Source organism: Myotis yumanensis, unplaced genomic scaffold, assembly GCF_028538775.1.
Source record: "Myotis yumanensis isolate MYYU_CA2020_CCGP unplaced genomic scaffold, mMyoYum1.0.hap1 SCAF_2, whole genome shotgun sequence".
Taxonomy (NCBI): Eukaryota; Metazoa; Chordata; class Mammalia; order Chiroptera; family Vespertilionidae; genus Myotis; species Myotis yumanensis.
In genome coordinates, this window is record NW_027223753.1 from 15,789,931 (window position 1) to 15,844,957 (window position 55,027).

The following is a 55,027-nucleotide window of genomic DNA, read 5'->3' on the forward strand; positions in this document are numbered from 1 at the left end:
GGAATCAAACCTGGGACCCTTCAGTCTTCAGGCTGACTCTCTATCCACTGAGCCAAACCAGTCATAGCAAGGGATTTTAGTTTTATTAAAATATGCAACATATATAACACTTACTATATGCCAGGCATAATTCAAAAGATGTCTTAAACATTAACTCTTTTAATCCTTACAAACACCCATGAGGTATAATCCCCATCTTATTTATTTATTATCCCCATTTTACAGGTGAGGAAACTAAGGCTTACAGATTTAAGTAATTTGCCTAAAGTCATCAAGTAAAGAAGTGGAGGAGATGGGACCCAAGGCTCCAGTATCCATGTGTTTAACCACTGTGCTTTGCTAGTGGGAGCAAGAATACATACTGCTGTAAAAACTCCCATTTTACAGATGGAAAAACTGAGGCCTAGCCAGATGAAGGGACTGGTTGGCTCACAGGGAAGTGGGGAGGACAGATCACTCGAGTCAGAAAGCAGAGGTCCTGATCCTAGCCGTGGCTCTGTCTTGGTTCCCACTGCAAGTTCAAGTGATAGCTGGAGAGAAGCTGAGAGCCCTCCTAGCTCCCTGGCACCTTCTATCTCATTGGGGTCCCTTAAGAGCCCAGTGGGGGAGAAAAACAATAAGATTACAATTGACACCATTTTCTTAAGGACAAAAGCCAGTTATGCCCATAGTTAGCTTCCCTTTCCCTTTAATTGTTTCTCCCCCCCGCCCCACCCCGACCCCGATTATTAAAGGATAGATGATCATTGTACAAAACTTCACAAAGGTCAGATAAAAAAAGAGAAGAAAAAAATATCATCTTAAAATTCCTTCTTGAATACTGGTATATTTTCAAGATTACTTTGCTCCTTCTCTGTTTTTTTTAGACACATTTGAGCCGGGAGGCCAGAGGCTTGGTTTCTTGTCCTGGCTTGCGGTGTGACCTTCGGCAAGCCCCTGCCCTTCTCTGGGCCACATCTCACCTGTGAAATGGAAGTTTGGACATGGTGACCTCAGATGAGGCCCCTTGCAGCTCTGACCTTCTGTTACTGCTTCTGTTTCTGGAACTGGCAGAAGGGGCACACGCAGGCTGCCCGTCTGCGGGGGACGCATGGCTGACAGCTCACAGCAAGTCACCTCCGGGAGGCTGTGACGGCCCCATAAACAGCCTTCATTGCAGGCACAGCGTCCCCAGGCCTGCCTGCCTCACTGGGCCCATATGGTGCCCCCCGCCAGCCGGACACCACCAGCTGCCCTTCACCAGCCAGCCCTGAGTGATTGCTTTTCCAGTAGGCTCCAGAATGTTCTCTCTACTGTCCCAGGACCCAACTGACTTGGGGTAAGGGAGATGGGGAGGGGCTTAGCTCCGTAGCCACCGTCCTTTGTGGGAGAAGACAGCCTGGTGTAGTGAAAAGCTGAGGAGAGAGGGAGAGAAGAGGAGAGGAGAGGAACATGGACTTTATTCCAACTCCATTTGGGCTTCTTGCTAGGCATTTGGGATTCAGAAAAACTTGACTGTCCTTGAAGGACACAAAGTCTGGTCGTGAGAAGCGTAGAAACAGCAGCAACACTCGCCAAGCCCAAAGCTCAGGCCTGTGGGGTCCCCTAGGGAGAGGCCTAACCAACGGTGACAGTCAGGGAAGGCTTGCTAGAGGAGGCAACTTTCTAGGTGAGTTCTCAAAGACAGGACGCAGCCTTTCCAACTCATGTTATTTAATCCTTACAGACAGCCCTGGGGAATGGCATTGTTTCCCCTTTTACAGACGAGGCTCAGAAAGGTGAGCTCACAACCACCAAAAGAAGGAACATTTGGGTCCAAACCCCTGGCACTCTACTCTGGCCCCTGGACCTGGGTTTGAATTTGATCCCAGCCTCTGATTCAGAGACCCTCATGAGTGCTTCTCTCCTGGACCTTGGGCTCTTCCCTGCAAAACGGGTCTATTGCTGGCTGCTGTGTGGTTGGAATGACCGAAAAAGCACTTAATTTATAAATGGAGAGAGGAAATGTCAGCAAGGCCTCCTATCCAGCTGGAGATAGCACAGCCCCGTCTCTCCCCAGACACAGAAACAGGACTCCTGCCTTCGGGCAGGCGCAATCCCGGAGGTTGGTTTGCCTTGCTGAGGCACCCCCATCAAGAAGCAGCCAGAATATATGTGCTCTGCTTTGGACTCCCTTTGGCAAAGCCTGATGGGATGGCACAGGACCCTAGAGAGAATTCTAAATCCTGGAGTTAGCACATCTGTGCTTGAGGAATTCTAGCAGCCAGACTCCCCTCGAAGTGCCTCCTAGCAGGCAGGGCAGGGCAGGGTGTAGGTCAGTGATGGCGAACCTTTTGAGCTCGGCGTGTCAGCATTTTGAAAAACCCTAACTTAACTCTGGTGCCGTGTCACATATAGAAATCTTTTGATATTTGCAACCATAGTAAAACAAAGACTTAATATTTTTGATATTTATTTTATATATTTAAATGCCATTTAAACAAAGAAAAATCAACCAAAAAAATGAGTTCGCGTGTCACCTCTGACACACGTGTCATAGGGTCGCCATCACTGGTGTAGGTCATGCAGCACCTGGCCCTGGCAGATATGAAGGGTCCCTGGAGGTAGGACTTTACAGATAAAGATTAAGACCCAGAGAGGGAAAGGACTTGCCTGAGGTCACCCAGCAAGTCAGAGCCAGAGTGAAGGCTTCTTCCCCTAAACCTCAGAGCACAACACCCAGGCCATCTGGAGGCTACCTGGAGAGTGGGGGTGGCATGGGGCCACCCAGCGTGCCCAGGTGACACCAGGGAGCAGCCTGGGTGCTGCTGAGCTGGTAAAGTGCAACTGGTCTTGCTAAGGCAAACTTGTATATTCCTGCCCCGTTCCCAGCCAAGTTCGACCACCTCCACCTCTCATTCTAAGGCTCCCACTGTCCTAGGCATCTCCCTCCCCTTGAGCATGACCCTCTCTCCAGCCCTCAGTCTCCCCATTTCTAAAAACGGTCTCCAAGTACCCAAATGGGCACCGTCTAGAAATCCTAGGCTCCCGCCTCCCGCGGCGGGGAAGGCGGCTCGCGAACCTCGGACGCCTCCGGGTGAGTAATAAGGAACTGGCGAGAGGGAGGAAAAGAGGGGGCCTTCTTGGGCTCCCTACCTTACAGGCGCCCTTTGTCTGGACAGCCTAGGGGAGACCGAGGGCAAGGGCCATGCGGGGCGGGGCGGGGCCTGGCTGCCGTGGGCGGGGCCGTGGGCGGGACCGTGGGCGGGACTGTGGGCGGGTCCTGCCCGGCCCTCGCCCCGCCCCGTCGGACGTCGGTGCCGACTGGCGCTGGGAGGGGAGGAGCGCGGAGCCCACGCGCCGCCCGACCCCGGCGGAAAGTTTTCCCTGGCGGAGTTTTGGTGGCGGCGGCGGCCGGAGCGGCCATGGACGCGCTCAAGTCCGCCGGGAGGGCGCTGATCCGAAGCCCCAGCCTCGCCAAGCAGAGCTGGGGGGGCGGCGGCCGACACCGGAGTGAGTGTGTGCGCGTCCGCCGGGGCGGGCGGGGGTCAGGCCCGCGGAGCGGCCTCTCGCGGGCGCCCAGTGGGAGAGGCGGGGCCTGACCCGGTCCTGCGGGGTGAGGGACCCGCTGGGCTCCGGTTTGCCTCTCCTCCCGAGCCCGCTCCGTGCCGCCGGGGAGGGGGCACCGAAGTTGGGGAAAGAGGCCGGAGCGGCAGTGGGACAGGTTGCAGGTCCGGAGCGGAGACCTGCGCGACCCCCGCCAGCTCTCCACCCCGCCGCCCTGGGCAGCCCGGGGAGGCGGGAGCGCAGCCTCGGGGTCCGGGGGTGGCCGGGGTGTGTGGGGGGGGGGAGAGTGGGCGCCGCAGCGGGGGACATGCCCGCACCCCCTGGCCCGTGCGCCCCGGGAGCCCAGCTCGCCCCCTCCAGCTGTCCAACCCAGGAGGTCGTCTTCTGACTCCCGGGCGCCCAGAAACCGCCCCGGGTCCGAGCCTGGCTTCGCAGGCTCCTCCTTGAAGTTGGGTCTCGGGAGGTACCACCCACCCGGCCATTTAGACCCCCGCGACCCCTCCAGCCGAGTCCAGGCGTTGAGGCTGCGCCCTGGCTACTTTTGAAACCTGTTTTCGCTCGCACCTTCCCCCTCGGGCTTCCAGGGTCCCCGAGCACCCTGGCGACTCGCAGACTCGCCACCCCCTCTCCCCAGGGCGTCTGGGAGGGGCCTCATCCGGCCTCCCTCCTCTCCCGTCTCGAGTTACTCTAGGGAACCGTCACCTGGCACCTTCCCCTGAGGCCTGAGAAACCCAACCTAAGTCCCTGCTTCTTCGCGAGGACAAACCGGGTGGCTTGCCTTCCTGGTGGATGGAGCCAAAGCCAGGACTCCTACACACTGCCACCCCCTGCCAGCCCCCTGCCACCCCCCTGCCGCCCCCCTGGCCTCTCCCGCAGGAGGAAACCGTTGACAGTACAGTTAGTTACCCTCGCCCCCCTTCCCTTTGCGTTCCCGGGCTCAGCCAGGGGAGTCGAAGTTCCCGCAGCCCCGAGTGCCAGCGTGTCTGGGCCTAGAGAGGCCGCCTTGCTCCTCCTCTGCTGTGCTCGCTGTGGTCTCCTAAACCGAGACTGGCATTGGGAACCTGGGCTGGTGGGTGGGGGTGGGGACAGAGACCCTAGGGCCAGGCGTGCGCCATCTCCCACACTTATGACTCCCAACAGAGCCCCTTTAAATATTTGTGGGATTTGACCAGGACTTCTGAGAATAATGAACTGTTCTAGTGGGGAAACCCTGCTATTTTCTCTTGGGATAAGGGAAGGAGGGAGGGGAGTAAGAAGGGAGGGAGGGAGGGAGGGAGGGGAAGCTGGGCAAGGGAAGGAAACATAGCAACCCCTCTGAATCTGGAGAACTGGAAATCTTGGTTGGTAGAAAAGAGTTTCTCCTGCCTGCTCTGATCTTGGACAAGCCCCTTGTCCTTTATGATCTTCAGTTTCTTTGTCTGTAAAATGGGTATAAAAATTCTAACCTGGCAGGGGTGTTGAGAAAGTTACTGATAATCATGCTTCTTTCTGGCACCTAATTGGTGGTTTTCTTCTCCCCCACTCCCCTTCACTCACCTGTTATGTGTACGTTCCACGTGACTGTTACTGTGATGGAGCAAGTTTGGGGGTAGGGGGGTCTCAGAGCCTGTCTATACTTGCAGAAAAAAGGAGAGGAGAGCCCCTCTCTCCTGTTGACCCCAGTATGCCCAGAGTGCTGTTCTGGGGCTTTGTGGACCCCAGACTATCCACCCCATGGGGCTGTTGTAAGGATCCCTACCTGTCCCTCATTATAAAGTCTCAATTTCCTCATGTAAATTGTAAATAACAGTAGTAGTATCTATGTCATATTTTTTGGGGGGAGAGAGTAAATGAAATGGTGTTTTGCCTGGCATAGAGAAAGAGTTTGATAAATAGTAACTACTGCTTTTGTCATTTTAAAAAATATATGTTTTTATTTCAGAGAGGAAGGGAGAGAGAGATAGAAACCTCAATGATGAGAGAGAATCATTGATTGGCTGCCTCCTGCAGGCCCCCTACTGGGGATCGAGCCTGCAACCCCTGCATGTGCTCTGACTGGGAATTGAACCCAGGACCTCCTGGTTCATAGGCTGACACCCAACCACTGAGCCACACCGGCCAGGCTGCTTTGTCATTAATGTTTTACACAGTATTTTTGTTTACTTTATTTCATTTGCTCCTGTGAGGTGACAGCAAGGATTCTCATCTGACTCATTTTAGAGATAAAGGAACAGGGGCTCGGGGAAGTGGAGTCACTGACTCTGACACAGCTTCCTAGGGGCAGTGCTCCAGATCCCCAGCCCAGATGTCAACATTGTGCCTCGTGGACTCTGGCCCTGGGAGGAGCAGGAGCAGGCCCATCCCAGGTTGGGCTGCAGCCCTGAGGACAATGGCTGCCACAAGATAGAGAGGGAAGCTGTGGGGTGTGTCTGGGGTGGGATGTGGGGACAGCCTGGCCTGGGGTAGTGTTCCAGCCAGACCTTGGTCTCAGACCTTGAGGGTTGGGTGGTTTTGAGGCCAAACTGAAACCAGTGGAATTAGGGGTACACTTGACACCTATCAGCTGTGACCTCCTCACCCCTCAAGGCCCTCAGCTGGGGTTAGCATGATCATTGCTTTATTTGTGGAGAAACTGAAGCTCAGAGAAAGGAGGAAGATTGCTCAAGATCACACTGCAAAGCCAGGACCCCAAGCTTCTTTGCACTGAACCTCACGGCCCCCCGTCTCTCAGTTAGTCCTAACTTCGAAGGGGAGACTGTCCCTCTCCCACATGTGGTTTTCCCCCCATCTCTTCAGGAACCATAACATTTTTATTTCGGTCCCTGGCCAGGGATTTTCCTTTCTTCCAGCTGTCAGAAGGGTGACGCACCCTGGTCCCTCAGACCCCTTTCTTCCAGGAGGGTCCCTCTGAGCCTGGGCTCCTTCGTGGGTTGTGCCAGCCTATCAGAGAGCTCAGTGAGAACCGCTGAGGAATAGGAGGCACAGGCTCAGTAAAGCTAGTTCATGGTGGAAGGCAGGGGGCAGAAGGTCTAGTCGTACTTATTTTTTAAACCTATATAATAAAAGGGTAATATGCAAATTGACCCTAACAGCAGAACAACTGGGAATGACTGGTCACTATGACACACACTGACCACCAGGGGGCAGACGCTCAATGCAGGAGCTGCCCCTTGGTGGTCAGTGCGCTCCCACAGGGGGAGCTCTGCTCAGCCACAAGCCAGGCTGACGGCTGCCAGCACAGTGGTGGTGGCGGGAGCCTCTCCCGGCTCCTCAGCAGCACTAAGGATGTTCGACTGCAGCTTAGGCCTGCTTCCTGCTGGCAAGTGGACATCCCCCGAGGGCTCCCGGGCTGCCAGAGGGATGTCTGACTGCCAGCTTAGGCCCAGACCCCCGGGGAGTGGGCCTAAGTGAGCAGGTGGACATCCCCTGAGGGGTCCCAGACTGCGAGAGGGCACAGGCCAGGCTGAGGGACCCTCCCCCCCACAAGTGCACAAAATTTTGTGCACTGGGCCTCTAGTATTTACAATAAAAGATATAAGTAAACACTCAGACCATAAAACTTATTGAGCACTGACTATGTGTCAGTCACTGATAGAGGCCTTGGGGAGTCTGGTGAACGAGTTGGTCTCCCTTCAGATAGTGTTTACTGGCTGGTGGAGGAGGCAGGTTGACCAGGGTGCAAATGAGTAGTGTGTTGTGGGTATTGGTGATGCTATGAAGAAAGAGAAAGTTGGGGTGAAGAAATGATGGGGACAGCTTCCTTACATAGGGTGGTGTTTTCATTTGGATTCTTCTAGAAGCAGATGCTGAGACAAAGATTTGAGTATAAGCCCTGGCCAGGTAGCTCGGTTGGTTAAGCATCATTTTGAAAAGCCAAGGTTGCAGGTTTGATCCCTGGTCAGGGCACATACAAGAATCAACCAATGAAGGCATAAGTAAGTAAAACTACAAATTGTTAACTTTTTCTCACTCTTCCTCTCTCCTTTCCTCTCTCTCAAATCAATACATTTAAAAAAAGATGTAAGCACAAGCCATTTATTTGGGAAGAGGTCCCAGGAACTAGTGTTAGGAGAAGTGAAGGGAGTTCAAAAAGTGGACACTGAATGATCTAATCCCCTTACCACGGTGGGCGGCTGGAGCGCCGTCCTGTGGGGAGCTCTGGGAGGAGGTGTTCTGGTAGAATGTGTTCCGCCTTTACTGTTTGAGGGGCTGTGCTGTCTGCTGGGTGCAGGGCTCCTGGGATGGGAGCTCTAACGCCCCAGTGCCCCAGTCTGCATCTCCAGCAGCCAAAGGGGGCCACAGGCAGAGTGGTGTGTCAGGTGGCGTGTGCGGAAAATGGTACCCTTACCAAGGCGACAAAGGTAGGGCACTGATCGTGTCAGTGTAGGAAGTCAGGGAAGGCCCCTCAGAGAAGGTGACTGTAATACATGTATGAATACAGGGAGGGAGGAGTCTGGGAACAGCATTCCAGCCAGAGGGAACAGCAAGCACAAGGAGCATTTAACTGGAGGCTGGGATTCTGCTTCTCACAGGTCTGGCGCCAGAGGGGTACGTGGCTTGAAGGGATCAGGTCATCTACTGCCCACTGAGGGGGAACCAGACATTCCCTTCAGGCAGTCCTGCAAGGCAGCATGTCCGCCCCTCCTGGGTGAGCCTGCGTCTGACTCCTGCCTTGCATAGCAAAGGGTGGGGTGGGCTGCAGGTGTGGGTGAAGAGCCCCGGCTGTGGGATTCAAGACCCAGCACTGTCCGATATGAACCATGGCCAGACTCCCCTGAGTTTCTTTACCTGTGAAACGGGAATCCTAGTATCTCCTTGACGCTCCTAATAAAATACTACAAATGACTGTATGCATTAAGGCTCTTTGCACTTGACCCTGGGAAATGACAGTAGCTCACACTTCAGTGGCCCTTGCTATGGACCAGGCATGGTTCTAAGCCCACCTCATGGGTGAACTCCTTTCATCCTTACAACAGCCCCATGGGGTGGATAGTGTGATTATCCCATCACGTGAGGAAACGGAGGACCAGGGAGTGGAGGGACTGGGAACCCCACAGCCCGTATGCAGACCCCATGTTTTAACCTTGACAGTATCTTTTTCTCGAATAGTGTAAATAGGTACTTAGGAAATGATAGCTGCTGCTGCTGTTACCACTTTTTAATTTTCTCTTGAAAATATTAACAAACTTTAAAAAAATTCACTTATGAGAGAGAGAGAAGCATCGATTTGTTGTTCCACTTGTTTACGCATTCCCTGGTTGATTCTTCTATGTGTCCTGACCGGATATCGGACCCACAACCTTGGTGTATCAGGGTGACACTCTAACCGACTGAAACGGACAGTTTCTGAAATTTGTCCAGCACCCTTCACATCCTGAACTTTTTTCTGATGGTGCTCCTGAGGGACTGCACCTATTGTAAGGAGACCACGGCCTAGAGAAGCAGCCACACTCCAGGTCACAGCAGATCATGAGTCTCCTTCTGAGGTGTCGCTCTGAGGGTTCTGAGGCCGTCTCCCCTCCAGGCTGGGGGAGCCCCAGCCAGAGGTTCCCCCCAGGCCATGGGTTTGGCTGCAACTCTGATATTTCTCAGACCAGCCAGGTCAGGTCACCTGGCTCAGCAGGAGGGGCACAGGGGCACCCTACCCAGCTCTGCCCCCTGGGCAGGGGGCCTTAATGAGGAGAGAGCACATGTTTGCAGCCTCGAGTTAGACTGGGCATATGGTCTGTCCCCATCTCACTCTGAGAGGCAGGTCATCTGTAAAATTGCAAAGTTAAAATAGCCTAGTCATTACCCACCACAGGGCCAAAAATAACCCGACCGGAACAAGGCTGTGGACTCAGGCCTGTATTTTGTCTGGGGCCCTCTGGGAGCTCTTCTTGAAGTCCAGGCTCCTCCCGCCCATATGAGGCGGCTGGATGGTGAGCAGGGTGAGCGTGGCAGTGAATCTCCCCTCTGTGTATATGGAGAGCTCCTGAGGGCTGGTTTCTTGAAGAGGGCGTGGGGCATGAGAAAATGTACACTCATTGAAGGAATGAGTCGTACCCAGAACTGGAGAAGCGGAGGCTGGCTTCCCCAGGTGGGAAGGAGGGGCTCTGCTGTCCTGGGAGGGTGGGAGGTGGGCGAGGGAGAAGTGGGACAGGCAGAACAGCAGCGCTGGGCAGGAATGCACCTTCTCCATACCCGTTTCTGGGGGAGGCAGGCAAGAATGGAAGTCCTTCAACAGGAAGACACATGGCAGGCAGCTGCTTGACTGTGGGAGGGAGAAAAGGAAGTCCACACTCGAGAGAGGCAGGAGCAATCCAGTGACAGGAGGGAGGAGGCCCTGGAGGAGACCTTGGTCAAAACAGCCCTGAAAGCTGGGACTGTTGTTTCTTTCACTTTTTAGATAAGAAAACTGAGGCTCAAGGAAGGTAATTTGCTCTAAGTCTACTCAGTGTCAGAGCTGGGATTCTAGGATTAAGGCCCTTGCTCTTAACCACTAGGCAATACTGCCTCAAAGAAGGCTTCCTGGAGGAGGCTGGATGTGAGGGGTTTCGAGCAAGGGAGGGGAAGGGCATTTATGGAGAGGGGACCACTTGGGCAGAGGCACAGAAGTGGGAAAGTAAATGTCCCACCATGAGGAAGAAGCTCTGCATGGTTAAAACATGTGTGTGGGCATGGGTGTGTGTGTGGGGGCGGAGGGGTGGAGAGAGAGATTGTGGGAGAGAAGACGGGGAACCTTCGCTCCCCAACAGTCATTGTAGGAATTGCCTGTAGTGGATTGGGAGCTGGGGGTCCCTTTACTTGTATGACTTGGCACCAGTCCCATTCTTCTCTGGGCTTCGGTTTCATCACCTGAAGGGAGAGGGAGAAGTTTGGGCAGAAGGTCTCAGAGGCCGATGAGTGGCAACCTGTCTACTAGGGCCCTCTTCCAGGAGGCCATGGACCAGGGGAAGGGTCAGGCCAGGGAAGGAGGAATGCAGAAAAATGTCAAGCATTTCAGAGGTCAAGGAGGGCTGGGGAATGTTTTGACAGCAGAGAGGTTGTCTGTGACCTTGGCAAGCGTTGGCCCTTTGGAATGGAGGGAGCGGAAGTGGCTTTGGACACGGACCAGGAAAGGGCTGAGCTGGAGGAAATGGGAGAGTGGGAGACATGAAAATGGTGGTGGTGGTGGTGAGGGGGGGTGTTTGCCATAGGGCCATGATGGGTAATGACATGAACAAGACCATCCCTGATCAATTGGTTTTGCCTCCCTGGAGCCTTGTGCTGAGGAACAGTCCAAAGCCTGTAAATCAGAGGGAATAGGGAGTTACAGTTGATTAGCAATGTCTGCCAAGGACACCGGAGGCAAGCATGGCAGTGTGTACTTTGCCCTCCCGGCTTGGATGGATTTCTGGAAATGGTCTAAGGAAGCTGGCCTTGGCCATCTCGGTGGTGCACCCTGGAAACGGATTCCTGTCTGAATCCTGCTCTAGCCAAGATTGTGTGTGAGGCTGAAGAGTAGTTTCCTCATCTATAAAATGGGTACAACCATAATACATACCTCCTACGTGACAGCATCTGATAGAGGGTGATGAGGGATGGACAGCGGGCCCCAACTGGCAGGAGCATGGATGTTCGTTCGTCCTGGTGATGGGCTTGGAAGGATCCCTGGAGGCCTGCCTTCTTCTGGCCTCCCTGCTCCCCAGCTAAGTGATCTGGTGCCTCTGGGCCTCAGCTCCTGCGGAGGAACCCTGGGGATGGTTGACTGGTCCTGACCCTGTGCCTGCTCGGAGTCCTCTCACAGGTGGGTGGGGCGAGGTGGGGGCCTCTTTCCAACTCTACTTCCTGGCCTTTTCCTGCCCAGGGAGCTAGGCTCATCCCTTGTTTCCAACCTTTCCGACCATGAGGGTCCGAGTTTTCAAAGGACCCTTCCCTTGTGCCTGCTCTGGGTCAGTGCTGCAGCCCGGGCATTATTCATCTCGGAGAGAAGAGTTCTCCAACACCATGCAGGTGGTGGGACACAGCTGGTGTTCACACCCAGGCCTGCGGGATTCAGGCGCCTTCACATGATGTCGTTTGAGCAGTTACCTCCCCCTTTCCCAAACCCTTACTCGCACCCTCGCCTTACTCTCCTTGGCCTGCTGTGTCTTTCCTGGTCCCCTTCCTCCTGGTCTCCATGGCCGTGCAGATGGAGGAAAGCAGAGCAGCCTGGCGCTGTGGAAACCACCCAGATTTGAACTCGAACTCCATCCCTTTAACTCCGTCTATGGGGCCTTTGTCTGATGACTGGCTCTCTGAACCTGTTTCCTCGTGTCTGAAGGGATAATATCCACCTTCCAGGGTTGCATTAAAGATTCAGTGAGAAAATGGTATGGTTTGCCCTCAGCAAGTGTTAGCATTGAAGTTGAGTTTGGGCTTTGGGCTTGAAATCATGGGTTCCAATCTTGGCTGTTATACTTGCTGGCTCTTTGGACTCAGTTATGTGATTTTGCCTCCCTGGGCCTCAGTGTCTTTGTAAATGGGTATGATAAAGTGATCTACCTTTTAGATTCTCGTGAAGATGAATGAGAATATTTTATTTAAAGCTTGCTACCACAGTGCTTGGTACATACTGGAAAATGTTAGTTTTGCCCTTTATTAACTATAAAAATAATGATCCCAGCTGGAGTGGCTCAGTAGTTGACCGTCGGCCTATGAACCAGGAGGTCACAGTTCTTCGAGTCCCTGTCAGGGCACATGCCTGGGTTGTGGCGTGGCTCAGTGGTTGGGCGTCGGCCTATGAACCAGGAGGTCACCGTTCGATTCCCTGTCAGGGCACATGCCTGGGTTGCATTTGGGGTGTGCAGGGGCAGCTCATTAGTGATTCTCATCATTGATATTTCTGTATCTCCCTCTCCCTTCTTCTCTGAAATCAATAAAAATATATTAAAAAAAATAATGGTCGATGGCAGGACCCACAGCCCCTTGCTGGGTCCGTGGGAAAGGGGCTGCGAGGGCTGTTGCCGTGGTGCCTGCCCAGCAGGTCTGAGCGCCTGTCCTCCTGCCAGAGCTGCCTGAGAACTGGACAGACACCCGGGAGACGCTGCTCGAGGGGATGCTCTTCAACCTCAAGTACCTGGGCATGACGCTGGTGGAGCAGCCCAAGGGCGAGGAGATGTCCGCGGCCGCCGTCAAGAGGATCGTGGCCACGGTGAGCCTCAGTGTGGGGAGCCAGGTTCAGCTGCTTCCCGGGGTGCTGCTTGTCCCGCACTTATTACCCCAATTGGATGTGTCTGGCCTGTCCCTGCCCTTGAGTCCTCTCGAATCTGCCTCGGGGACTCTGGTAAAGGGTAGCCATTGGGCTTGCAGGGTGAGGATCAGTGTCCCCCGCTCTAGCAGTTGTGGCCATGTCCTCTCCCAGCCTCCCCTCCCCGAGCTCGGGTCCCCTGCCTAACAGTGACTTAGTGCCAGGAAGGGATGGGGGAGGCTACTGTCACCCAACCACTTGCTCTGTGTCCTGCGGGGCAGGTCAGCACACCAGAGACAGATTTCCTTCCCGCCTGCTCTGCGTGATCGAGGGCCCTGTAAATCCACCTCCCCTGTCGGTCTCAGACCAGCTCAGGCCCAGCGGGGTCAGCAGGTAGAGCAGCGTCCCCGGAAGTCATCCTACTGGGTTGTGGTAGCCCCCTCAGAGCTCAGTGTGAGGTCCTCCTAGCTGTGTGTTTTGGGGCAAGTCCCTTAGCCTCTCTGGGCCCTTCTCCTCCTGGGAAAAAGCACTGTTGACTCGAGGACCAGTGCTTGGTAGACAGTGGCTGCTCAATGAGAAGCAGTTGTCCCTATTTTTATTAGAAGAAGGTGTTGGCGGAAATGTCTTCTACATCATGTCTTCCAGTCACCTCAGCTGAGGCCTCACATGGGCCTGGAGTCTGGGGCTGGAGCAGCTAGATGTAGCCATGAGGGTGGGCCCCAAGTGAGGCAGGCAGGCTCCTTTGACCCATGTCTGCCCCAAGGCCAAGGCCAGCGGGAAGAAGCTGCAGAAGGTGACTCTCAAGGTGTCACCACGGGGGATTATCCTGACCGACGGCATCACCAGCCAGCTCATTGAGAACGTGTCCATTTACAGGTAAGCTCAGCATCACCCACATTCACTAGCCGATTGGGGCAGTGGGTAGAGGGCCCTGCCTGAAGCCAGCCAGGCTCTGCCACGCCCTGTCCGAGTGACCTTGGAGCCTCCGTTTCCTCATCTGTAAATTGGGGTGGAAACAGATCCTGCCTCACAGGAGCGCACAGCACCTGGCTCACACTGGGCGCTTGGTTAAATGGCAGCTGCTGCTGCTGTGATCACTAGTTGCAGCAGGCAGCTGAGGCCTGAGAGGACTGGGAACCGCCTCCCCAGCCGCCGCCGCACCCCCCCCCCCCCCCCATTCCCAAGCATTGCTGAGTCAGGCTTGGAGCAGACAGCTGCAGAGTCATGGTCCTTTCCTTCCACTGTGAATGCAGCAGCTCTGCTCTGGACATCTGGCCAGGCGTCCAGGGAAGCCACTGAATTAACTGAGGTGCTATCTGAAGGCAGAGTCTGAGGGCAGAATGTAGATGGTATCAGTTGCGGGTGGGATGCCTTGTTCATGAGCGGCAGAGCCCAGCCCGGGAGCCTCAGGCTCTCTCCATCCTCTCTCAGCTGGTCAGTTGTAGGATTTCAGAGCTGGAAGGGGCAGCAGAGATTCATATCACAAATGGGGAATCTGAGGTCCAGAGAGGCCTCAGGTTGACCAAGGCCTCGGTGAGGTAGTGGCTACGCTGGGACCAGGACACCAAGGCCGGAGTTCTGTCCAGCAGGCCCTGGTCTGCCAGGCATCCCTCTGCCATATTGCTTTGTGTCTAAGCAGGTGGCTTAGCCGGTTGGAGCATGGGCCAGTACTGGGGTTGGGGTGGTTTTAGAGTTTCTGGCTGCTATTTTTCACCTGCCTGGTTTTATCTGCCTCCTTTAACCAGGTGAGGCATCAGACCCAGCCCTGCCCTCAAGGAGCTTCCAGTCGAGGAGGGATGGAGAGGAGGAAATAGGAGATAGAGTATAAGTATTTCCCACGAGGGCAAAGAAGGAGAGGCCTGTGTGGGGAAACCCGGGGGGAGAGAGGGGCTGGAACCGCTGGATGGAGAAGGGGTAGTTGGGGACCTGGTACCCATCCCTCTGCCCATCTGGGGGTCTTAAGTGGTGCTAATCCCTATGTCAATGCCTGATTGAAGCTGGAGCCACACTGGGGAAGGGCGTCTGCTGAACTCTTTCCATTCTGAGCTGCCAATTCCTGTGCTGGTTGCAGTTCCCAGCATGGAGGGTCAGACAAGGGAGGCAAGTGTCTAAGATGAGGGAGCTCCTGGACCCCGGGGGCTCCTGGGCTGGTCGTCTCCCACACCCTCACCCTCCTCCCAGCCCTTCTACTCCACCTTCTCCAGGAGAGTCTGCTGGCAGTCTCGGTCGCCCTGGGAGGGACAGTCCTGGAGCCCCTCTGGCCTCTGGTCAGGGGCATGAGGGCAGGTAGGGGAGGAGGAGGCCAAAGGGCCTCAGTGGGTGGGCAGTGTCCGCTTTCCCTTCCACCTGGTCAGCACAAGCCCTTGAGAGGTTAGCATGGCAGTGGTTAGGCCTCTGAATCAGCGGGTGAGGTCAGGTCTCAGCTCTGCCACTAGCTGGTGGTCTAATAAAACCCTTCTCAGAGGGCAGCTCTGAGTTCAATGAGGTGATATCTGAACACTGCCTGGTGTACAGTAAAGGCTCGGCTATTACAATTTTGGGGTGTGGCTCAGTAGAGGGGGAAGTGCCCTTTCTCCAGTCTTTCCACCAGTCCTTCCTCCGTCATGGATGGCCCAGGATGCCAGGCCCAGGGGCCGAGGCCGGCTCTCTGGAATCGTGCACCGGTGGAGTGGGAGAACAGGCTGTCTGGAACTCAGGGGAGATGCAATATGGGTGGGTCTTCTGGATGTTGTCAGGCCCCCATGCAGGGCTCTGGTGACATTTCCCACTCGCCTTTCAGGATCTCCTACTGCACGGCAGACAAGATGCACGGCAAAGTGTTTGCCTACATCGCCCAGAGCCAGCACAACGAGAATCTCGAGTGCCACGCCTTCCTCTGCACCAAGCGGAAAATGGTCAGTGGGGAGAGCGGGGGCTCGGGCAGCTCTACTCGCCTTGGCTGCCTGTCCTTGGCGGCCTGTCTGGTGGGAAGGCAAAGCCAAGGTGACACATCACTTAAAATAGGAAATCTTGGGAACCCCAAGTGGGCTGAGGGCGCCGAGACACCTGTCAGAGTGGGCTGTGAGCATGATAAGCCCGTGTCCCCAGTGAGCGCCCTGGCCCTGCCTGTCTGTAATGTGATTTGGATTTGAGGTTTTGGGGGTCTCCTGTAATAGTCTGGTCTGGAGGTGCAGGGCCTTGTAGGGATTCGGCCTTGGAGATTGGTGATCAGAGGGGCCCAGAGTGAAAGGGAAAAGTGAGAGCCTAGGTGGACCGGCTTCCTGTGGCGAGAGCGGGGAGGGCATGGCCATTTTCTGGTATGCACCACGTGTTTGGTCCAGTGGCAGGCTTTAAAGGGTCTTCTCATTTAATACAACAGTGCTGTGAGGTAGGAGCAGTTACTGTCTTCATTGTTTTTATTTTTAATGAGAAATCAGACTCATCGGTCAGCTGGCTTGCTGAAGATGACACAACTAGCCAGGCAGAGTGAGGGTTTAAACCCATGGTTCCCCCCTCCCTGCATGACTAAGGAGCAGGAACTCCAGGCCCCATTTCCAGCCCCCCTGGCCACACCTCGCTGGGATCAGTGGGAATCTCCGAGGTCTCTGGGCGTTTGTGTTGAGCTTTGGGGCAGGGAACCGGGAGTGAGTCAGCCATCGGTGTTGGAAGCCCCTTTATTTCCAAGGCCCCTGAAGCCTAACCGTTTGCCCTGGAAAGGGGTTGCACACATTTATTGGTTTAGTATTGGCCTCTGTTAACCTGCATATGGAGCCAGAGCCCCAGTGCCCAGGCCTTATGTTCCTGGGAGTCAAGGAGACTGGCGGAGGGGGAGAGCAGGCTCGCTGAAACTCAGGGGAGGTGCCCTATGGGGTATCCCCTTCCCATCCTCAAGGACACATCAAGGACATCACGGTCTTGACATGGACCCCCAGACTTCCTGCTATACTCATGAGCCATGCTTTAGATATACATTTCCTATTGTTGCTGTAAGAAATTACCACAAACTTAGTGTTTAAAACAGCACAAATTTATTCTTGTCTGGTTCTGGAGGTCAGAAGTCTGAAATGGGTCGACAGGGCTGTTTTCCTCCCGAAGGTCCCAGGGGAGATACATTTTCTTGCCGTTTATAGTGTCAGAGACCTCCTGCCTTCCTTGGTTCATGACCCCCTTCTCCAGCCTTGGGGTCAGCAGTGTGGCACCTGCCAATCTCCCTCTCTGCTTCCCTCATCACATGACTATTTCTGACCTGACCCTCCTGCCTCCCTCTCATATGGCCGCTTGTGATTGGGCCCACTGGGTACCCAGGATAATCCCTCATCTCAAAAATCCTCAATTTAATCACATCTGCAAAGTCCCTTTTGCCATGTGAGGTAAGGTTCCCAGGTTCCAGGGATTAGGGTGTGGACCTCTTTGGGGTCACAGTTCCGCCTCCCACAGGTCTCTCGGAAGGAGCACTACAGGAGGAGACAGACGAGGGTCTGATTCTGGCCCATGTCCTTCCTGTGTGACCGTGGATAAGACCCTGCCCTTCTCTGGGCTGCCTGCCCATCAGCAGAGTCGGGATTGATCTGAGAGGCCCCGTTTCTTGGGTGCACCTTTATTCTTTGCTGCCGGCTCGGTGTCGCTGGCCACTCACCCAGGGCCTCGTGATGCCCCTGCGGTGGCTTCTCCCATGACAGTGGACTCCTGGCTTTGTCTGTTATGAGGCCACAACGACTTAAAATACAGGCTCATTATGTCCGCATTGTTTGCTCTTCCTCCCCAATGACCAGAGCAGGCGCTGGGCGGGCAGTTGGCCATGGCCATGGCTGCGGTGGGGGGGGGGGGAGGGGGTGAGGGGGAGGCCGGGGGGGCGGGTTCCCAAGATGCAGAGGCTTCCTCTGGGAAGGGGAGGTTGGGGGGATAAAAGAAAGCTGATGCTGGCCCAGCGGCGAAGAGAGGCCTGGTCCGGTATGCCGGGTCCAGAGGACTGTAGACGGCCCCGATCAAAATCAGCCTGCCCCAGGCCCAGAGCCGGTTACTGAGGAAAACAGCCCGGCCACGGCTTCATGCTGACAGTAGAGCCCGGTCGGGCAGAGGGAAGGGCGCCTGTTGGACACGGGCACCGACGCCCACTCCTCTTGGCAGGTTTTCACCCGTGTCCGGGATGACGGCATCACAGCTTGTCCTCCTTTTCTACCCTCTCCCACCTGGCCTCCCCCTACAGGGAGCCCGGGGGAAGCCCCTGGAGGAGCTAGCCCAGCCCAAGGGGCTGTAAATTGACTGATGCAAGGATGGTGTTCTTGTGGTCCCCAAGGCCTCAGCTGAGCCCCAGCCGGCCTGGTGCCTGGCCACGATGGAAATCCCAAGATTCTCGGGGCTTAGTGGACGTTTCTGAGGAGGAGGCAGCAGGTGAAATGGGTGCCTCAGGTTTTGCAACCCACCTGCTGACAGGTCCCCCCGCAGATGTTCGCTGCTGTCTGGCCTGGGCTGAGCCCTGTGTCGGGCTCTGGGGACCCAGGAAATCAGCCGTGAGGATATGAACAAGGTGGTGGGGGAGAAGGGGCCGGATTCAGTAACTGGAATACAGGGTCTCGGTTCTAGCGTCGAGGTTAGTAAGTCTCACTGGACGTCAGCAAGACTTCCCAGAGAAGGAGGTGTTTTGAATTGGGCTTTGAAGGTTGAGTCATAGGTAGGAGTTTGCCAGGCCAAGAGAAAGGGGATGGGATGGAGAGAGGGTGAGTGCCCTCCAGCACAGGAATCAGCAGGTGCAAAGACACAGAGGTGCAAAACGCGGTGGAGTGGATGGCTGTTGAGGAGCCTGGGAGGGTGGCAAGGTCCCTCCTCCTGCAGGGGAGCCTTGAATTTGGATGTTGACATAGTCCTCAGTCCTTTTGGCCCGGGGCCACAGTCTCTGCATCCCCACCCTTTCTCGCCTGGATGCCTGAATGAGCCAGGTGCCTATGACCCACCCGGAGTGGGGGGCAAGGGGTTCTTTTCTGGGTTGCCCACCCGTTCAGCTCAACTCAGGCAGGACCAGGCCTCCCTTCCCCAGTGGCCCCTAGGATAAATTTCTCTACAAAGAAACGTTTCCATCTGCCCAACTGGGACTTCTCAGTGAGCCCTTCAGCCTCCGGGCTCTGGGGCGAAGGTGGAGCTGCTGGCCTTGACGGGAGCCCAGGGAGCCCAGGGTTTCGGTGCAGGTGTACTGGCAGTGAGCAAAGCGATACCCTTAATCCTGCTCCGGGCAGGGTGGGGGGGAGCTGTTCTCCCCCACATGGCCATTGGCATTTCTCAGGTGATCCTTTTGTGCGAAGGTTTAAGCTTCTGGGGCTGCCTTGGTCTGAGTACTGGGCTCGTGGCTGGGATCCGGGGGTCCTGGCCCAGCCTCGTAGCCCTAAGCCAGACCTGGCCCCTTTGAGGAACGAACAGCCTGGTTACCGGGAACAAGATAGAGACACGGAAAAAAATGTGCGAGGTCGAACCTGGTCAGGGCAATCAGACAGGCCCACAGTCCAGACCCACTCAGAGGGATAGGTAGGCTTTTGTCCTGTGGAATCCAGGAAGACTCCCGCCCCTTCCCCCCTCTCCTCACCCCCCTACCTGAGGGCAGGCTGGAGCAGTCCTTTCTTCTGGTGCTGCCCAAATTCCTACAGCCGCCCCAGAGGGTAGGACCCAACCCCTCCCGGTCCTGCCCAGCCTGGGCTTGCAGCCACCTGTCCACCTCCGAATCTTGGGTTATATTTGGTTTAGCTTGTAGCTCAGGACTTTAGGGAGAAGGGGCAGGAGTGTATGCAAACGAATAAGCAGATTAATGCAAAGACAGGCTTGTGCCCCCAGGTTTCCCGAAGGCAAAAATCATGGTGTTTCCATCCCCCTGCCACTTCGGATGACCAGCCTTGCTTGGGTGTATAGTGACTGACTCGGGCTTGTAATTAGTCCATATTTTTAGTTCATGAGCAATTCTCAATGGTAACTGAGTCTATTCAGTTTGATTCAGTTGTGACAGCTTAAATTGTAAACAGCTGTGAAGAGTTTCATACTTAATTACCATATTTAAGTTTTGCCATAAAGTCCCCGTACTTCCATCAAAAATGTAAATGATGGAGACATTCAAATGAGATTTTATACTTCATGAAGTTTAATTGGCATGGATCAGTCAGCTTGTTTAAGGATTTTAAATTAAAAAAAAAAAAGAGTTTTAAAGGCAGTAGCCATGGATTCATTTCTCAATTAAATTGAGTTGTCTGGCGAGAGGAAGGGAGTGGGGCAGAGGCTGGTGAAGCCGGAGCTTGTACACTTGAAAGGGTCTGGTGCTTTCTTCCCTGGGCCCGGCTTTCGGAAGGAAGCTGGCTGTCGCCTCCAGCCATAGCTGCGAGCTCTGGGGCCTGCACTCCCAGAAGCTGAGCTGATGAACCCTGGTCTAGAATCAGAGAGAAGAAGGGCTTGAGTGGAATGTGGGCTGGGGTAGGAGGCCCTGGCTGGAGCGTGAGGCCTCAGGATGCCTGCCTCTCGGGAAAATGCAGTTCAGCCAGCACGTTGCCCCTCTGGGGGGCTCTGGGAACCAGGGGTGATTCTTGCCTTTGGGGAGCACCAGGTGGGGTGACACAGGCATGTGAGCTGGTGACAAGAGAGAGGGGTGATGTTGGAGTTGGGCTGGAAGAGTGAGTGGGAGTTCCCCAAGGGTGAAGGGCCAAGGTGTGGCCCCACCTTACGGGAGGGTGGTGGCACTGAATGGTTTTCACCCCTTGCCATGGTGCTCACTGACAACTTGCTTCTGTCAGGAAATGTGTAAGCTTCCCACTGCCTTTCTGGGGTTCAGGTATAAGCCCTCTGACTCTGTGCAGTACTAACCAGTCTGACCTCTGCCCCCGTGGCTCATTCAAACAGTGGTCGGACCCTTTCCAACTCTGGCTTTTCTGTTTCTTAATTCCAAGGGTTAAGTAACTGTGTGAAGTCCTTGAGTAATCAGGGAGGGCTTCTCAGAAGAAGCAAGCCTCACAATGAATTGAATTTAGGAAAGCCCAAAGGGAAGGGAAAAAGTGGAGGTGAACAGCCATTGCCAAGGTACGGGCTGGAATGAGGGCGGGAGCCTTGGCTGGGCTACAGGTGCTGAAGAGGGGGCCCAGCTGCCTGGGGAGGGCGTGGCCTCTTTCTGACCTGGCTGCTTTGTGACCTGGGAGAGGCCGGGACTCTGCCTCCATTCATCAGGCGTTCCAGAGCCTTGGGATGGAGCCAGGTGGGCCTGCCCAGGAACCCCCAGCCTCCAGTTCAGACTTGCTATTACCCCCCTAATACTGCACCCCTCCCCTGAACTCATTTCCTGTTTTTCAGGCTCAGGCTGTCACCCTCACCGTAGCCCAGGCCTTCAAAGTTGCCTTTGAGTTTTGGCAGGTGTCCAAGGAAGGTGAGCCTTGTTCACAGACATTGTGTGTGGGCGGGGGTGAGGAGGGAGCACTGAAGAAGGCCGGCAGGGTCCTATGGGCTGGGGAGGGGGTGGTGAAGGCCTGGACAGACTCCCACCTTCATCACCTCCCCAGTTTGCGACTTTAGACAGGTGCCTTGTGGGGATGAACTGAGACCTGCTGGAGGGAGACCTGCCCCCTGAGGTTGGCCACAGCCTACTCCCCGCCCAGCAGCTGCTGGGGATGCAGTGCTGGGGTCGGAGGCACTAACGCGCTGTGCCTTGATCCCACAGAGAAGGAGAAGAGGGAGAAAGCCAGCCAGGAGGGCGGGGACGGCGTGGGCGGGGGCCGCGGCAGCAGCACCCCCTCGTTGAAGAACCGTGAGTCTTGGGCAGGGGGAGGGGCTGGAATCAGCTGCAGGTCTCGGGGTCTGCCCTTCACCCAGAGGCCCTGCTCCCTCCTGGGTTGGAGCAAACTCTCAGTTTTTTATTTTGGTTTTGTTGTTAAATACATAATACATGGTCGTTATAAATAAACTAGAAGATGGAGACAAAGGGGGAAAGTTACTCATTATGGTGCATGTCCTCCCAGATGTGTCCCTGTGCAAAAATATGCACATATGTATACCTCTCTCTGTGTGTACTTTCCATGCTTTCGGGGATCGCTTACTGAACTCAGCACCTGTTGTGACTATAAACCATTAGTCGGGGAGAGGATCTCTCGTCGGGGGCAGCTGTGCAGCTGCTTTGGGAGGTGCCAAGGTGGGGCTCTGGGTGTTCTGCGTGATAGGCCTGGGAAAGGCCCTGGCCAAGGAGAGAGTCGGGGCCAGGACAGACCAGGAGGCTCCGGGAGGGACGAGGAGGTGAGGCGGGGAGACAGGAGGCTCCTCTCGCACTGACGCATCTGCCCGTACCCTTCATAGTGGTTGCCACGGGGAACCTGCTGGACTTGGAAGAGATGGCCAAGGCCCCGCTGTCCACAGTCAGCGCTAATACCACTAACGTCGACGAGGCCCCGAGGCCTCCAGCCCTGAGTAGCAGCAGTGTTGTCTGGGTGAGTGTCCGTGTGGCCTGCTGACCCCTCGGGGATCCGGTGAGCCACAGGCTTATCCCTGGAGGAGGCCCCAGGGCGGTCCGGGGCCTGGCACCCATGACTTACAGGCATCTGGGAGGGCCACCCCCAGCCCAGCAGCACCCAGGCCCAGGGTAGGCGATGAACAATGTCCCCTTTGAACCCAGGGCTACGTCCCCAACAGGCTTGGCTCCCAGCACAGCTGTCTCCCCACAATGCCTGGCCTCTTGGCCTAAGCATCCCGACTGCAGGGCGAGCCAAAGGCCCCCTTGTTCTCAGGGCGGGCAGAGTTCGCTCCTGACCCGCCTCCCCCCACCGTCTGAATGAGGAGTCTGGGACTTGGGCAGCCGGCAGCTGGCCCCTGACACGCTCTGCGAACTGGGGAGGCCCCTGACCTCTGTGTGTCTCAGCTTTTTCATCTCTTCAGGGAGGAGAATGACTTGCCTGCAGAATCTACCAGAGGAACCTCATTTTTTAAATTAAAATTTAAAAAGTCTTTTATTTAGAAATAATCTTAGAATTATAAAATGTTACAAAAACAGTACAAAGAATTCCTGTTCACCCTTCATCCAGATTCCCCAAACCTTAGCATCTTATGTGACCACATTACAGTTATCAAAACCATTAACGTCGGTATGACACTGTTACATAATCTGTGGTCCCCACAAGTCCTTTTCCGGTCCAGGCTCCACTGCAGAATCACACATTACTTGTCATATCTCTTTAGTTTAAGACACTCTGGCACCTGACAGACATGAAAGACCGTCAAATCCCTCTGCCTGCCGGGGGCCACCCAGGTGTGCCAGGCAGGCGCTCTGAGCCCGTCCCCCGCTGTCTGCAGCCACCCTTGGCCCCTGCCCACGCTCTGCTCTCTGGGAGACTGCGGGGCCTCGCCCATTGTTTTCCCGCCTCGGCACTAATCCCTTGAGCTTGGAATTTGGGCTGGGCTTTTGGAAGTGGATGAAAGCAAGGAAACCCTTCCCGCCCTCTTCCTCTCAGAATTCGAAAGTCTTAGCAGCCTTCGGCCTAACCCTCCCTTTTGATGGGAGGAAAAGCTGAGTCTCAAAGAGGAGTGGCCACTTGCCTAAGGGGTCACTCGGGTAACAACAGAGCTGGGAATCGAACCCACCCAGGTGTCCAGGTGCCCAGGGGCCCTTTCTCCTGTTCACATCCCAGGTGTGGGTCCCCGCGCTGAGATGCTGGTGGCGGTAGCCAGGTGGGAGGCCTGCCTAAGCCTGTTCCTCCAGGCGCCCCCCAGACTCCTATGCTTATGTCCCGAGTCCCTGTAGCTCACCCAGGGCTGGGACAAGTCCCCCACCTAGGATTCATATCTCCCACTTTGTTTTCCCCAAGGAGCTGGATGACGACCTGGATGAAGCATTTTCAAGGTAACATTAACTGGGCTCCTTATGCTGGGGAAGGAGGCCTGGCATTTGTGGGCAGGTCTCTGGGGCCCTTGGCCACCTCTGACCATCTCCAGAACAAAAATCTCAACTTGAATACTTCCAGGGGTGGAGAGCTCAATACCTGGGGTTGGCCATGTCTGCTAGAAAGCTCTTGCTATTAAGTAAAAAACAGTTCCTAGTGGCTCCTTTACCATAGTCTGAGCTGAACTAAGTACACTGCTGTAGCTATAGCTGAGGCTGATTTCCTCTTCCTGCTCCTGGTGTAACCTTCAAAGATTGGCTTTTGGTTTCAGAGAGGAGTGGAGAGGGAGAGAGAGATAGAAACATCAATGATGGGAGAGAGTCACTGATCAGCTGCCTCCTGCACACCCCACTCTGCGGATCGGGCCTGCAACCCAAGCATGTGCCCCGACCAAGCATTGAACCGTGACCTCCTGGTTCATAGGTTGATGCTCAACCACTGAGACACCACGGCCGGGCCAAAAACTGGCTTTTTTTGCAGCTTTTGTTCCCTCCAGAGGTTTTCCATTTATGGAGAAGGGCAGGGGGAAGGTGTTGCTCACTTAAGCCCGTGGAGCATTACACAGAGGAGGAATGTCGGGCACAGCACGGAGTTGTTTTCGTCTAGCCTGAGGGGGCAGTTCCCCATCTTCCCAGGGCCATCCCGTAGCCATGGCTACCGTTAGCTTGGGGAAAGGCCCCTGAGAAGGCCGAGGGGAGGCCCAGGCAGCTCAGGGCTCCCAGCTAGGCCTCCCTTTCTCCCTGGGAGCAGCCCCCTACATCCCTCTCCCTCCTCCCCGGGTCCTTCCTGCCAGAGCCTGGAGGAAGCCCCTGGCCCTGGTGGTGGGGCGTGGCCTGTGTGGCTCCTTCTTTTACTATCTTCCCTGCTTCACTGGCTGACTACCTCCCCATCGTTTGAAGAAAACCTTCCATTTGCTTTTTCCAGATTACCCAAGAATCATGTTCCTTTTATTAAAAACTTCAAAAATCAGCAAAGCATTAAATTGGAAATGATACCATCCCATCATCCCACAGCTCAGACTTTTGGGCTTAATCCTATACATATACATATATTTTTTTTTTTTTGCATTGATCAGCTCGACATACTTGCATTTGGGACCCTGATTTTCACTTGCCACTGACATATCAGGAGCATCTCTCCAGGTGTCGAAAGTGCCTCGGGCACACATTTCATCAGCTGCCTGCATTCTTTAGGACTTGGCTGCAGTTTACTTAACTCTCCCCTTAGGTTGTCTTCTTTCTGAATTCCTTTTCGAACAGCACTGTGTTGAACATAGTTATAGCCAATAGTCTCAGGGTGGTACTCCCCCGCCCCCCCCCCCCCCCCATGTGCCTCTCTCGTGCCCGCACCAGTGCGGCGGCCCTTTCCCTTTCTTGGGCATTTCCTGAGGGAGCCGTGGATGGTGTGTGTGCCCCGGCCTCTCTCTGTGGTGAGAATGCCACTGCCTGCCCCACAGTTTGCTGAGTCATTTGACCCTCAGAGACTCCACCTTTCCTGACATCTGGGACTTTCTCCTTTGGCCCCTGTGTCCTAGCATTTTCCCACTCGTGCCCTCTCACTTCTGACCCTGGTGCTGGCCGGGCTGGACTGGCTCCTCAGGCCCCCGCCAGCCCCTTGCCTGCACCTCGGCTCACACAGCTCTGCCTTCCAGGCTCGCCCAGTCTCGGACGAACCCTCAGGTCCTGGACACTGGACTGACAGCGCAGGACATCCATTACGCCCAGTGCCTCTCGCCCGTCGACTGGGACAAGCCTGACAGCGGCAGCCCTCAGCAGGAGGACCTCTTCAGCTTCTGAGCGCCCAGGGCTGGTGGGGTGTGTGACCACAGCCACCTGCAGTTGCGGGGGGCAGCCCTCGGCCCTCCAGCCCCCCTTTCCCGTGGGCAGCTCTGTCAGCCTGCAGATCAAAGCTGCAGCCAGTCAAGCGAAGGGAAGGAGACGTGTTGTCTAACCCCACTCTCTAAGAACTGAAAGGGGCTTGAGTATTTATTCAGTGACTTCTGGTTCAGCTCGGAAGCTGGGTTTGTGTCAGGCACGAACAGTGTTACAACCAGCTTCCTGCCTTCTCTTGAGCAAGCTCTGCTCGGCTGTGGGTGTCCGGACGGTGACCAAAGCATTTCTCCTCCCTTCTCTCTGAGGACCCAGATTTCCCCGCGGCGGCCCTGCCCCTCACTGAGGGCAGCAGAGCACTCGTTTCTGCCTTCTGAGCACAGGAGGGCACCGCAGCCTTGGCAGAGACTGTCCCTCCAGCTCATCTGCTGCAGGGGCTCCAGCAGGCCCGGGGGTCCTCGGAGACAGAGGGGCAGCCCCTGACCAAAGACGACACAGCTGGCACTTTAAAGCACACACAGCAGGTGTGGCGCCCAGGGTGCCCGATGGTGCTGCCGTGCAGAGAGCTTTCTCGCTGCCCTTCCCCGAGCAGGGGCCCAAAGTCCCACGGACTCCCCGAGTCTGACCGCGTGACTGCCCTCCATCGGCGCCCCCACCCACCCCTCTCCCCGGGACGGATGAGCTGTGCTCACTCTTCCCTTTTGTCTGTGTGTCTGTGTGAGTGTCCCTGAGCCCCACCCCCACACTTCCTGGATTTGGCGAAGAATATGTTGTTGCCCTTTTATAGAGAGAAAACCGAGGCCACCAGCATGGAAGGGGTAGAGTCTAGAGTAGAACCCGGGCCTGATGCCAAAGCTGCCTTCTCACCTGTGCCTCCCTCAGTTCACACATCCTTTTGTCTAGCTTTGTTGTCCCCCCAGAAACCAAAAAACCCAGCTATTTTCTGACCAAAATGTGTTTCGTAACAAACCATCTGGTGCCTTCCCACACGGAACTGGCAGGAGCCTCCTTGCTTGCTGCCTCGTTGCTATTGATTTCCGTGAAAATGGAATTGTTTGAAGACTGTTCATTCGGACGGTTAAACAAAACCAAACTCTAAGCACCTGGACACTCTGACCCCGGGTCGGGACGCACCAGCAGCCGGCTGTTCTCAGGGTGTTCCTTCCTCCTCCCCCTTCGCCCCCACCGGGCTCCCCGCATCCTGACACCCGGCCAAGCTGTCAGCACCTTCTCCGTCCCGAGGTGCCCCCGGCCCGGCTTTGCTAACCTCAAGTGAGACACTGCTGGTGGTTGGAGCAGGTTTCACCAGCCCAGGAAAAACACACCATTTCTTAGAATCTCCTTATCTAAGCGCTTAAACCAAAATACAAAGACCAAAGTGCCTGGGTGAGGGGTGGGGTGGGATTTGCAGGGTCTTTATCAGGCTAGAACAGCCTTTCCCTGCCCAGCTCCTATACCCCCGCTGCCCTTCCCAGACCTTGGTATCTGCCTCTGCGTTTGCCACGAGGCAGTGAGGTTGGGCCTGACACACGCCGTCCTTGGTACCAGGGTCCATCCAGGAGGCCTGAGAAAGGCCGGGCTGTGAGTGGGGTGTGGCCTCCATTGTGGTCTCTGGCCACCAGCAGCGGGTGTGCGCCCTGTGTGTTCACAGATAAGTCTTATTGTGCTTTTCTTTGTGTTGCTGTCAAGGAATTTCTAATGAGGAAAAGGATAATAAATGTTCTCTTTTTGAAATACAAAGAGCACGTGGATGGAGTGGCCTAGGCCCGCGTGGGAGCAGTGCCTGCACTCCAGGGGCTGGAGCAGCAGCGGCCACGGGCCCAGAAGTGGGAGATAAGGTCTTTGGCCCCAGTAGGACCCCCTTTTCACCAGCAGGTGGGGATGTGATGAGGTCACCTCTGGACAGCTCAGCATGTCAGCCCCGAAGAGTCTGGGCTTCCTAACCAGGGTATGTGAACCCCCAGAATTTGCATACTATTGTGTGTTTCTATGTACATTTTTCTTGGGGAGGGTGTCGTCCATCGTTTCCATCACATATTCAAGTGGGCCTCCCACATTTATTCGTTTGACAGACTGTGCCGAACACAAATCAGCCTGGGGCTCAGTGCTGGGCTGGCAGTCCAGACAGGTCCAGTGGACTCGGTGTGTGGCTTGGGTGTGATGGGACTGGGGAGGGGGGGGGATGCTGGTGGAAAATATGTTTCAGTGACTTGGGAGACCTCAGGTCTAGCTCTGGCTCTGCCACTTAGGGGTTTGACCTTGGATCAGTGACCTCTTTCCTTTAGCCTCAGTTTCCCTATCTGGGAAAAGGGTATAATAAGCTTTACCCTTCCTACCTCCCTGGGTTTTGTGGGACTCAGAGGTGACCATTATCATATCGGTGATGTGACTGGAGGGCTTAGCTAAAGGTTATCTCAGAGCAAAAGGCAATTGGACCAAATGTGGTTTAAGGATGTCAAAGTGAAATTGATAACTGACAGTTCCTCTTAACTGAGCTCCACTCTGTGCCCCGGGCTCTGCTAAGCTCCCAACTTTATCTCATCACAGTAACCTGTTGAGTCAGATGGGACTAGCCCTCGACTGTAAGCACCGAGGCCCTGCGGCCCGGGAAGAAGGCAGTCACATTTCCAGCACTTGGCAGAGCCTCAGCCCAGACTCAGAAGTGGGTGACCCTTGACCCCCCAGGTCCTGGCCTCCTGGAGCCACATCTGCGGTGGTGGTGCCCTTGCCCTCCCGGCGAGCCACAGGGTGCCCGCACGGGAAGGCCGCCCTCGCAGGCTCCAGTGGGGTCTCCTCAGACTTTCTGCCTTTGTTCCTTTCAAACAGTGATTCTCCAAATGTTCTGAACCCAGAGGCAGAGCCGTCCGGAAGACTCGCTGTGAATTCTGAGTGGATCCTAGAAAACTTAAAGTCTCTCCTTTCTTCCCCTGTAATCTGAAATGACACCCAACAAGTTCACCTTTCGGTTTAAATTTGGCCGATGTCTTTAGTCTCCCCATGTCTCAAATTATGAATCCCGAGCACCCGCTGTCTGCTCTTTCATGCATAACGGACGGAAAAGCCGGAAGAACAAAGTCGCCTTTCAGACTTGATGTGACCCTTCAGCTTTGCTGGTGGACGTTGGGGGTCTTCTCTCCCAGGGGGAGATACCATCCCCATTAAATCTCTCCAAGGACTGCCCACAGACTCGGATAGGGAATCTGGGGAAATCCTGTGCCCTCGGTGCTGGCTTGGGGTTGGAGCTGGTTTGGGGTCTGGTCTGCCCCCGGCCTGCCTCCCCTGCCCACCTGTTGCGTAGGGATCACAACAGGTGGCCTGTTTATTTATTAGGGAATGAGCCTTTCTCCTTTGCTTACTACATGCCACTCTGTTAGGTTCTTTATACCTCACGTCAGCGTCCTGGCAACCATGCTCCGAGGCGGATGGTCCTAGTCTTATGTTGAAGATGGGACGACCGAGTGTCAGGGAGGATCACAGCCTGTAAGGAGTGGACCTGGGATTCCAGCCCCAGTCTGCCTGACTCCAGAACTTATTTCCATGGCACCACCCACCCTGTGGAGTGAAGGGCAAATCCAAGTTGAGCTGCCCATGCCCTACCCTGCTCTGCCAGCAGCCCAGCAATGGACAGCCTCTGCCACAGGACAGACAGGAGATGCTGACCAGTGGGTGTCTCCACGGGAGGTTGTCAGGCCTAGGCCAGGCTAGGTACCAGGGGCAGGGGCTGTCCCGTAGACTCGGGTCCCTCCCACCTCTCCCCAGGTGGCTGCCCTTTGGGGCTGCTGCTCTGGACTTGCCCAAGTTAGGACTCCGCAGGGTGTGTCCCATCACATCAGGGCCCTGTCTTGCCCCAGTAGGCGCTGCCCAGCCTATGGGGTACAGGGTGGGAGGGGGCCCCTGAGTGAGTTTGGAGCCGACTCGGTGCGTTACCGGTGGTGAATGCCCCCTCAGAGGGGCCGGGAGGGAGGGGAGCACCACAGCATCTGCACACGCCAGCTGGTTTAAGCTGCTGCAGCGACTCTGCTAGTAGGCAGTCCTAGTCCATTTTAGAGGCAGTGAAACTGAAGCCCCCGGAGCTAACGCAGGCCTGGGATTCAAAGCCTGTGTTCTCTGTCCTGGGGTGGCCCTGCCTCTTGGCAGGGCATGTGAAACGTTGGGACATCACAATGCTCTTGCTTAGGAGCTTCTGAGGGCGCACAGAATAGCCTTAGCCAAGAGCCTAGTACCCAGATGCTGGATCAGGTGGTGCCTTTCCTTCTAGCCTGGACAAGTGTAAGCCATGTCACAAGATCTTGTTGCCAAGCAACAATTCTGACTATACCTGCCGAGCCCCTGCATGGGGTGGGGCTGCAGAGGTCTGGCTTGATTTCTCCAGAGTCCAGGGGTTGAAGGTCATGGTGCCCTGGACAGTTCCTGGGCATGGGCTAGGTGTGCACCACACCAGGGGGACATCGGGAGCCAGGGTCGAGGAAGCCAGGGGGAATGTTCCGCTGGGCCTTGGGGGGCAGAAAGGTTGATGTCTGCCTTTGCTACCTACAAGCTCCTAGAGGCCCGGGCCTGTGTCTGATTCACCCTGTGGCTCCAGTGTCCAGCATAGAGTGGCCGTCAGTGACTTAAGTCAACTTGTCAGAGGAGGACAACCAGCCTGGCTTCCTATGAGAGATTGCTGAGAGACGGGCAGTCCTGGGGCAGCTGGCAGGACTGGAGCCTCTGCAGCCTGATGGACCACTTTGCAGGTTATCTGTTCCACAGGCAAACCCTTCCCATGGCGACTCCCCACGCGCTGGGCTTTGACACTATCTCTCCGCCCTCGGCCCCTGGCCGGGCACACCAGCCCAGCCCGGCTTGGTGAAATGTGTGGTCCACTCCTCTGCCCTGACCAAAGCTCTTGGTTTTCAAAATGTCTGGAAAGCAGGATTTGAGAATGTGGGTGCTAGAAGAGCCCCTAACGGTCCTCCAGCCCACCCTCTGTGTATAATTGGGAACCGAGGCCCACAGCGGGCCAGGACTTCCCCAGGCCGCAGGGCAGTTAAGCAGAGCTGAGATTTGAGCTCTGCTTTTCCACAGACCTCACGCCCCGTCCGTTCCCCATGCGCTTGAGGTCTGCGGGCTGCGGGGAAGTGGAAGTGATTATGATGAGAGGAGGCTGGAGAAAGGGCCTTGGTGGATTCTCAAGCACATAATGAGCGTCAACTCATCACCGTCTCTTCATTCTCCCTCCTCCAGGGCCCAGGTCTCTTCTGCAGCTCGAGCTGCTGGCACAGACGCCTGGGAGAGAACAGGGAGTGTGATTTTGAGCATGGCCTCTAGAACCAGACTGGCTTTGCCATTTACTAGCCATGTAAGTGCGTCACTAGCAAATGACTTCATAGCCTGGGCCTCAGTTTACTCGGGTGAAATAGGATGATAACAGCACTGTCCAGTCTGGGGTGTTGTGAGGAGTGAATGAGTTCATGAATGAGGCAGAGGCTGCAGGGTGCTGAGGACACGGTCCGCCGTGCCTGGCACTTCGCACTTTGTAGTGATCGTTGCTGCCAGGCAGCTCCGGGTGAGCAGGACGGGGGGGTGGACGTGGGGGAACGAGTGGGGAAGACCAGAGGAAGGCCCACCCAAGGTACCAAAGTTGGGGAGGAAGCTGTCCCACCAGCTTTCCAACCTGATGCCACCCAGGTATACACGCTGGCCCCGCCCCACCGCCAAATTTGGCCCTCAGGGACCCCTTTAGAAACTCCCTTGTCCAGTCAGGATTCAGTCAAGAAAACCACCCCACGCCCTGCTCTTTCAAGTAGGAAATACAGCTCAAGAGATTCTGCTCTCAGCACTGTTGAAGGGCTAGGGATGTGAGGGAGGCTCTGCGAGGGTCAGAGAGCCAGAAGAGGTTGGCGTGGGAATTGCTGCCAGCGGTCGGTGCCTGCTGCCCCCCCGACCTCATTGGCAGAAGCTGATTGGAAGCTGCTGGCGAGTGGAGGCGGGATCGTGGTTTGCAGGCTGGGTGGGCAGGGGCAGGGGGGCGGGGGGGGGGGCGGGGAGGGGGGGGCACGGCATGTAGAAAGGAAGGGAGGTGGTGCTGCTGAGACACCGCCCCACCCTGGGCACCCCTCCTGCCCAGCCACTCCTGGTGGCGGGCGGGGGGGGGGGGGGGGGTGCGGGGGGGGGCACGGCATGTAGAAAGGAAGGGAGGTGGTGCTGAGACACCGCCCCACCCTGGGCACCCCTCCTGCCCAGCCACTCCTGGTGGCGGTGGTGGGGTGGGGGGGAACCCAAGAAGCCGGTGGTTAGTCCAGAGCAGACCTCGCTACCAGAGGTGCTGTGTGAGCACCACACATTTTCTCTGTGGTCCTCACAACAGCCACGTGAGAGCTGAGGCTCAGAGGTTAAGTGAACTGATAAAGAAGTGACAGGCCCAGGTCTGTACCCAGATCTGTCTGCACAGGAGCTGGGGCCTGCCTGGCTGCTCTCTGAGCCCGGCAGGGGGTCCGCACCCGCTGATTGAGCGCCCACCGTATGCCAGGCTGGTTTAGGTGCTTGGAACATGGCAGCAAACGAAATGACAAAACTCCCACCCTCGTGGAGTTGCCATGCCACTGGGTGGGGGAGACAGCACCCCAACCATGTCCACATCGTCTCATGGTGCTCAGTGCTGTGAAGGAGAAAAGCAGGGGTGGCCAGTGCTGCTCTGTGTATGTGGTCAGGGCCACCTGAGCAGAGACTGAGGAGGTGGGGAGGCGAACACGTGCTGTTGGAGGAAGGGCACTAGGGACAGAGGAAGTGGCAAAGTGCAAAGCCCCTGAGGCGGGCGGGAGAGTGGGACCTGCACAGAACAGATGGGCAAGGAGCGCAGTGTGGCTGCAGAGGAGGCCTGGGGGGTGGGGGCCGAGAGCAGGGCCATGGCCAGGGCCTGCGACTTGCTTCTGAGTGATGAGGAGCCTCTGTGCAGAGGAAATCAAGATTGCAGAGGCTGCACCAGGAGGGTTGGTGCAGAGACCTCAGGGACGATAGCAATGGTCCGGGGTCAGGCCCAAGGGAAAGGGGCCCGAGGCTTGAAAAGGGGCAGATGGAGGCTTGAAGAGGAAATGGCATAAGGGTCCTTACAAAAGGGAGGAGGAAAATGGCGTGTGCCTGGCCCAGGCCTGAGTGTGGGGCTGTTCCCAAGCCCGTGTGTCTGTGGGTCTGCGTCTGGGTTTTGTGCGCCTTTGTGTGATGTGGGGAGCTGGCCTCTCTGAGTCGCTGCCCGCCGTGAGGGTGGGGTGCAGCGAGTGTCCCCTGGCATGTTGTGTCATTTCTCGGGTTGTGTGGAGCAAATGTGTGTTGGCTCAGTGGGTCTGAGTGTGCTGCAGGTGTGCATCCCTGAACGTGAGCACGTGAACCTATGAGTCGGGCTGAGCAGGCTTGTGTATTTCTGTGTGTGTGTGTGTGTGTGTGTGTGTGATATCAGCCCGTCTGAAGTGGGCAGCAATGGGGAATGTCTTTCAGTTTGGCTCATCATTGTCTGGGCCCCCTGCTCGCTTGACATTCCACAGAGCTCAGCTCTAGTTTTTACAGCGAATCAAAACGGATGGCTCCTGGGACCCGGTGGGTTAATGGGTAAATTCTTGGAGGCTCGGGTTGAGGGCCGGCCCCTGGAGGTCTCTGACAGCTGAAGTAGGGAGAACCCCCAGCCCCTCGTCCCCACAATGCAGTGCTTTAAACCCAGAAACCCACATCCCTCCCAGCCGACCACGCTGGGCCAGGGTCCTCACCACCGGATCAGGAAGACCATCTGGTGCCTGGGCCCTGCCAGCCCTAAGTGAGTCAGGTTTCTAAACCTGGGTGCCTTCAGGAAAAGCCGGGATTTCAGCACTGGAACGAGCACAGAGTGAGGAGTCAGAGGAGCCTGGGCTCAAATCCCACCTCTGTCACGACTTCGTAACCTTGGTCAAACGACTGCTCAGTTTCCTCTCTGTAGAGGACGGACCCACCTCAAGGTGTTATTAGGAAGATTAAATGAGCACTTAGCATGTACCAGGCACCGTGCTAAGGACACAGAGAATGAATCACATTATGTAATCTTCACAAAGTGAAGTGGGTACTGTCCCCATTTTACAGCAGAGGAAACCGAGGCCCAGGGAGGTGAGATGACTTGCCCAGAGTCACTCGGCTGGGAATGGGCAGAGCCTGCGTGTGGGCCAGTCTGACGGCAGAAGCAGCAGCCTGAGGCAGTGAGTAGGAAGGAGAGGGCCTGGCTTCGGGTAGACGTCCAGCCAATGGTGGTTATTGTTATTGATCCCAAATGGCTATTCCGGATCAAACTCCTGACCCTTGAGAGATAGCTCTGGACTCTCTTTTCTCCTTTTAAATTTAAAGAGGGTGGAAGGAAAGCACCAGACTTGGGAGACCAAAGTTCAGACCCCGTCTCTATGGCTCATTCACTACGTGACCTATACTGCTCACTGCCCCTCCCCCAGCCTCCGTTTTCCCCATCTGTGAAGTGAAGACACTCATTTCCCACCTGCCACCAAGGATCAAATGTGTACAAAGGAGTTTGCTGCCCTGCATGAGCTGACTTGTGTCCTCCCCAGAAAGATACATTGAGTCCCAACACGTGGTGCCTCAGAATGTGACCTTTTTGCGAAATAGGGTCATTCCAGAGAAGGTCAAGGCAAAACAAGGTCATTAGGGTGGGCCCTATGCACTAAGACTGAGGTCCTTAGAAAAGGGGAAGTTTGCACACAGGGACAGGCAGGCTCGGAGGGACACGGAGAACACCCGTGCAGGTTGGAGTTATGCCGCCACAGCTGACGCTGTCAGAGCCTGGAAGAGGCCCCCCCCCTGCAGGTGGCCGAGGGAGCGCGGCCTGCTGACACTTGGATTTGGGTCTCTGGCCTCCGGAACTGTGAGAGAATACATTTCCGTTGTAAGCCACCCAGTTAGTGGTGCTTTGTTAGGGCAGCTGCAGGAAACGAATACACCTGTGACATAACATCCACAACGCCCACCAGTATTTCTGGGGATAGAACCCCCCCTCCCCCCATTGACCCCGTGAAGAGACCGAGGCCCAGCGAGGTGCAGTCAGCAGCCCCATCACACATCAAGGGAGCGTTGTGCCAGGACTCCAACCCAGGTCACCGTGACCAGAGTCAGTCTGCTCTGACCCAGAGCAGGGCCCGAGGCTGGGTGAACCCAGGACGGTCCAGGAACCAGGGCCCAGATCTTCAGCTTTGCTCCTGGCCTCAGCCCCTCCCTGTCCTCCTCAGTTGCCCTGTCCTGCGTGTTTCCAGGGCTGCTGGCTCATTGAGAGGGTTAGCTTGACATGCAAGCACACAGCAGGGATCCAGGGGAAAACAAAGGCAGGTGGGACAGAGGCAGACACGGCAGTTGGAGCAAGCCTCGTCACAGAAACCAACCAAGCAGGAATAACAAAATATTTTTAGACTGAAAGCGGGAGGCATGTGAAACTAGGGAGGGTCTGCAGCAACAAGGTGTACTAATGCATAGAAACGGAAAGTTCAGGCCATTGCTGGGCAAGACCAATTGAGGGACTCAATCAGGTGGCAACACAGGTAGATACAGAGCAGGCTTGTAGCACGTATACACCCCTAGACCGACTAGCTTCGTGGGCAGCCCATTATTGGGCTCCCCTCCCCGTGTGGGGAGTCTGAATCTGCTTGTAAAAAATTTTCCACACTTTTTCATAAATCTTCTGGTCTGAGGAGCTCATTCTTGGGCGTTGGGAGACATGACCCCGGGGGTAAATATACCTCGGCTCACCATTCCGGTTATCATCATGGCTGGGGTTACTGGAACCCACAGAGTATCTCTGGCCTCGTGGCATTTGTAGGGGAGGGGGCCTGTGGTGGCTTATTGGTCTCAGAGCCAGAGGTTTGGGTTCAAGTTCTGACTCCATCACTGTCTGCTTATGTGACTTGAATGAGTCACCTTCCCTCTCTCTGAGCCTTAGTTTCCTTGTCTGTGAAGTGGGACCATGACTGGAGCTCTGCCTTCCCTGCAGGTGGCTGTGAGAGTCCAGCAAGGGCAGAAGCTGGTGGGCGGGGGGGGGGGGGGGGGGGGGGGGGCAGGCTGTAAGTGGGGACTGCTCCAGGCAGAGCTGATCCTGGGGCCAACAGGGCACCGTGTCCCCAACACTGGCTGATTGTTCTGATCTAACCAAGAGCAGAAGGCAGGGGGTCAGGTTTGGGAAAATTCTAAAAGATCTAACTTCCCTCTTTAGCTCCCTTGACCGTGGTCATCTCTCAGCCCCAGGGTTACCATGGGGACAGGGAGATGGATTAGGATAATCACGATCATAATTTATCAAGTACTTAGTCTGTGCCTTAGATTCGTTGTAAGGTAATTTTCACAACAGGTCTGCATAGGTGAAATTGGTCCCATTTTATAAATGAGGACACTGAGGCTCAGAGAGATGGAGTGACTTGCCTCAGGTCACACAGCCAGGCAAGGGCGAGGGCAGGTTTTGAGGCCCGGCCCAATTCAACATTCCAGCACTCTCCCTCTTTCATAGCTGCTCCCTCGCACCATATCAAACCTGACATGTGGTGGGAACCAAGGTGGGGCCCAGGGAGGGGATGGGACTTGTCTAAGGTCACACAGAAGGGCAGGGGCCAGACCTCAGGGCAGAGGCAGACATACAATTAGCAAACCCCAATTTCAGGTCTGGAGCTTTCCCTGCCCTTCTGGTGTGGAGGAAGCCATGGTGCCATCAGGCAGCGCCACGGGGCTGGCCGGAGGCACAGGCATTGTGGTCCAGGCTGGTGGTTGGTCTGTAAGAGCAGGACTCCTGCTTAAAGCACGGAGCCGCAGGGTGGCTCGGTCAGGGGATGCCTGTGCTGGGCCCGGGAGCCCCCCAGCGGCTCTGGCCCAGGGGACTGCCCTCCGAGCGTGGCCTTCAGCCCCAGCCCTGCTGAGTCACCCTGGGGAAGCCGAGGCCCTGTGCATCCTCACTTCCACTTCCCGAGAAACATCAGGAGAGAATGTCTCGAATGCTGCTTTATTGCAATAAGTTTGTCGATTCAGCTCATTACATTTAATTAGAATTATTTAATTAGAATCTTAATAAAAGAGTAAAGCGGGAGGCGGCTGAGGCGCGGAGGTAAGGAAATCCGTGCTGAGCGTGTGAAGTGGACCCAGCTGTAGAGGCGGGTGGTGGAGGGGCTGCCACGACATTTGCCTGGAAGTTTGGGGAAAGGGGTCTGCAGGTGCCAGGATCGCCAGGGCCCAGGGCTGGGCTCTTACCGCCCCCCCCCCCCCATTCTTTACCAGGTGGCCCCTATGTGCCTGCTGGGCCCTGGGCTGAGGACATTGGGCATGTGGAGGTGAATGGGGTCTATTTCCTGCCTTCAAGGGAAACAGACAAGAAGCCGATAGTTGTAACACCTAGTGCCAGAGGCTGTGATGGAGGAGGCAGAGGGCATGGTGCCAGACACAGCCCAGCTAACCTGGCCTGGGGTGAGCAAGGCCTTCGAGGACAGAGGTGTCTGCAGTGACGCCTCAGCATGGAGTTGGAGTTAGATGAGGAGGAAAGGGCTCCGTGGGTTTGGAGGGAAGGCGATGAGTTGAGGTGCCTGTGGGGCAGGGTGGAGTGAGGTTCAGTGCAAGGACCTGGAGCCTGGTGGCTGGTTCCCTGTCCCAGCACCACCAGCGTGGGCTCTGGCAAGTCATGCCAATTCTCTGAGCCTCATCTTCCTCCTCTGTGAGTGGGGGCAGCAATGGACCCCCTCATGGGGCTGTTGTGTGTTTAGATGAGCTGACACAGTAAAGCACTTGCAACAGCGGCTGGTATGTAGTCGATGCGATGAGCATTAGCTATTAGGACTATTGCTCTATTCTCCAAGTGGAGACCCAGTGGGTGGTCAGTTACACAAGTCTGGGCGGGGACTAGTTCTGGTAGTGGTCAGGGAGGCCACAGTGTGAGTGGGCACCCAAGAGAGTATGGGGGGCACATCACCTCTATTCCTCTTTCCTCATTCTCTGAAAGACTTGTTTTGTTCGGAGATCTGCCTCCCACAGAGTCCTTGCTCTTCAGGGCAGCTGGCCACACAGCCCGGCCCCAGTGGGATTCAGCCAGTCAGTTTAGGGCATCCCTGCCCCCACCCAGTGCGGGGTCCCCTGAGGCTGGAGAGTGACCTGGTTCCTCAGTCAGGGGAGAGCTTCTCCTCCACCCCCTCCCCCCCAAACCTCCCTCTTTATTCCCGACGCCCTCTCCCCAGTGCGTGCATTCACAATGAAGCAGGTGCCCCATCACCACCCCTTAGGGAACCAGACTTAGCGTGAAGCCCGTGGTGTGTTGGTGGTATACCATCTCTCCAATTACAAAACAAAAACAGCACTGGTTTGTAGCATTTACTGATTTCCACGCTGTAAACATCCCCTCCATGGCCAATTTCAAGCTGCCGACACACGCGTCACTGCACATGGAGACCAGATGCACATCATCGGCTCTGGCAAAGCCAGCGTGAGCGGCTCCAGCGCCCCTGGATGAGGCCAGCCCGGAGGATGCCGGACGAGTGAGAAGAGCACCAGCCCCCTGACAGCAGTGGGAGCTGCGGGGAGCCGGGCCATGCCAGGAGCCACCTGCCCTGGACCTCCCCTCTCGCGGAGTTTTCTGTTGCTGGCAGCCGAATGCGTCCCACGTGCTGCAGGCATGCAGAGCGACAGGAGAAGAGGGCCCGGACCAGCCTTGACGAGCTGTCAGCTGTCATGCAGCGAGCAGAGGGAGAGGCGGCCGTGAGCCCACTGCCATGGTGATCTGGCGATGCGACGATCAGACTTCGCATTTGGTTTTCCACAAACTTAATCCTGCTGCGGTGACAGATAAGAGAATTTTTAGCTCAGCTATAGAAAGTTCCTAAGTTCCAGTCTATGCCTTGGGCCAAGAATATAGTGATTGAAGCTTGTTATTCTTCCCCTTGTAATTGTCCAGTGTCACAGAAGCAGCCGCCCCATCTTTGAAATCTTCCTGCCATTCGTGTGTTCAGTGGCAGTGGCAACTCAGGCCTCGAAGCGTTGCCTTCAACGGTACTTTTTCCAGGTGGCCACAGGCCATCGTGTAATTAATTAATTTAATTTAATTAGCGGTTTCCCCCCTACACACTGCAGGCTGCTGGCGTCTCATCCTTAGGTACTAGCTGGATTCTCACGTCCTTCAGCCCTAACTAGGCCGGATCACTGTTTCCCCCATTTCTTTCTGGGCGTCTTGTCCGAAACCCACCCGCTCAGCTCAGTTTCCAAACCAATCAGGTTTCCTGGTGGAAAACAATGGAAACGGATGCTCCGTGATTTAAGCAGAACAGGAATGTATTGGCAGGACACCAAGGAGTTTGCAGAATCGATTAGAGAACAGGATCAGGGAAGGGGCAGACGTGGAAGGGGGTTGGCATGAGGTCCCCCAAACGAGAAAGGGGGGGAGTGCTGATCAGGAAAAAAATCCAAACAGCAATGTTCTCCTTGGGGAGGCACCATGCTAACATTTACCTGCATTGTCTCAATTTCCTCTCTACAGTGATCTTTTCTCAAATCCGTTTTTACAGCTGGGGAAACAAGATCTGAGTTTCATCAGGAACAACCCCAGGTTTGTGGGGTCCTGGGAGGGCCAGGCTGGGTACCATGGATGCTGGACAGCTCCGAGCAGGTGTTTGGAGAGGTTACCTCTCAGTTTAGGCCAGCCTTGGCCTTTGGGCCTCGCAGAGGCGGGAAGAGCCTGCCCAATCAGCACTTACTAATTCTAGACACGGCCGCTGTTCTCCTGCTTGGGACAGGTCCCGGACCAGGAGGGCACCATCCCGGGGACTGGCAGCCACAGCTGAGCCAGAGAGCTTCTCACCAAAAGCAACCGGTGTAACAGGACTGAGCTTTCTGTGAGGCCTCAGCACACGTCCATCTGTCCTGACCCTGGCTGCAGCCCACAGCCTCAGGTGGGGCCCTGCTGTGGAAACAGAGATGCTGGGTTCCGAGAAACAGAGGTGTGAGCCCTCTGCCCACATCTGGAGAGAGGAGAGGGCATGTGAAAGAAAGAGAGAAACCGACCAAAGCCCAAGCATTGGCATGGGGGCCTCCTGCTGCACCAGGTCTCCCCCGTCAGACTGGGAGTTCCTGAATCAGAGGGGGTCCCCCTCCTTAGCACGGAGGCTCCTTCGGGTAGAGTGACATCTCTTCCGATGGGTCCAGAGGTCCTGTGTGCAAGGCTGTGCTCCCCACCTCACACTGGGGCTGCGAAAGGCGTCTCTTCCCTCAGATCGGGGCACCTAAGGGCAGGCGGAGTGTCCTAAGTCAGTGCGGCAGGCGCCACGCAGGGGGAGGCGTGGGACTAGCAGAGCTGACGGAACCTGATGACACTGAAGGGGAAATCGAGATCCAGAGGGGGCGGGGACCTGCTGAGTTCATCCCTGACCAGGACAGTCTCCCAGGACCCCCGCCTCCCAGCCAGGAGGAATTGGGGTGACAGGGCAAGGTGTGGCCTTAGGAATGCAGCTCCCAGAGCCAGGCCGGAGGAGGCAGCCCTGCGGGGACCCCGCTGCCAACCTGCCCTTCGCAAGAGCCTCCTGTTGTTCTGTCCCGGATGTCTGAATCCTTGGCCAGGCTTCCAGGCGATTGCCTCATCCTGCTAGGCCGGCAGATGTGCACAGCTGGCGGAGGGGCTCTCTGTGGAATCCAGCCCAGCCCAACATGGGCTTGGGCCATAGGAGGTTGACACCTCAGTTCTAGTCCTGGCCTCCACTCTGTGTGTGCGGCTCTGGGCAGGGCCATGGCTTCCCTGGGCCTCAGTGTCCTTTTCTCTCTAACGAGGAAGTTCTTCATTCTTTTGTCAGCCATCGACCCGTGATGTGTCCGGCTTTGTGCTGAGCACAGTGTGAGCCAGTCCCAGCAGCCAGCCTTCAACAAGTGACGCTCCATGCGGAGCCGACATCTGTAGCCAGTTTGCTGAGCCCTCTGAGTGCAGGGGTCTTAGCAGGGAACAGTTACATTTTGCAGATTCACAGCCCTGAGCCCCAGCTCATGTCTTAACTTTGACTCGGGCTCCAGGCTGAGACCGATCCTTGCCTTGGCTCCACTCTAAGCCCTGATCATAGTGCCAGACTGAGTCCTAACCCTGCTCCAGGCCAACTCCTGGGCTTGTTCTAAAACTGAGCCCCTTTTTCTAGACTATTCTTTGACCCTGGTTCCAGGTAGGTCCTTACTATAGATTAAGCTCTAAACCTACCCCCCAACTAAATCTTGACTCTGGTCAGAAACTCAGTCATGATCCAGCTCTAATTCAGTGCAGACCTCCATCCTTGGCTGAACTGTGACTCTGGCCACAGACTGACCGCTAATTTCCAAACAACCAACCAACCCTTGACCTGAAACCTAACCCAGCGGGAGCCCAGGGCTCGTCAAACGGCAGAATGTGTGCCAGAACCAGAAGGAATGCTAGTGTTTCATTGGGCAGAGCCGTGGGACCTGCACGGAGCACGCAGGGGCACGGAGGGTGCGAGCGGCCGTTTCAAAGAAGAGAACACAGTGGCCAACGCCTGGTGTCCAGACTGTGAGGGGGCGTGGGAGGACTCTGGGTCAGAGTTCATAGCTGTGGTTCTCATCCAGGCTCCCTTATTTACTGAAACCTGACTTTGGATGAGTCCATTGTCTTGTTGAGGTTGTTTCTTTATCTTAAAATGCTTTCCTCCGGGGTTATGTGGCTCCTGAGAGTGACCTTTGCCCTGTTGCGTCTAGGTCTTATATACTGTTCCCTTTGGCTCGACCACTATTCTTTCCTTGTCCACCCTGCATCCCCAAGGCAAGACACACCTTCCTCTAGGTCTAGAGCACCCGTTCTCAACCTGGGGGTCAAACGACCTTTTCACAGGGGTCGCCTAAGACCATCGGAAAACACATTTATAATTACATATTGTTTTTGTGATTAATCACTATGCTTTAATTATGTTCAATTTGTAACAATGAAAATACATCCTGCATATCAGATATTTACATGACGATTCATAACAGTAGCAAAATTACAGTTATGAAGTAGCAACGAAAATAATTTTATGGTTGGGGGTCACCACAACATGAGGAACTGTATGAAAAGGTCGCAGCATTAGGAAGGTTGAGAACCACTGGTCTAGAGTCTAGGAAGCCTCCCTGTAGCTCCTCAGGGTGGACATTGGGTTGTCACCCAGATCTCCCTTCAGTGGAAGACTTGGTGCCCCAGGTCTGCAGGCAGCCTTCACCCTTCAGCTGTCACCCGTCAGGGCTGCCCACATCCAGTGACCGACCGGTGAGTGATGGCGGGGAAGAGAACCAAAGACCCAGCCATGTCCAACCAATTCAGGACAACTCAGAAGGGCTCTCCTAGCTCCACAGCTCCACAGGGCCAGCTGCGGCTGTCATTGGACCTGTCCAGGGGCCTCCCCTCTCCCCACTCACTTCCTGCCCCTCCATTCCACAGGTGTCGATCTCAGAACACCCCCTAAAACACCTGCATGCTGACCTCCGTCTCAGATTCTGCCTCCAGAGACCCAGCCGTGACGACATTCCCAGCCCAAGTCACAGGTTACTCCCATGCACTTGCTCATCTTTTTGTAACGTTCATAATGACTTAGGGTACTTCCTTGTTTCCTGCCTACTTCCACTAGATTTGTCATGCAAGGGGACGTGGACACACAGCGCCAGCACGGGACACAGAAAGATCACGGTGGTGGGAGTGGGGTGGGAGGGGGGTGGAGGGGGACTTAGAAGCAGAGGAGTGTCTGCGGTCCCTGGACTCCCGTCATCCTCATGGGCTCTCAGCCTGGCCAGCGTGTCCTCCCATGGCCGGTGCCCCAGCAGAGGAGCCCGCCTCAGCCAGCGGGCTGGCTGTGCCCCAGGCTCCAGCAGGAAGGACCCACCCACGCTGCCGGCTGAAGAGAGGAGACAAGCAATTTCTCTAAGTAACAAGAAATTTATCAAGGGATGTCTGGGTGTGGGCGACACCAGGGAGTGTGCTTACTAAAGCCAGGGCCGCACCCGGAGGACTCGGGAAGAGCCTTGAAGCATTTCTGTGCACAGGAACGCTGATGTCCGCCAGAGCTGATGTCGGCCGGCCGTTCCCCACAGGCTGGCCTGGCCCAGCCCAGCCAGTTCTCTGCTAAGCTACCAAAGGCAAGCGGGGGAAGGGGACGAGCCTCCAGGGCCCTCCAGACTTGTCTTTTATCAAAAATATATGCTTCATGAGGGTAGGAGCTGAGCCTGCCTTGTTCCCTGCTCAATAAATTATGTGTGCTATGGATAAATAAATGAAAAGATCAAAAGATAAGGGCTAAAAAATCAATTTACAAATCTGAAACATTATGCAAGGCAGGGGATAATTGGGGAGACATGCTTCTTCTAGAAGTTATTCCTTACCAAGGGCCAAAAAAAAAGAGCTATTAATAGACCCGATTAATAAACATCAGCCAAGGTAAATGTTAACAGGAAGCACCTCTGCAAACGTTGGCAGTCTCTTAGGCAGGGCTGGGGCAGGCGGGCAGGCGGGTGGGCCTCCTCCCTCCTGTTTGCTCACAGCACATTCTCAATCATAGGGGAGCCCCCTTCCCAAACCCCAGAGCAGGGGCGGGCACAGCCCCGGCTTTCTGCTTTCCAGAAGCTCGCCCGGGACCAGCCACCCCGCCCCTCAGATGTTCCTTGTCCTGAGACCTTTCACCTGCAGGTTCTGTCACTCTCAGAGTCTTCTGGGCTCGTCAACATTTGCTGTAGTTTCATCCTGTTTGTTTGCTGGGCAGCTTTATGCCCCGCCCCTGGCCTTTTAACACAGGCGAACTCATCTTTGCTTAACATGATGCAGCTGTTAAACAGAATGGGCTCCGGAGTCAGTCTGCCAGAGTTCAAATTCCAGGTCGCTCACTGCTTACTGGCTACGTGCTCTTGGGCAAATTGCTGAATCTCTCTGGGCCTCAGCTTCCTCGCCTGTAAAATAGAGATATAAAATAATAGGGAGATCAGAGAAGATACTTGTGCTAGGATCTGAAGAAAGAGGGGGAGAGGGGAGAGGGAAAAGAGTCGTGGGGAGAGGGAACAGCATGTACAGAGGCTCTGTGGCAAGAGAAAGCAGAGAAATTACGAGGGACTGAGAGAAGGCCGAGGGCTGTGGAGCTACCGCAGCATGGCTTGCTCAGCATGTTTCGTGTATTAGAGACACCAAGAAGCTAGACTTCTAAGTCAAAGTGTCCAGAGGTGATTTAGGTTCTGTTAACCAGGTGCAACATGGACATTGCCTTATAAGGCAAAGCAGAGTCATTGGAAAATTTTAAAAAATATTTAAATCCTCACTCAAGGACATGCTTAGAGAGAGGGAGAGAGGCAAAGAGAGAGAGAGACAGAGACATCAATGCGAGAGAGAAACATTGATGGGTTGCCTTCTGTATGTGCCCCTACTGGGAATCGAACCAGCAACCTTTTGGTGCACAGGACAACACTTAACCAACTGAGCCATAGCAGCTGGGACAGGTTGGTTTGTTTGTTTTTTCACCAGCCCCTTTGCTGTCTAAAGAGATTCAGATAGAAAAGCCTGCTTCAGGAAGGTTCCGGAACCTTAGCATGACCACCTTAGTACATGTGAATTAAGTGCGTCGGACAGGAGGATCCCACCAAAAATCTGTTCCACGCGATCCCCTGTTGCCCCATTGTTTTTGGGGGGCCCTGCAAGAATTTGTTTACCAAACATTTGCTCTTTCTCATCTACGTATGTGTTGCCTACCTCCCCCTCCTTAGTCTAAAATGACACATGTACCTCATTTTGCCGCAGGGTCTTGGGACTTTTCATGTTTATGTGAATTCCCCATGCGCATCCTAAAATTTGATTTTCTGCTGTTCCTCTGCTGTACGTTGCATACACTATTCAACCAGCCAGGAGAGCTAAAGGGGGGGGGAGGAAAGTTCCCCCAGCTCAACCCTTGACTCCTGGTGATAATTCAGGCAGATTCATGGTTTCCTGGTTCCTTTTGTTCAAAATAACAGTTTCATTTTGGTGATTAAAATTCACTTTCAGGAACTAGGAAGTCCATTCTGACGCAGTGAAATGTAAAATTTTGATTCACATCCAAGTTCAAAGTGCAAACAAATCCCTCCTCCAATGAACACTTGCTAAGGGCCAGGCCGGTGCTGGGGCAGATGAGTTGCCGGATAAACTACAGACAGTCGCATCAACCTGGAACTCCAGGTGAATGATTGTTAACCTGTTACTATATGTATGTCCCTAATATTGCATGGAGCATACTTAAGAGTAAAAGGTGTTGGTTGCTTATCTGTAATTCGGATGTAGCTGGACTGCCTGTATTTTTATTCCCTGATCCACGGTACTGGAATGCGCTGGCCCTCGCCCTGGGAGAGTATGAGCACTCCCTACCTCTGCCAAAGGCATTTGACTCTAGGTCAGTGGTTCTCAACCTTCCTAATGCCGCGACCCTTTCATACAGTTCCTCATGTTGTGGTGACCCCCAACCATAAAATTATTTTCGTTGCTACTTCATAACTGTGATTTTGCTATTGTTATGAATCGTCATGTAAATATCTGATATGCAGGATGTATTTTCATTGTTACAAATTGAACATAATTAAAGCATAGTGATTGATCACAAAAACAATATGTAGTTATATATGTGTTTTCCGATGGTCTTAGGCGACCCCTGTGAAAGGGTCTTTCAACCCCCAAAGGGGTCCCAACCCACAGGTTGAGAACCGCTGCTCTAGGCGAACACACAGGTCTGGGAACACCTTCCTCATTCTCCTGAGCACAGTGGACTCGATCTATAGAGCTGACCATCGGCAGGTGACATTTGAGCCACGCTCCTTTGTCCACCCGACGCCCGCCCGGCCTCCTTTTCTGGCTTTGATCTCTGGAAGCTTTTGCTTCTTTCCAAATGGCCGGGCAAGCTCATGCCTCTGAGAGGGTTGAAGCTGCATCAGCCAGCACTGGAGGTGACAGCTGATTAGGAGGCGGAGTTTCTGAGAACAAGATTCAGTGGTGATTTCCTGGAAGGCGGTGCAACCTCGGAGGATCCTGGGCCCAGCTACAGGCTGAGCAGGATGCCCCCACACCCCTCTGAGCAAGGGCTGAAGAGAAAGCATCAGGCACAGGGCCTGCAGAGGCCATTGTCTGCCTGGTGGAGGAGGAGGAGGCACAGAGAGAGCGGGGGCTGGGGAGGCTAAAGAGTGTGGATTTGGGGCAAGGCCCAGTGCCCCCGTCTTAATGTGGGCAGTTGGAGCAAACGCTCTGTGTGAGGCCGCCCACCAGACCTCCCTGTCTCAGTCCCCTCTCACCCGCCATGCAGGCTGGCCTTTCTGCTGGGTCCTACAGTCTCCCTCCCACAGCTCCTGCTCTGTTTCTGTGTCTGCCACTCCCCCCCACCCCCAACCTGGGGCCCGGCAGGGAGCTGGCTGGGCAGGCCCCCAGGAGGAATTGCCTCTCTCACACCTGTCCTCAGGCCCAGGCCCCACCCTGGTTTGCTACCCAGAGGTGGTAAGTGAGTACAGGGGAAGGCAGGAAGAGCAGGGACCCACTCTCCTGTTTTTAGTTCTCCATTGACCTATAGATCATCGCTGAGCCTTTGGGGTGGGGGGTGGGGTTCTAAAGTATAAATCCAGTTACTTCTAGCTTTCCCCATTGGTGATTTAGGGTTCAACTAAACTTCAGGATTCTCGGTTCCCCTAAGTTACAACCCATTGATTTGCATCTCTGCCTTTCCAATCTTGTTACTTGCTCCTGTGCTAATTGCCCTTGTGGCTTTATGCCGTTAGAAAAACCTCTTTCGCCTCACGTTGGTGGAGCACCAGGAGAGAGCAGAGCTTGGTGTGTGCGCTCTCTGTCTTCTTTAGCCAGGATTTATAGGCAGCCTCGTTTAATCTTCACAGCAATACCAAGGGGCCAGCATTATTATTCTCATTTCCCAAATGAGCAAACTGAGCTTAAGGAGGATGTCCATTGAGCTAATCAGTGGCAGGCCTGGCACCGCCCGGGCCCTCCGTCTTTCACACGTTCCCCCTCACACAGCTCTCCCCGCGAAGCTCAGAGAAGCTGTGCCCTCCTCTCCGCCACAGAAGCTGGCGTCCATGTGGTCAAACCCCACAAGGCCAGGAGGACACCTCGGGGGTGATCGCGCCTTTCTCTCTGAATATGTCCTCTGACCTGCTTTCTTTAGAACCAAAGGCACGTTGAGAGCAATGAACTACTGTCAAGTGCAATGACAATCAGAAATGACCTTACTGTCCAGCAATACTGGGTTGGGTGAATACAGTATGGTATATCCATTTTAAAAATACTTTGGGCTGTCAGAATGATGAAGTAGAAGAATATTTAGTTTCATGGGGAAAAGCTCCTGACATATTGGTAAATTAAAGATACACATTTCCTCAGGAGTAGGTGCAGTGTAATCCCATTTTAACAATAACACACGTACATAATCACAAATTAATAAGAAAATAATTAATATTTACCTGCAACCCGTAATCCTGTTGTATAGGTCCCAAGTCAACATCCCAAGTCAAAAGGAATTCCGTCTTCCCCAGGGTATGAGATCAAGTTCTAATTAATGCCTTAGTCTCACCCTCCTCCCACCCCATCCTCAATCCCTCAGGACCTGGAAGCCTGCAATTCAGACCCTTTGAAGAAAGTGTAGGCTGTCTCCCCCTCCCCCCAGTCAACCTGCTACTGGCATCTAGTGGGCAGTAGTCAAAGATGCTATTAAAGATCTTACAATGCACAGAACGGCTGCCCCCTCCCGCCCCCCTACACACACACAACAAAGCATTGTCCAGCCCCAGATGTCAATAGCGCCAAGGGTGAGAAACCCTGGCTTAAGGCCAAGGCTTTGAAGTCAGAGAGGCCTGGGTTTGCATCCTGGCTTTGCCACACATTGGCTGCCTGATCTTGGCTGACTTGGCTGACCTCTCAGAGCCTCAATTTCTTCACCTGTCAAATGGGGTCAATAGTAAATACACTCCTCATAGAGATGACGTGAGAATTAAATGAGATAACTGGCTATAAAGAGCCTGAACGAAATGTGACACTCCTCCTCCCAGTGAGCAGGGACTGGGTTAGACTTATTATTGGGATCTACCTCCCAAACCTGAGCCCTCTATGCTGGAATACTGTGGGTACTGAGAACATTTTAAATATTCATACTTTTCTCTTTATTTTCAGCCTAGGCCTCTTAAAAAGCCCTCCCTCCACCCCCTTTTTTTTAATTTGAGAGAGTGGAGGTGAGCGAATTGGCTAGAGGGAGGGAAATGGCAGCTAGTTGTAATGAAGGAAGGAACCCCCACTGCAGACTAAATGAGGAGAAATGGATCTGAAGTCTAGCCACAGCCTGTTTTAGGGAACACGGGATTTCCTTTTCTAAAGATCCGTGGGCCAAAGATAAAGATCTATTTATTCAGGATGCCTCAGGACAATGTGTTTCAAAATGAGGGTCATTTCCATGACAGCCTCGCTGCCCAGTTCCAGAGCCACTAGCCACACAGGGGCTTCCGGCGCACTTGGGACGCGGCTGGTCTGAATTAGGAAGCACTGTAAATGTAAAGTGCACCCTAGACCATGAAGATTGAGTATGCAAAAAAAAAGTGACCTATCTTATAACTGGCTTTTAAGTTGAAAACGTTTTTGAAGCCCTGCGGTCTCAGTGGCTTGACACAACGTGTATTAATTTCTCCTGTAAGCTCCTCCACGCCACTGCCGATGTGCAGAAGATTCTGCTCGTCATAGTCACACAGGGGCCCTGGCTGCTGGCGCAGCTGCCAGCTCAATCCCTGTCAGTCACCTTGCTAGAGAGGAAGCTGGAGCTCTGGAGGATGTGGCACTGGCAACTAGATGCTCTGGACTAGGAATGATGTCATTTCTGCTAGCAGCTCATTGGCCAGAATGAGTCACTTGGCTCTCTACTCAACCACGAGGGGGTGGGGCCACCCTGTCACGTGCCCCAAAGGCAGAGTTCCAGAAACATTTGGCAAACAGTACCAATGACTAGTTCAGTTTCTATCAGCTTTTTAAAAAATACATATAATAGGATATTAGAAAAAAGTAGAATGGAATAAAATAGGAAATACATCGGGGGGCATCACAAAAACTGTTAAATCATGATTGAGTCTCAATAAATATATGTGGAATGATGAAAATTATTTTTTAACAGGGGTCATAGCCACAAGGAACATGTCTCCTTGGCATTAACGCCAACAAAGTTACCCTACCCACTGGTTATCTCATTTAGGGTATTATGGGCACCCTGTATGGATGAAGAAACTGGCTCAGACAGGTGAGTGATGTATCCATGTCACCCAATCAAATGGCGAGCTGGGACTTGGGACAATAGGATAACTGAAACTCCCTCTTCAAGCTTCAATCTTTCTTCTCTTTCATTAATCAACCTGGAATCTTAAACTTGTTGGTTTTCTGCTCATATATATATATATATATATATATATAATTGATTTCAAAGAGGAACAGAGAGGGAGAGAGAGATAGAAACATCAATGATGAGAGAGAATTATTGATCGGCTGCCTCCTGCATGCCCCCCACTGGGGATTGAGCCCGCAACCTAGGCATGCCTTGACCTCCTGGCTCATAGGTCAACGCTCAATCACTGAGTCATGGTGGCAAGGCTGCTGCTTTTTTGTTTTTTGAAATTAAAACTTATATTTTATTTATTTTAATAATTCTTTATTGTTGAAAGTATTACATATGTCCTTTCTCCCCCCTCATTGACGCCCTCCAGCCTGCCTTCACCCTGCCCCCGCCCCAGGCCTTCACTACCCTATTGTTTTTGGCCATGGGTTATGTATATATGCATACAAGGTCTTTGGTTTATTACAGGGGTCCTCAAACTTTTTAAACAGGGGGCCAGTTCACTGTCCCTCAGACCGTTGGAGGACCGGACTATAGTTTAAAAAAAAACTATGAATAAATTCCTATGCACACTGCACATATCTTATTTTGCAGTAAAAAAACAAAACGGGAACAAATACAATATTTGTATTTGCATGTGGCCCGCGGGCCGTAGTTTGAGGACCCCTGGTTTATTACCTCACCCCCCCCCCACCCACCCCCCCCCCCCCGCTCCACACGCTGTCCCATGCTTCCATGCCTCTTTATCCATTCTGTTCATCTGTTTATTTTGTTACTTAGATTTCACATACAAGTGAGATTATGTGATACTTGTCTTTCTCTGACTGACTGTCTCAAAGTGCTTCTTTTAATAATACTAACATTTGTCATATACTGAGTTTACTAATAATATTATTGCTATTTTTATAGCCGAGGAAACGGAGGCTTAAACAGATGCAGTGACTTGCCCAGGGTTACACAGCCACCAAAAGGCAGGTCTATGAGGTTCAAGGCTCTGCCCACAATGCTCCTTTGAACCTCTGGCTTATGGGTCTGGTTCTAGAAAATACTTGGATGGCATCATGAATAAGGTTTGAGGGAATTTCCCACAATTATTTGGTCCATGTGGTCTTCACCCAGCAACACCTGCCTGATGCCTTGGGCCCTTCTCACCAGCCTAATCCCAGAAGGGCAGATGCTCTGAGACCCTGCATAGAAGTTGGAGCTTCCATAGCCCATGGACATTAACAAACAGACCCACCAACAACACAAAACTTCTTGCTATTAGCAAGTAGAACCAGATGACTAAATTATGCCAGGGTTACATTTTGAAGATACAATTTTATTTCTTGCTTTAGGGGGAATTGATGTAAGCTCTTAGAAATGTATTTTTATGAGATTCAAACTTTATGTGCCCTTTAAAATGTACCAGCGCCATAAATAATAATAACTAACATTTAGTTCCTGCTATTTGCAGGCACTCTGCTAGAACATTAACATGGGTTATTTCATTCAGTCCTCACCATGTCAGCTAGGTCAATGTGGCCCAGGACTGTGGGGTGAGAAGAACCTTGACCCCTTAGTATGCTTGAGGTAGTGGCCGCAGTTGGGACTCTCAAGTCCTGAGACCCAGCAGCCTGCTCTGCCTCTACTGCAAGTTATTGATTTATATGCTCTGATCCTGAGATTCCACATCTGCAACAGTCTACCATTCAGCTGGATGATCTAGAACAGTGGTTCTCAACCTTGGCTGCACATTAGAATCACCTGGGAATCTTTTTAAAATCCTGATTTCTGGGCCTCATCCTCCAGAAATTCTGTTTCTTTGTGACTAATGTTGTGGCCCCACCCAAGAGGTTCTGGGTTGGCAGGAGGTGCTCACTCTTACACCCCTGTCCTTGGTAGCTTCCTTGCCTGCTGCTGCCGTTGTAGCCCCACCCAACAACAAAGAAACAGAATTTCCGGAGGATGTGGCCCAGAAATCAGGGTTTTAAAAAGATTCCCAGGTGATTCTAATGTGCAGCCAAGGTTGAGAACCGCTGTTCTAGAAACTCCTGGGGAGGAGGGGCTTACCCGAGTCGTGCTGAGCCCGGTGCTTACCACAACAGGACTTCATAAACACCCCCATTGTTGTTATCGAGACAGGGACCATGTCCTCAGACATGAGAGGTCCGTGTGTGCAGCCTGACAAATGAGAGTTCTCATAGGGCCTATGGACAGAGTACTTGAAATTGGAGCTTCCCCGGAAACTGAGTTACAAAGTTTTAGTTCAGATTCCTAGCTTGCTTGCCATTAAGAAATGAGGCAACACTGATTCTTCGATTAGATTGGTTCACATTTCCCCCAGTGCTCACTACCTACAGACTCTGCGCGAAGGCATTTACCTTTGGTCCCCATAACACCGCATGTGGTGGAAACTGTGACCATCCCCATTTCACAGACGGAAGGCTGAAGCTTCAAGAGGTGAGCAGTTTGCCCAGGATCTCACTGCTGGTAGGAGATTGAGTCAAGACTCAAAGCGGGGACTCTGGGGGTCCTCATTCCTGTCACCTTGCTTACCCTCCTCCAGCACCCTGAGGACTTAGGTTTGGGGTGGGGTAGATCCAGAATAGTAAGTCCAACCCAGCCCCTGCTCACTTGGAGGATGAGTGTAACATTTGCTGCAGGCACTTTAATAGCCAGTTATCTCATTTAATTCTCACATCATCTTTATGAAGCCTGCGTCACTATTGACCCCATTTGACAGATGAAGAAATCGAGGCTCTGAGAGGTCAGATAAATTGGCCAAGGTCAAGTAGAGGATTATGTGGCAAAGTCAGGCTGCAAACCCAGGCCTCTCAGACTTCAAAGCCTTGGCCTTAAGCCAGGGTTTCTCACCCTTGGTGCTGTTGACATCTGGGGCTGGACCATTCTTTGTTGGGGGGGGGGGGGGGGGGGGGCTGTTCTGTGCCTTGTAAGATGCTTAATAGCATCTTTGACTGTTATCCACTAGATGCCAGTAGCACTCCTTCCCCAACTGTGACAACCAAAATCATCTCGAGACATGGCCCAATGTTCCCTGGGGGCTACATGGTTCCTGGTGGAGAACTCTGGCTCCTGGTTGTCCGGGCCACCTCTGATGCCAGGCTGGGGACTCTGGCAAAGAAGAATTGAAAGGAAACTTTCATGGTCTTTTAAGAGTCTGAGGGCAGGTGTTCTGGGCTCTGTAATCCTGAAATCAGCCTCAGTGCACAGAGAGGTATTGACTGCAGCCACTGGAGTGAGCCTAGCACAGCCGCGGGGCCTTTTATCTGGGGACTGACCTGGCTGTGCTCTCACCCAGCAGGTTCTGTCATCAGCATCTCTCCTGCCCGGGGTTGAATTTGTCTGGAGGCCATTAAGGAAGCTGCCTGATGATTATCTCTTGGCTAGACCTTGGCTTCATTTCTAGTCTTTGATGCTAAATGGGACTAATGACCATTTGAGATTCAGATTCTGCACCAACTGTCTAGCGCCTTCCTGGGCAGACAGGAAGCCCTGCCTGGTTCGCTGCTCCCATCTCAACAAATGCCATGGCCCCCAGGCGAGTTAGAGACCTGGGAATCACTGCAGATGTCTCCCTCTATCAACATCTAATATCAAGCCATTACCAAGTCCTATCAATTTTGGATTCTAAGTCTGGTTTGGATCTTGCGGTCCTGTCCAGCCTCACTTCCCCCGTCCAAGACACCACAGACTTGCAATACCCTTGGAAGGGCACCCACTTCATTCACGCCTGCTTTCCGTTCTGTTTCCCACTGTAGCTAGAGTAGCCTTTTTAAAAATGTTAATATGAATCCACCCACCCACCTGCCCCTGCACACATTCCTACTCCTGCCCGAAATCATCAGTGACATCTCCTATCTTTCTCCATCATTCTCTCTATTGGCTTGTCTGTTCTTAACAACACCATGTTCCTCCCACCTCAGGGCCTTTGCATATGCTGTCCTCTCCGTCTGAGTGTTCTGACTACCCCTCTTTGCTCATCCTTAGGGGAAGTCTTCCCTGACCACTGCTGGCCCAACCCGAGTCAGGGTCCAGATCCATTGCTACATATGATTATAGCAGTATTTCTTTCTCCTTCCTTTCTCTTTTCTCAGCTTGCATACTTATTTGAGGGTTGCTTATTTATTTTAACTTCTCTTCCCCATGAAACTGTAAGCTCCACAATGGGAATAATGTGTCTATTTTTGCTCACCATTATATCCCTAACGCCTACTATATTACATGGAACATAGCAGGTCTTTTATACATACTTGTGGAATGACTGAATGAGCTCATATAATCCAACAAGCCTGTGATAATTTCGCCTGAGGCTAGTGATCTTTTTCTGCCATGCCCGTTGACAGCACCTGCTGTTGTGGCATTAAAAGGTGCAGAGCAATAGACTCTGAAAGACAGAAGGGGGTCTGGAGCCTGACCACCTGGGTCCAGACTCCTCCCTCTGCCACTTCTCAACTGTGTGACGTTAGACAAGTTCCATAATATCTCTGTGTTCTAGTTTCTTCTTCTGTAAAATGTTGGCAATAATAGTACCTGTCTATGGGTGGTTGTAAAGATCAAATAAGTGAGCTTCTATAACATGCTTTTATAAGGGCTTGACACACAGTGAATGCCCCATTAATCATACTTATTATCAATACTAGAGGCCCGGTGCACGAATTTGTGCATGGGTGGGGCCCCTCGGCCTGGCCAGCGATTGGGGCTGATCAGAGCCTGCTGGCTGTGTGGAAGGACCTCAGGAGGTTGGATATGGGATCACACGGACCAAAAGGGGGCAGCTCCTGTGTTGAGCGTCTGCTCCCTGGTGGTCAGTTCACGTCATAGCTACTGGCCAGTCGTCTGGTAGTAACAGTCGCTTAGGCTTTTATATATATCGATAGATTTTAACAGAAAAAGAATAGGTTCTGGGACAAGTCTGGTTTTCTCTCATATTTACAAATTATTCCCTGTGTGACTTTGGACAGGTCATATCATGCCCCTGAGCCTCAGTTTCCCTGTCGGTTAAAATGAGATCTCAAGGCCTACTTCAGAGAGGACCATTGTGAAGGTTGGATAGGATGAGAGTGAAGGACTTAGCCAGTGCCCAGTGCCTGGAATTCCCTTTCTAATGGGCTGAATTGGTCCTTGTTGCCTTTCAGACAAGCATTCCCTGAAGGTAGGCTTCATGCCTGCCATATTTAGGGCTGTTATGCCTGCCATATTTAGGGCTGTTATGCTCTGTACCTGCCTGGCACATAATAAGTGTTCAATAAACAGTTCTCCACTAAAAGAATGAGTGAATCAGCAATGACAGGGACCATGCCTTGCTCATCTTTGTGTCCTCTCAAGACTAATGTAATACCTAGCATCTAATTTCAATAAATGTTTGTGGGCAGGATAAATAGATGTTTGAAATAGCTTTCATTTCTGTGCCCAATCCCACTTGATTTTCTAAATTAAACTGAGAAAGATACTTGTTAATTGACTCTCAATATGTCTAAGCCTTAGTATTCTTATCTGTAAAATGAGGCTATTAATAGTATCTACCTCATAAGATTGCCTTGAAAAGTAAATGAAGCAATATGTAATTGACACATAGAAGAGGTTAGTTCACTATTATTCTCTATCCTGAGCCTCAGTTTCCTCACCTGTGAAATGGGCATCCATCCATTCTTTCGTTCATTACTCAACAAACACAGTACCCATGTGCAAGACATTGTAGTTAAGATCTAGGGCAGTTAGAGAGATGAACAAGCCATGGTCCCTGCCGTGCAGACCTCAGTGTCTGCTATGGGACAGCATATCAATAGTAAAAAATCCAGTGAGAAAAATCCATATCAATAGTAAAAAATCCAGTGAGAAAATCCAGTGATGGTATGTGTAAGATCTCTGGGAGCTAGAGGTTCGTGGGTGGGGGTGGGGGGTGGGATAGGGACCTCCAGAATTTCAGTGAGCTTGCTGGGGAGATTGTAAAGGTTATGGTATCACCAAATCAGTGTACTCACCAAATGACATTGGTTGGAAATGGAGTTGTCCCTGCTGGGCTCCGGTTTTTGTAGCCTGAGTCTGTGGAAGGCATGTCAGTCTTACTGCAGCCCCACTTTCTTAAAAAAAAATTTTTTTTAAATACATATTTGTATTGGTTTCAGAGAGGAAGGGAGAGGGAGAGATAGATAGAAACATCAATGATGAGAGAGAATCATTGAGTGGCTGCCTCCTGCATGCCTCCTACTGGGAATAAGCCCACAACCCAAGCATGTGCCTTGAATGGGAATCTAACTGTTATCTCCTGGTTCATAGTTGATGCTCAACCACGGAGCCACA

The 55,027-nt window shown here is 53.8% G+C and overlaps 1 protein-coding gene across 2 annotated transcripts; it reads left to right on the forward strand.

Moving 5' to 3' along the window:
• The first annotated feature begins 3,293 nt into the window (after nucleotides 1-3,293).
• LDLRAP1 (low density lipoprotein receptor adaptor protein 1) lies at nucleotides 3,294-27,125 on the forward strand. Of its 2 annotated transcripts, XM_070404395.1 has the most exons (9): nucleotides 3,294-3,471; nucleotides 12,516-12,658; nucleotides 13,458-13,570; nucleotides 15,474-15,588; nucleotides 20,987-21,059; nucleotides 21,351-21,437; nucleotides 21,980-22,110; nucleotides 23,482-23,516; nucleotides 25,208-27,125. In XM_070404395.1, the coding sequence occupies exons 1-9, from the start codon at nucleotides 3,384-3,386 to the stop codon at nucleotides 25,350-25,352; spliced, it is 930 nt and encodes a 309-aa protein (XP_070260496.1). In that variant the 5' UTR covers nucleotides 3,294-3,383; the 3' UTR covers nucleotides 25,353-27,125. The 2 variants fall into 2 exon arrangements, with proteins under 2 accessions (XP_070260496.1, XP_070260497.1); XM_070404396.1 differs by lacking the exon at nucleotides 21,351-21,437.
• Nucleotides 27,126-55,027: the final 27,902 nt, after the last annotated feature.

What these genes read in the sequence shown, in the direction of transcription:
- LDLRAP1 (XM_070404395.1), top strand. Translation starts at nt 3,384, where the DNA reads ATGGACGCGCTCAAGTCCGCCGGGAGGGCGCTGATCCGAAGCCCCAGC. An exon ending in TTGGCAGGTGTCCAAGGAAG is followed by an intron (nt 21,060 to 21,350) that starts GTGAGCCTTGTT and finishes TTGATCCCACAG; the next exon opens with AGAAGGAGAAGAGGGAGAAA. An exon ending in CTGGATGAAGCATTTTCAAG is followed by an intron (nt 23,517 to 25,207) that starts GTAACATTAACT and finishes TCTGCCTTCCAG; the next exon opens with GCTCGCCCAGTCTCGGACGA.